Source organism: Nicotiana tabacum, chromosome 15, assembly GCF_000715075.1.
Source record: "Nicotiana tabacum cultivar K326 chromosome 15, ASM71507v2, whole genome shotgun sequence".
Taxonomy (NCBI): domain Eukaryota; kingdom Viridiplantae; phylum Streptophyta; class Magnoliopsida; order Solanales; family Solanaceae; genus Nicotiana; species Nicotiana tabacum.
Genome location: NC_134094.1, coordinates 36,628,530 through 36,700,618, shown reverse-complemented (window position 1 = coordinate 36,700,618; position 72,089 = coordinate 36,628,530). Strand labels below are relative to the sequence as shown.

The following is a 72,089-nucleotide window of genomic DNA, read 5'->3' as shown; positions in this document are numbered from 1 at the left end:
AAGAGGCATAGCAGCAACACTAGAAGAGAGCTCAACAGAGGTAGATGGAATGTCAGCTATCTCAGTAACTACCACCGCCGGCTCATCAGATTGGCCTGTGGTGGTAGAAGGCTGAGCTCTCTTCTTTAGGTTGGTCGCATCCATCAATGAATACCAGTCAAATGGCTTTTCGGCTTCATCTTGGTGTCATATGATCTTGGCTCTACCTTTGCATCAGTGAGGTACTCTGTGATAGTGTTGGGATAAAGGTAGGCTGTTGTTGGTCTACTGTGCTACCAATGAAATATTCGCCGACATCACGACACACACATTAATTGGGTACCCAACCATGATAGAAGCCACAAGGACAACACGTGGAAATGGCAAATGAGTCTTATTCTGGCAAGGATCAAGTCTGCTACACACAAAAGTCTGCCATCCCGAACGGGATTCCTGGTGATGGTGGTCCTGGTGGTGCTAAGATCTCCGTTAACCATGGTCGTACTTTTTCTTTCATAGCATATTTCTCTAGATACTCCTTCGGCTCCAAGTCCTCAAACCCCGAGTACGCGTTTAGTGTGTGCTGATCAAACCTCACCTTTTAATATGGTTGGGTTTTTATAGGCCGCATGTATAAAAAGGGAGATTAAAAGAATGATAAGAGAACAATTTAGTCCATGTGAAAGGTCACCTTCGTCCCCTTCTTGACGTAGAAATATTGGCGTAGAACTCGCGGACAAGGTACTCCTTGGCATATTCAACTCTCTCAGTAAACCACATCTAACCCTTTCTTGCCCTGAACTACCTCAACACTGCCGGGTTGTATTTATCCAAGTCCTTCAAGAGAAACTGCCTCTCAAGTATCAAAGATCTTATGGGTCACCACATACGAAAGTCAGTGAAGGAAGCCAAGCTAACGAACCTATCCTCTCATATATCCCTTTTCTTTATTCTCTCCATACCCGTGGATGTACCATCCCCCCTACCATTATCGGAGATATCCTGTACAGTCTGTGTATCTGTGTCTAGGGAAGCTGCTGGCCCAAAGGTTTGGCTAGCCCTTTCTGGCCCCTTAAAAGCGTTGTGAGATGAAGGGGCCTCATCCATGAGTTGAAATCGCCCCTGTGGCCTAGACTGTGTGGCTGCCTCCTCCTCCTGAATAGAGGCTAAGTTTTCCTTGGAAGCTTCCCTAGACGGGACATATGAACTAGATTCAGAGAGGTCTGCACCTCTCCATCTGCTTGCCGTGGCCTTCTTCCTAATGGTTTTGGGCTGGACAAGGGTCAAGGTACCTCTATCTCGACCCCTAGAAGATTCACCCTTTCCTTTTGTAGTTTCGCCGTAGCCACACAATCGAACCATTGTCTGTATCAAAGAAAAGAGGGTTGTTAGTTGCAAGTAATCATTCAACACATTCAATACGTATGTAGGCAAGGGAGAATATTATGGACACAGTGAGGTTACGACAAAAAACAACAAGCTGCTGGAATTGGGATCTGTGGCCGTAGACTGGAAGTGCAGACCGCACAATTGCAAGTGCGGCCGCACTTCTGTCAAGAAACATCAGAGGCCCATAAGCCCCCCTCTGAAGACAATGCAGAGGTTATTTTGCGGCCACAAAATACATCTACGGTTCGCACATTTTTGAGTGCGACCTCTCTAAGATTTCTGCGGCCTGCACAATTAAAGTGAGGCCGTAGAAGCACTTGTTTCACCCTTCTTGCAAGTTGCACTCAACCCTGTAGCACACTTCAAATCAAGTTAGAACACAAATAATATCTAACTACAAAAGAAAAAGGAAAAGAACATGGGTTGCCTCCCAGAAGCGCCTGATTTAACGTCGCGACATGACGCAATGTCAAAGCTACCTCAAGTGAAGTAAATGACCACCACCATGTGGCTATCTCCAACCATGCCCAAGTAGTGATTCACCCAGTGATCATTGACTCAGAATACTTCATCATTCTTTTTCTTCAAGTCTAATGCACCAAAAGGTGTCACACCAACAATTTCAAATAGACCACTCCACTTGGATTTTAGTTTCCCGGGAAACATTCTCAACCTTGAGTTAAACAACAATACAAGATCAACCACCTTGAACTCTTTGTTTCTAATATATTTTCCATGAAGATATTTTATTTTTTCTCTATATAAGGACGAACTCGCATACGCACGGTACCGGAACTCATCCAATTTATTTAAATATGCAACCCGCAAGTTAGCAGCTACATTCCAATCAAGATTCAACTTCTTTAGAGCCCACATTGCCTTGTGCTCTAGTTCCACCGAAAGATGACAAGCTTTCCCGAACACCAACCGGTATGGAGACATTTCAATAGGTATTTTGTAAGTCGTTCGATAAGACCATAATGCATCATCAAGCTTCTTGGACCAATCCGTCAGATTAGCATTCACCGTTTTAGACAAAATACTCTTTATCTCCCGATTAGAGACTTTCACTTGCCTACTAGCTTGTGGGTGATAAGGATTTGTGACCTTGTGAGTAACACCATACATGCTAAGTAAAGTGTCAAAAGCTTTGTTGCAAAAGTATGACCCCCATCGCTTATGATTGCACGTGGAGTACCAAATCTTGTGAAAATATTCTTCTTCAAGAAAGCTACTACACTTCTCGCCTCATTGTTGGGTAAAGAGACGGCCTCAACCCATTTGGACACATAATCCACCGCGACCAAGATGTAGGTATTTCCACAAGAACTCACAAAAGGGCCCATGAAGTCAATACCCCACACATCAAAAATATCAATCTCCAAAATGGTAGTGAGAGGCATTTTATTTTTCTTTGAGATTCCACCGGCCCGTTGACATTCATCACATCTTTTCACTAGATCACTAGCATCCTTGTAAAGAGTGGGCCAATAGAAATTGAAACTTAGCACTTTGGCCGCCATTCTTGCTCCACCATGATGACCACCATATGGCGAAGAATGACAAGCCTCAATAATATCACCTTGTTCTTCTTTTTGTACACTCCTTCTAATCAATCATCCGTACAAATCCAGAAAAGGTATGGTTTATCCCAATAATAATCTTGACAATCACTTTTGAGCTTCTTCCTTTGGCTTGAAGAGAACTCATCTGGAATGATTCCACACACAAGAAAATTTGCCAAGTCTGCGAACCATGGCACCCCTTTCATTGAATGTGCCAAAAGTTTCTCATCGGGGAAGGAGTCATTGATTTCAAGGCCATCATGCGACCTCCCCTCCTTCTCCAATCGAGACAAGTGGTCCGCCACTTGGTTTTCACTACCTTTCATATCTTGGATGTCAATATCAAATTCTTGAAACAAGAGTACCCATATCATCAACCAAGCTTTGGAGTCCTTTTGCTCATAAGATAACGAAGTGCCGCATGGTCCGCGTGGACAATAACTCTGGCGCCCATCAAGTACGGGCGGGACTTCTCAATTGCAAACACAATAGCAAGGAGATCTTTCTCCATAATGGTATAGTTGACTTGGGCACTATTCATGGTCTTACTAGCATAGTAGACCGGGTGAAAAATCTTGTTGATACGTTGCCCCAAAACTGCTTCAACCGCTACATCACTAGCATCGCACATGAGTTCAAAAGGCACACTCCAATTTGAAGCGGTGATGATGGGAGTAGTTGTCAACTTGAGCTTCAACAATTCAAAAGCTCTCATGAAATCATCACTGAAATTGAACTTGGCATCCTTCTCAAGGAGCTTGCACAATGGGTTCACCACTTTAGAGAAATCTTTGATAAAGCACCAGTAAAAACCCGCATGGCCTAGGAAACTCCACACACCCTTCACCGAAGTTGGGGGTGGAAGCTTAGAAATCACCTCAATCTTTTCCTTTTCAACTTCAATTCCATTCCTTGAGATTTTATGGCCAAGGAAAATACCTTCCTCCACCATGAAATGGTATATCTCCCAATTTAGTACCAAGTTGGTTTCTTTACATCTAGCCAACACTTTGTCCAAATTTGCAAGACAATCATCAAAAGAATCCCCAACTACTGAGAAGTCATCCATGAAAACTTCAAGGTAATCCTCCACCATGTCCGTGAAAATAGCCATTATACACCGTTAAAAAGTCGCCGATGCATTGCACAAACCAAATGGCATCCACTTGAAGACAAAAGTACCATAGGGACATGTAAAGGTTGTTTTCTCTTGATCTTCCAGAGCAATGAGAATTTGTTTGTAGCCCGAGTACCCATCAAGAAAGAAATAGAAAGAACAGTCGGCCAATCTATCGATCATTTGATCTAAGAAAGGAAGTGAAAAGTGATCCTTCCTTGTTACTTTGTTGAGCTTACGATAATCGATACACACCCTCCAACCGGTCACCGTAGGAATCAATTAATTCTTATCATTGGTGACCACCGTCATGCCCCCCTTCTTTGGTACACATTGAACCAGAGAGGTCCATGAACTATCGGAGATGGGGTAGATAACCCCGGCATCCAACCACTTGATAATCTCCTTCTTGACAACTTCTTGCATAGCCTCGTTGAGTCTTCTTTGATGTTCAATGGACGGTTTAGCACCATCTTCCAACGTGATCTTATGCATGCAAAAGGCAGGGCTTATACCCCGAATATCCGCCAAGGTCTACCCAATAGCCTTCTTCCTCTTTTGTAACACCGCCAATGTAGAATATACCAGCACGTTAGTCAAACAAGAGGAAAGAATAACCGTTAAAGTAGAATAAGGGCCAAGAAATTCATACCGAAGGTGTGGAGAAAATGGATTCAACTCCAAGGTATGTGGCTCTTTAATAGAAGGCTTTGTAGGAGGAGTCTTCCTATTTTCAAGATCCAAAGATAATTTTCGGGGTGTATAATTGTACGACCCCATTTCTGACAAAGAGTTCACATATTACATGAAACCATCCATCTCGTCATCATCAAAGTTGAGCAAGGCGGCCTCTAACATATCACCAACATTGATAGTAGTAATTGTATCATCAACAATAACATCGGTCGCAAAGTCCACAAAAGAACACACCTCATTGCTATTTGATTACCGCATGGACTTACACACATGGAATACCACTTTTTCATCACCAACCCGGAAAGTGAGTTCTCCAACTTCTACATCACAAAGAGCCTTACTCGTAGAAAGGAAAGGTCTTCCAAGAATGATTGGAAATTCATAATCATATTCACAATCTAGAATGATAAAGTTCGTCGGAAGAATGAATTTATCAACCCAGACCAAAACATCTTCAATCGCACCAACGGCCTTTTTATGGTACGATCGACCATTTGCAATCTCATAGAAGTGGGTCTTGGTTGCCCAATCCCTAAAGTATTGAAAACTGAATAGGGCATCAAATTTATACTTGCCCCAAGATCATAAAGAGCTTTTGCAAACTCGACACTCCCAATTGTACAAGGAATCGTGAAAGCACCGGGATCCTCCAACTTAGGAGCCATTGAATAAACAATCGCATTCACTTGATGAGTGACTTTGATAGTCTCAAAATTTATCGACCTCTTCTTTGTCACAAGATCTTTTATAAACTTTTCATAAATTGATTGAAAGACTTTTCATAATTTGAATGAACTTCTTGAATTGATTCTCGCCATTTTGCTTGGCAAGTATTTGATGGTATGGAGGTGGAGTCTTAGGCAATGGTGCCTTTGCCTTTTGCACTACCGGATCTAGTATGTCAATGATGTGTTCCCTAGACGGGTTCACCTCCTCTTGAGTCGCTTCCACACTATCATCAATATCAATCCGAACTTCCTCATTTACTTGAACTACATTTTTCGAGATCTCTTCTTCTTGCATTATTTGGTCATCTTTAACAAGTTGCCTTCCACTTGAGGTGGGTGCATTTCTGTCTCTTCCACTTCTTGTGATAATGATCATAGCATGCCCCGTATTGTTACCACCCTTTGGGTTCACCATCGTGTCACTTGGTAGTGCACCCTTAGGACGGAATTTAGAGCTTGAGAGATTTGCCCCATTTGAAATTCTAGATTTTGGACTGATGTGTTGTGTGAGACAAGTTGGGCATCCGAATAGGCATTCTTTTCCATCATTTGCTTGAGCATATTTTCAGTACGCCCCATCTCATTGTTTGAAGAACTTGAACCATGGGAATGATAAGAAGGTGAGTTGCTCAGTTGTTGATACATTGAGGACCTTTGAAAACTCGACCCCCAGTTGCCTTGATTGTTACCCCAACCTCCTTGGTTTTTGCCTCCCCAATTTCCTTGATTGTTTTCACTCCAATTTCCTTGATTGTTGTTGTTATGCCAATTCCATTGATTGTTAGAACTCCAATTGCCATGATTTTTTTGTGGTCTCCATTGTTATTGGTTTGGGCTTTGGAAGTTGTTTCTTTGCCCTTGAAAATTGTTCACATATTGTACTACTTCCTCTTGCTCATTATAAGAATCATCTTGATCAAAACCGCCATCATCTTGCATATAGTTCTCTACTATGGTTTGCATTTGTGGACCCTTAGTCCTCTTTTTGTTCAACAAAACATTCACTCCCTCCACAACATGAACTTGCTTAGAGTCTTGCACTTGATTTAGTTGGGCCTTTGCTAGTTGAGTCATGGTAGTGGTCAATTCGAAAATGGCTTGCCCATGGTCTTGCAATTCTTTATGGAGATGGATCATATTCGGATCCCCTTGTGGGACATTGGCTCGGGATTGCCAAGCTGATGACGTCTACGCTATCTTATCTAGAATATCACACGCCTCCACATAAGGCGTAATCATAAAGTTCCCACCAACTAGTTGATTCACTACACATTGGTTAGTTGTATTAATCCCACGATAAAAGATTTGACGCAACATATTTTCCGTCATATCATTGTTGGGACATTCCTTAATCATTGTTCTACTGCGCTTATAAATTTTGTGTAGTGGTTCATTCGGCTCTTGTTTGAATGTCAAGATCTCATCTTGAAGTGTAGCCATGTGCCTGGGAGAGAAAACTTTAGCAATGAACTTGGCCGCCAACTCATCGGAAGTGTGAGTTGAATGGTTCGGCAGACGTTCCAACCAATCTAAAGCTTTCCCCCATAGAGAGAAGGGAAAAAGCCTTAGCCTCAATTCATCCTCGAAAACATTAGTTTGCTTGCTCTCCCAACATGTATCCACAAAGCCCTTCAAATGTTTGTAAGTATTTTGAGTTGGAGCAATGGTAAAGAAATCCCGTTGCACAAGCAAAGTGAGCATCACATTGGTGATTTGAAAGTTGCCCGCTCTAATATAGGGAAGGACTATTGCACTAGCATAACCTTTATTGGGAAATATCCGATGTTGAGCCACTTGTGGTGGATGTGGGGGTGGACCGGGAATTTAGTCTTGTGGTACCCAACCTCTCCTATTAGGTTGTTGCACTTGGGGTACCTCGTCAAGTTATTCCTCCTCACTGTCCAAGTCCCCCAAAGGCATATTTTCGAGCACATTGTTTACCATGTTAGTACCTATGATTTCTATAACAATTTAGTAACACAGAAGGGAAAGAAGATATTCCAAGAACACACTCAAATATATAGCTAACATATTTTTAACTTCCCGGTAATGGCGCCAAAATTGATCCACTCCCAATCCACACTCAACAATGAGTGGAAGAGGTCGTTGGAAGAATAGTACCCAACTATGAGTCGGGATCGATTTCGTCAGGGAGCTAAGTTAGGGTGTTAGAGCATGCATGAAGCTTAATACACTTTCAATCCAGTTTGTTTTACAAAATTACTTCTATAAACTACACTATCAATGTTTAACTAGAAAGATGAAACTAGAAGTTGACTAATTATTTTTGGCTGTTTTCAAATAGGTAAAAAGCCTAGGGATGTAACATTCGCCTACGTGTTCGTCCAGTAGGTTAATTACGTTAACACTTGTTTCATTGATTGGGTTGTATTATAGCTCTCAACTCTAAGTTACACACTCAATACCTCTCAGTCATAGAGTGATTTTGCCCAATTTGGCTTTCTCAAGTCCAAATGGGTATTATGCTAAGTAGTTGATATGAGCGGATTTTTCCTATCTCTAGTTCAAACCCTTTAATTAGGATAGTCAAATACTTAACTAGCCCAATTTCTTGTTAGTCAAGCTTTCCTAGACTAGGTCCCTCTTTCTCAAGTAAAGCCCAAGTCAAAAAGGTATGAATCAATGTTTGCAACCATTAATTCTAAAATTAAAGCATGAACAAGGCTAAATAACAAACACCCAATCATAAATAATTATTAAATTAAATACCCATAAGGTTTACACACTAGGGTTGGGTCATAACCCTAGTAAATATTTAGATACACATAGTAAAGAAATGAAGAAAACAAAGAAGAAATACTAATTAAACCATAATATAAATTTAAAATGATAAACTACGATGTTTTTGTCCTAAAATGATCACAAATTACCCAAAATGGTAAACTACAACAACTACAGCTAAAAAAACTTCAAAACTTGACCTAAAAAGGTGATTCCCGTCTATTTATAGTGGCCCAAAACTTGCTGACAAAAATGCCCTTCGGGAGGTTCTGCGGCCGTACAATTCTATGTGCGGTCCTCACATTGCTTAAGCCTGCAGGTATTCTGTAGCTGCACAATTTGATCTACAGATGCACTTCAGCTTCTACGACTGCACAATTCATGTGCAGTCCGCACTTCTGGCAAGGCTTCAGTCTTGTTCATTTTGCACGCTCTCTGAACTTTTTGTATTCTTTTCAGTGCAACTATGTTCTGCGGCCACACAAATTGTGTGCAGTATGCAATTCTCTTCAATCACTTTTGGGCTTCTACATTAGATCTATGGCCGTAGAGAGAATTATATGGTCCGCACTTTCCTCTACGGCCGCATAAATACTTTTGCGAACCGCACTTCTGCTCTACTGCGCTCCTTCTTGCCTTGTGAGCCGGAACACTCCTTTTTGAGTTGGATTTCTTCATTAGAGTACAAATTTCCAACATTCCTGCAATTTGCAGACTTTTATTAGTTTTGGGAACATAAATCAATACTTTTGGACTAAAACTAAAGCAAGAAGGTACTAATAAGTGGTCAAAATCCACACTTATCACCAATCCATACCCAAAATAACATCAAAATCTACCATATTAAGTAACAAAAGATTAACCCTAGTCTCGTAGCCCCAATAGTGACCAAACAAGAACAATAGACACAGTCTACCACAATAGAATCCCCAACGGTGTAGACACATAAGTAGGAGTATCGAGAGAATCATGAGACATATCCAAATATGAAGCAAAGTAGGATGACACATATGAATATATAGAACCCAGATCAAATCAAACTAATGCCTCTCTATGACAGATCAGAATAATACCTGTGATAACTGCATCTGAAGCAACTGCCTCAGTCCTACCAGGGAAAGAATAACAACGAGCTCGGCCTCCTCCTCTAGGATGACCTCTACCCGCCTGTCCTCCACCTCCAGCTAGCTGTGAAGATGAAGTAGCAACTGGAGCGGGAATCATAGCCTTAGTACCTTGCTGAGGTCCATCCATCTTAAGTCTGGGACAATCTCTCACCTTGTCCCTAGTATCATCACACTCTAAATAACCTCTATGCGAGCGTTGCTGCTGGTACTGAGTTTGCCCGTGACGATTGGAATGACCACTCTAGGAACCTCATGCAGAAGGCACACTGAAATATGTCCGGTACGAGTGCTCTAAGATCCATGGCTAGCTGGAGCACCACAGGAAATGTGAGGTGCATACTGAACTAGTCGACTGACAAAGCCTCTGCCATGATGGGTCTAAGCCGTATAGTAAAAATCACTAAATCCTCCAGAACCACGAGGCTTCTTATCCTCCCTATCCTCCCTCTCCTGACAACGGTTACGCTCTAACATCCTAGCAATCTCCACAACCTGATGAAATGCAATCTCAGTCTCTAACTCCCGTGCCATACCATATCTGAGGCTAAAAGCGAGTCCCTCAATAAATCTACGAACTCTCTCTCTATCAGTGGAAACAAAGGAAGGTGCATGACGAGATAACTCCGTAAACCTCATAGCATACTCGGACACAGTCATGCTCCCTTGGCGCAACTGCTCAAACTCATTGCACAACTCATCCCTGCAGGTCTAATCTCCATCAAGAAAAGATCAGAGAATAGGGACCATGTAAATGGTGTTGCGCCAGTTATCATACTCGCCTCATAAATCTGCCACCATGTGTATGCCGACCCCGTCAACTGGAAAAGTAGTAAGGTCGACCCCCCTCGACTCCACCAAACCCATGGTATGTAGAATGCGATGATACTAATCCAAGAAACCTTGTGCATCCTCAAAAGTCCCTCCACTAAACTAGGGAGGATGAAACTTCAGTAACCTCTCCAAACTCCTCTGTCCCTCAGCCGAGACAACTGGCCCTACCTCGGGCTGAACTGCCGTTATTGGCTGCACCAACACAACACCCAGTGTCTGGTAAGCATGAGTCGGCTGCTCTGGTGTGCGGGCTGCGGGAGTTTGAGCTCCTCCCCCAGTATATGAAGTAGTTGGTGCAACTAGAATCAATTCTTCCTGGGCCAAACTCACAAACATACTCATGAAATATGCCAAGGTCTCCTAGAGCCCCAGTGTAGGAATATGCTGCTCAGGTGCACGCTCAACCTGCTCGGGCTCCTAATCCTCAACTGGATCTGCTGGAGATCCACCGTTGCTACTCTAGCTATAGCATGTGCACCTCCTCGGCCTCTACTTCAGCCCTGGCCTCTTGCGGCTCTAATAGCGGGCGCTTGTGCCTGCTTAGCTAATTTGGTAGAGCGTGTCTTCGCCATTTGTGGGAGAATAGAAGAGTAAAGGTTCAAACTTTGGAATAACAAATCGACATGATAAAGAATGAAGGAAGGTGATATTTCCTAACAGTTCGGTAGCCTCTCAAAGATAAGTACAAATGTCTTTGTACCAATCGACAAGATTATACTAAACCTGCTCATGACAACTCGTAGAACTTATGAACCTAGAGCTATAATACCAACTTGTCATGATCCAAATCTCACCATAGGGGTCTTGATGGAACCTAGTCTATAAAACTAGGTAAGTCGATCACTTAACAATATTTAAATCAGCAAAACATGATATAATAAGGCAGAGTTTAATATGAAAGCAGAAAATAGAGTTAACATCAGCCAAAATGGCAATACTCAAATATTTCCCCAGAATTAGGTAGTACAAAGTCATGAGCTCTGACTGAATATATAAGGATGTCTTAAATTACAATACTGTTTGAATATGAAAATAACAATATAAATATAGGGAAGGGACTCCAAGGGAATGCGCCGGTCATGCAGGTCTACCTTGAATCCTTGCGGTCAATGTAAGCCTCACTGCCTAGGTCCGCTGCCTCCAACACCTGAAGCTACACAAAATATGCAGAAGTATAGTATGAGTACACTACTATCGATACCAGTAAGTATCAAGACTATCCTCGGTGAAGTAGTGATGAGGTTCAAGTCATTTGATACTCACTAGTCAAATAAGCTGTACAATATATCAAAGACTAGAAATAGATTGTATAATAGAAAATAATATCAACAATCTCTTTGGAACATATGATAACAACTCAATGCAAGTAAAGGTTCAGCTTGACAAAAAGTTATCAAATAGAAACACAAACATATGATACCTCGTAACACAATAACAATATCCATCTGCATCGCTCAGCCCTGACAAAATAACAATACCTAAACCTATCTCTTCGTCCTGATACAATAACAATATCCATCTGTATCGCTCTGCCCTGACACAACAACAATATCCACCCGTGTCGTTCCGCCCTGACACAATAACAATATCCATCTGTTTCCCTCAGCCTTGACACAATAACAATATCCATATGTATCGCTCAGAACTGTCACAATAACAATCACAATCGTACGACAGAAACCTCGTGCCAACGCCCAAACAATCCGCCAACATGTCCATATGTGTCACAATTATAACAAAACAATAATGTCAAGTTTCATCAAATACTAGCTCACAATTTATCAACAAGGTGCACAAGGACATGCTAACTATAAAAATATGGATGGGTATTCAACATATAAAGCATGACTACGACTAATTCAATTGAATGATTTAAATCTCAAAATATGATAAAATAAGTCAAACCTTCAATTAAAATACTCTACTCATTGATTTTCGCTTCTGCGTACCATCCCATCGCATCTGCAATGCCGCTTTTGTGAGCCCACTCTCGCATATGCAAAGTTCAGTGGCTCCCCGATCCTCTGCTTCTCTGATACTATTCTCGCTTCTACGGAGTCGCTTCTGCACCCACACTAGCATACCTGCGCCCAAAGTTCCGCACCTACGGACAATGCTGCCTTCCTCTTCCCTTCGCATCTGTAGCCCTTTTGTCCGCATCTGCGGATTCAAACTCGCTGGTGCGAGAACACTAGAATCTGAAGTGCTACCATAATATTAAAACAATCCGAAACACACCCGAGGCCCCGGGACCCCATGTAATCATACCAATCAATCCCAAAATATAACACGGACCTACTCGAGTCCGCAAATCACATAGAATAACATCAAAACCATAAATCACACATCAATTTAAGTTTAATGAACTAACTAACTTCCAAACTTTCAACACTCACGCCAAAACATATCTAAACTACTCAGAATGACCTTAAATTTCACACACAAGTCTCAAATTACATAATTAACCTATTCCAACTTTCAGAATAACAATCCAGACCCGACAGCCTCAATGTCAACTCCCGGTAAAACCTATGAACCTTCCAAACCTTTAAATTTCCAACATTTGCCAAATAGAGCCAAATAAACCTAGGAACCTCCAAATCTAAATCCGGACATACGCCTAAGTTCAAAATCACAATACAAATCTATTGGAACTATCAAAATACCATTCTAGAATCATTTTATATAAAAGTCAAACATCGGTCAACTCCTATAACTTAAGCTTCCAACCTTGAAATTAAGTGTTTCAATTCGACCTAAAACCTTCCCAAAATCAAACCATTCATCCTCGCTAGTCGCATAACAATAAATATACATACAGGGGCATCAAATAGGGAAACGAAACTCAAATACACAAAACGACCAGCGGATCGTTACAAGGCATGTATGAGTATTTAAGATCAAACATTATTTAATGCATATTTCTTTAGGAGCAGGGTTGATGCAAGTTGTATTTTCTTGAAATGTTTAATTGGGAGAGTTGTTTGGTACCCCTACCCCAGCTATGCACCTTTGCTATTGATACCCTTTATTCTGTAATTGTATTTTCTGGAATATTTCTCTGTATTATACATGTTATTGAGATGCACAGATTATGCAAGTGTTTTTTGACTTAAAAACCTCGTCACTATTTCGCCGAGGTTAGTCAAGATACTTATTGAGTACATGTGATCGGTTGTACTCATATTACACTTCTACACCTTACATATAGATCTTGGAGCTGAGTAGTTATGGAAGACGAAACCTTGCATTGAAGACATACTGGCATTCCAGATTCAAGCTACCTCTTGTTCATGGTAGTTTTGGCTTTGTTTCTGTTTATGTAAACTTCAAACAAATACTGTATATATTCTTCACATCAGTTTTGTAAATCTAAATCATAGTGGCTCATGACTTGTACTACCAGTCCTTGGGATAATGATATTGAATTCTTTTACGGTCTTTATTATTAATATTGATGATTTCTCATTATAATTGTAACTAGTGGTGGCAAAATGGTAAAAAGAAAACAGTTATCCATCCATATTATTCATTAAAAAATGGGTTGTATAATGAACTTTTTAAAAAAGGATCAATTATGGATAAGAACCATATTATCCGCTTAGAAAATGGATAACCAATAAGTTAACTTCTACACTTGTAAAGCTTCAAATTGGGGGTTCCTCAAGTTTGTGAGAAGAAGAATTCTCCCAAAGTGATCATATTCAAGAAGTCTTGGATAAATGAATATCCATATTATCCGCCGATTATCTCGTTTTAATCCGTATTAAATATGAGTCGGTTCGAATAATTTATCTGTTTTTGTATTATCTACTTTGGACATGTCCATACCCGACCCGACCCCGCTCGTTTGTCACCCCTAGTTGTAACATATACTGTTTGCTTACCTAACGGGTTGAGTTAAGTACCATCACGACTTGGTGGGATTTTGGCTCTTACAAAACTACAATTGAGCCTGATTATAATATTTTATTATAAAATTGAGGTTCGGTATAATTTATTTTGCTGATCAAATCTTGGTGATTCAAAGTTCAACTGAAATATGCAATACTAAATTATTTTCTTATTTAATAAATTTTATGATGAGCTAATATTTATAATTTGAATAAAAAAAAAATTCATAATACTAGTATTTTTGAGTTGAATAGAAATTGTCAGTACAGTTGAATATAACAACTGTAATTATTCATAAAATATTTTAGTTTGATATAATAATAATCTTTCAAAAAACATTCTTACAGAACTTGACTGAAACCATAATAAAGTATCTCACTACTTTTGTGCGACAAGGTTTCTTCCTAAATGAGATCAACAATCATTCTTTTAAGGATTTTTATTTTTATTTTTATCACAAATATATTACTCAATATCTAAGTAATCTTTAAAAATCTGTATACTCATTACTATAAAGCATACATGCAAAACGCGTACAATAAAAACTAATTTTTAAAAAATAGGGGGAAGGAGAAGGGATGAACAGAACCCTCATTAATAAAGCAAAAATTTAAATATCCAACAAATTGAACTGTTAAGATTATAAAAAAAAAAGAAAAAAAGAACTTCATTGTCGAAGTAAGTCAAAGTATCACTAGCCGTAAAAATTTCGGCACCTTTTAAAAGAATGATAAATATACTAGGGAAAGCCTAAAACCTCTTGGTATTAATAACTATAGTTTAGAAATTAGGCAAAGCCGCTACTAGGGTAGTTAATTATTGGTTCTGTTTATATTTATATCATTCGTTTTGTTGATAATGATGAGCAACGTTCCATTACATGAAGAAACCACGTCAATGTTTATTCCCTCATTCGTTTTCTAAATTTATTCGAGATGTGAGTAAACCTCCCCCCACCCCCACACACCCCCCTTTTTTTTACTGTTAAAGTTTCGACAATAAGAACGTTCAGAGTTTCTTGAACTTCTGTTTTATCTGCAGAAATTATAAATTGGAGTCAACCACTGCATCCCAAATTGATGCAGACTTTATCTGAATAATTAATCAGTATATAATTATAATATCTATTTTCTATGTTTCTAATTTATGTGACACATTTCTTATCCGTTAGTTTAAAAAAAATGATAAATTTATATATTTCAGAATAATTTAACTTTAAATTTTTTTATTTTATCCATTTTACCTTTAATGAGAAACTTTTGTAACCATACAAATGTTATAGAATATATTTAGAACAACAAGTTTCAAATATTTTATAGTCACATAAATTTAACACACAAATATTAGAGCAAATTTCAAACTACTTCACATAAATTGAAACAGAGGGAAAAATAATACTCCCTCCGTTCCCTTTTACTTGGCACGTTTTGACTTTTTACGCCCCTTAAGAAATAATAAATGAAGTGCATAATTTACCATGATACCCATATTAATTGATGTATATTTTATTGGATTTGAAAAATGATTTGAAATGAGTAATAAATATCGTGGGTATAACAAAAAAAAAAATTATCTTCTCTTGATATGCGTAAAGTGACAAGCAAAAATGAAAATCTATTTTTAGTATACATGCCAAATAAAAGTGAACGGTAAAAATGAACGGAGGGAGTATATATTATTACTACTAAAACGGGAAACTGGGCATGCTAAGTTTTTCATTGCTATTTCAAGTTCCGATTAATAGCCATAATATAATGTTTTCTAGAAACAAAGAACAACGCCAAGATAAATTTTCCCAAAAAGTAGCACAAATGTAACAAATTCTTACCTCAAATTTTAATCTAAACACATAAATTTTCTTTATAATTGTTTCTTAAAAACTTAAACTAAATTCAAATGCCAACAAGTTTAAATGAGCAAGGAAGTATTTTCAGTTTCTATTTCTTGAATTTAATAAGAATGGAAATATTTTCCGTTTGTTTACTGGGTTCTGTCTAGTCTAGCTTAAGACGAAAATTGTCTTGTTTTAAGTTTTACAAACCGTAAGGGGTGGTAATTCAATTTTCAATTGTAGTATGAGCAATTAATTCCAACACAAAATCTCACGTGAAATAATATACTCTAGTGTTTGTTTGGCGTACGAAAAAGAAAGTCTACATAATTAATGCAGCGTTCCATAGTTGATATTAAAATAATACCCGTAATAAATTATATAAAACTTTATGTGTTATTCTTTTGATAAAACAGCAACCAGACACACCAGGGGCTACTTTGGTCATTTTCTCTCCAATAAAAACCCTTGTTTCACCAGCTTTGTAGGTGTTCGAATTCACCAAAGCGAACATTCCATTAACTCCGATCCACTCTCTTTTCTTAGGGAAAAGAATAATGGCTTCTCTCTCTGTAAATTCTATAATTTCCCTGAGCACTTCCCTTTCATTACATTCTAAAAACCCACTTATTCACAGTGTCTTCAGTTTCACGCCTTCAACCACAAGGCATTCAGCTATATGCTGCTCAAATATTCGTCGGCGGCCGGAGTATAAACATGGAAAATTCTCTGACCCTGATTATGTTGGTATTTTTGACACCAGTCTTCGCGATGGCGAACAGGCCGCTGGTGCTACCATGACTAGTAAAGAAAAACTGGACATTGCACGTCAGTTGGCTAAGCTTGGTGTTGATGTTATTGAGGCCGGTTTTCCTTTTGCCTCTGAAGCTGAGTTCGAGCTTGTAAAGTTGATAGCACAGGAAATTGGTAACCTTTAATGTTTAACCGTTCACATTTCTAATATTTACTTATTTGTAACATGTCGTCACGTGTTAGTTTCATTCTTTTTATGAACCAAACATGCATGCAAAGATATTTTTAGATATTTGGACGGCGAGTGAGATTTGAAACTAGGACCGTTTGCCTGATACAATATTAAAATATGTAACCATTTTATGTACAAGTTTAAACTGTTGATAGTAGCATATTTTTTACTTTTATTTAAGTATACTATATTCCAACAGGTAATAACGTAGACAAAGAAGGATACGTGCCGATGATATGTGCCTTAGCTAGGTCTAGTAAGAAGGATATTGAAAGAGCTTGGGATGCTTTAAAGTATGCAAAGAAACCAATGCTTCATAGTAAGAAAATATTTCAAGATCGAATTAGGTCAAAAGTGTAATCGTAAAAAGTAAAAGAGAGAATCTAAAGGTACTTATTTGTTCTGGTCTTTTCTTTTTTTAATATAAGCGGCCTTGAGATTATAGGAGGTTTGATATAGACCTCTACCATGTAAATTCTTATTTATTTGCTTTTTGTTTAGCTTTTAACCTTTTCCCTGTACTGAAATAGATTGTAATGGCCTTAAAATATCGTGGAGAGCAAGTACTAGGTGGTATCTATACTGGGATTAATACAAAGCATATATTCATGACGAGCAAAATGGTACTCTCATCTTAATCTTCTAGTTAGAGATATATTTTACCAGTTTTAAAGCTGCTTAATTTTTTGTGCCTTTCTGTTGACACAATTGTTGCTATGTAGGTAGAAGAGTACAGTGGGCTTAAGCTGCAGCCACATAAGGCCATTGTCGGAGCTAATGCATTTTCTCATGAGAGTGGCATCCATCAGGTTTTGCGTTATTTTTCTCTAAAAGTTTTACTTCTACATACACTAGATTTGTTGAAAGATTACTGAATTGGCGACCTTCTACACTAGGTTAAATTGCAATAAACATTTCATACCACTACCGGTTGATATAAAATAAATCCTTTCTCGTTAAGATAAGATGGGTAAAATGAAGAATTCAAAGTTGAATTATTTTCAATTATAGAAATGTATCATTCTTTTTGTAACAGACTAATAAGGAAATTGTGTCATCTAAATAACACATGAAGTATTTGGATTCAGCCCATTGCCCCTTCCTCTTTCATTATCGCCTTAATCAGGATTCTCTACTTCCATAGTATCATTCAGTTTTCATTCTTCCTTTTTAAATTTTTTTTTAATGTGGTTTAGGATGGAGTGTTAAAGAACAGAGATACATATGAATTTGTATCTCTTGAAGATGTTGGGTATCGTCGTGCTAATGAAAACGGTATTAGTCTGGGAAAGCTCAGGTATGATTTGATTTTCAGAGTGATCGATTTGTTATGTTGATGGTTTGATAGAGATTATTGTTTCAAATTCTTTGGTCTTTCCCCCATATTTTTGGATGAGTCAAAATAATTCGACTAATATATAGTCCTACCAATTTGGTGTCAACATATGTACGAATTGAATATAGTCATCAATCAACTATGTCCAACTATCCATACTGTAAGGTATACTCCCTTTACATTAAAAAATACAAGTGAACTGAAAAAAAAAAAGACATTTTTTAATTAAAGTGTGCTATCTCTAACCGTTTAAATTTTTAGATTAGATTATCATACAGTTCAAACACTTTAAAACTCGTACTATCCCCTAGAATTTCAGTACCTCCGTTGTATTGAATCAACCCCAACCCTTCATTTTTCTCATTTACATTAGGCACATTGATGTACCTCTTTCCTTTAAGGAATACATTTTGTAACATGGTAGAATATTTTGTGCAGTGGCCGCCATGCATTGAAAGCCAAAATGGCTGAGGTAAGATACATAATCTATAGTACGATATACTACAAATATTATAGTATATGGAAATGGATCAAATCATTTTATTTTTGTTACAGCTTGGATATGACTTTGATGGAAAAGAACTTGATGACCTCTTTCGTCGATTCAAGTCACTGGCTGAGAGGAAAAAGGTGATTACGTTGCTGATATTTCATAGTGCAACAGTCAAATTTGTGATCGCACCTTTTCGTTCCTAGTGTTTGTCCATATTTTTTGAGTTAATTTCAAATATGATCACTAATTTCTACTATAACAATAAAATTTAAATTTTTTTATTCGCATTAAAGTGACTGAACTAACAATTAAAAATATTTGAAAAATATATGAAAAATTACGGCCAAAGAAAAACTCTTTTGACTCTCGACATCCGAGCATCACCACATAGTAATAAATGAGAAAATTATTTTTTATCAAATTAAAGTAACTGAATTTTACTTATTATTCATAATAAAAGAAAATCACTAAACTATACGCACTATAGTGGCAAAACCTATCCATATTCAAGGTGACTTTAAGTACCGGTCTAGTAGGTAGATTTTTGTGATTTTACTGTTATAGTGGATAAAATTAAAGTCACTTTTTTTGATAAATTGGAAGAATAGCCTGACAGACATCTCACTTATTCGGCTTTGACATCCCGGTCCCCCTACTCCATATAATTTCAACCAAACACTTAAACTTGTATAAAACATTAGTCTTAAACACCTCTGATACTGTGTGTGTTGTTCACTCGTGCTGATATAAAGGACACATCAGATCCACCTCAGATATATTAATGCCACATCATTATCTATTTTTACAAAAAATATTTTTTTAATAAAAATATCAAACTCATCCCTTTCTTCTCCAAAAAAAAAAAACAAACCTTATTCCTCTCTCCACCATTCCATCTCTGCCTCTTCCACCCGTCACCGCCACTACCAAACACTGCACCCTTCCTCTTCCATGAGAAAACACTCAATCAAACCTACTTCATCTTTTATTTTTGTCCTAAACTTCTCCATTACTACAATCTATTCAACCACCCATGGTAGTCTTGTTGCCACCATCGCCAGCAACCACTCCAAAACCACCACTATATCTCCTCTTCTCTTCATATTCATGTCACTCTTTCAAAACCTAGACATTGAACGAGTTTAATAAAATCTATCCTTAAATTTTCTTTCTAGCCAAATACCCAAAGCAAAACCAAAAAAATTGAAAAAGAAAGAGAAGAAATTTTTACTCAAAATTCTTATTGACCCCTCCAGCAACGATAAAATTTATAAAACTAACAAAATCAAGCTTCGGCGTTTTCAACAACCGATGACGATCCAATTTCTGGCTTAAACACTATTTTCAAGCTTCAATGTCTCTTAATTCTCCGGCGTCTTCATTGTCTTCTTCAGTTATTTTGAGAAAAACAAAAATTAAATAACTTTGTTCCTTGACTAGCTGCTCTGCTAAACTCTATTAGTTTGGTCTTGTTATACTGCTTCTTTTTTTATTTTTATCATAGTCCAGTTGATTGCTAAAATTGTAAGAGAAATAATGTAATGCTGTTTGAGAAAACTCTACTTGAGAAACAAAAATTTAATATAGAGGGTGTGGAGCGTGTCAATTTCAATGGCGTTTTTAAGAGATTTGGGGGTAAGAAGAAGCGGCTGGGATAGAGAGGGGCGAGATAATGGCTAGCATTGTTTTTAATTTTTTTTTTCTTTTCATTTTTCTCTTTTATTATTTTCTAATCAAATTTTGTATAGTTACTCGCTTTTAGGAGCGTGCAATCACTTATTTTGTTTGACTCACAAAACAAAGGCTACATAAGTTTGGTCAATGGTTAGATGAGTTTAAAACTAATGTCTTATACAAGTTCAAGTGCCTGATTGAAACTATGTGGAGTAGGGTGATCGGAATGTCAAAGCCGAATAAGTCGAGGCAGTGGCGAAGCCAAGAAATTCAACAAGGGTATTCAAACCTTTGCCAGTGGGCTATGTAAGGGTGTTCAAAGCCTATTTTTAATCAATAACAAGTAATATTTTACCTTATACGGAGTATAATTTTCTGGCGAAGGGTAGTCAGTTGACCACCCTTGATTGCACGTAGCTTCGCCCCTGAGTCGAGGTGTCTCTTAGGCTAAAATAGCGTGATAAATTTTATAATAAAATTTATTTTATATGAGTAAAGTTAATAAAATTTATTTTATATGAGTAAAGTTAAGTAAATTATAATACTTAAAGAAAATTGAAAGCTTACATATGCAGAGGTCCGGTCCTCGACCCACTTATCTTGATCCCCCTCTTTCTTCTTCTTCACAATATGCGTCTCCTTGAATAGCTCATCATGACTCATTGGACGCCCATACTTCTTTTCCTGAAAATAAATTAATTTAGTTAATAAATAAAATAGATATACTTAGAAAAGTAAAATAATTTAAGCAATTACGTACCAATCTTCTTTTTATTGTCCCTAGGCTGATCGCACCTCTAGTGTGCAAGGAGCCTCCCTTCTCGGATGCGCGAGCTTTCTTTCCTTTTTCGCTCCTCTCTAAGAACTTTGCGGTAAGCCATTGCCTTTGCAAATCATTCCACAAATTCTCAAGTAACCAGCCAGGCCTCTTGTTCTTCTTTCTAGCATCCGAGAAAGCATCCGCCAATCTCTTACTAGCTTTGTGATGAAAATTTGCAGCCACTTCCGCGCTATAGCGGTCTTTCCATACACACTTGCTCTGTATTTTAAAATTTAATTATTAGATGGAAACATCATAAATATAAATTATTAAACTGTTTAAAAAAATATTTATACCTTAAATTGATTGAAAATTTGCTCTTTCAGTGAGAATGGACAATCAGTCCAAGTCGTATAAGGGCCATCATAAAGCTTTCTGATGGCATTAGTGATTATCTTCGTAGTCTTATTACCCGGCCTGAACCTACAATTTAATAATAAAAACACATTAATATCTTAGTAAAAATGTTACAAATCAATAGACGCAAAAATAATGAATAACACTTACCCATCACCCTCAGGGACTATGATGATCCTGCCATATCGATCATAATGCACTACCTCGTCATCACCATCCGAAGCATGTGTATCAGAGGCATGTGAAGACGGTGTAGGCGGGTCAGAGCTACTGCCTCGCAGGCGAAGGCCTGCAATAGATGGAGTCGATGATGAAGATGGTTGCGATCCCTGTGACTGCGACATAGCTGGATGCGACCCAAGTGGATGTGATACTGATGGCTGTGACCCGAGTGGCTGTGACATGGATGGATGCGATCCATGTGGCTGTGATATGTAGGGATGTGATCCATATGGATGTGATGTAGATGGCTGCGATGCAGATGGCTGTGAGGCAGCTGGACTGTATGTCGAACATATAGTCCTATGGCCCTGTGATGGAAGACCTGGTGTCTGAACGAAGGTGTATGATTCGTGATGCTGTGGAAACTCAGTATAGCCGTGTGGTGGAGGATAAGACATAGGCATCTCTGAAAAGGGTGGACAAGAGGGACTATTATTTTCTACCCTCCTCTTTCCCTTCCTACCCTTTTCTCGACCCTGAGAACTAGTAGGGTCATTGTTACCTTGACCCTTGCCTGCCATCTGTATAATATAATACACATTTAGATTGAAACATATAAGAAACTAGCTATAAAACAAGAGTGCTTTAAAAAACCAACTTTTTAATCCTCATCGACGTATTGTTCCTCGTCCGAGAATTCTTCGTCCTCATTTGTTTGAGCTTCATCAGTTGATTCTTCGTCCTCATTTTCTTTAATTGTTACTTCATTTATATCACCTTCTTCCAATATGCATTCAGGATGTTCCAAATCATTTTCTAACTGATCGTCCACTATTTGGTGAATATTAGAAATATCATTTTGATATGCAATATTTAACACATTCTCGACTTCCACCCTACCTACATGCTTAGTTTTTATTACAACCCACCAATCGGACTTATTCCGCCGCAATGGATAAGGAGCATAATACACTTGCCTAACGTTATGTGCAATTATGAAAGGATCATAGCGATCATACTCCCTCGTATGATTAACCTCAATTATGTTGTATTGGTGGTGTACTCTTGTACCTCTTGTTGGATTTGGGTCAAACCACTTGCATATAAAGAGTATCAATTTCTTATATGGCCAACCTGTATATTCTAGTTGTAATATTTCTTTGACCACACCATAATAATCAATATCTCCAACTTGGTTGCCATCACCACCTTGAACCCACACCCCGCTGTTGTTACTATTTTTATTTTTAGAGCCATCCTTTGTATGAAACTTATAACCATTCACTACGTACTTAGACATTGTTGTGACCTGAAGCCCAGGTCCCCAAGATATATCTTTCAAAAATTGATTTACACCATTATTTGGATTATTTACCTACATAGTGTTAAAAATATTCATAAGTTAGCATAACTTATAAATCAATTTTTATACATTCATTACATATATATATATATATATATATATATATATATATATATATATATATATATATATATATATATATATATAACAGTTACGTATATATATACTTACAAACTGTTTGAACTACGTATCAAATCTCGTATATACAACATCATGGCCAAATTGACCTACGAAGTGACTGTGACACATCAAATATTTTTAGTAGTTGCATCAATATGTAGTCACAGTAAATTTTACATTTTGATAACTAATAAATCAATACTTACTTGAGAAATGGTACAACTTCGGAACAATTTAGCAACACATGAAGTGTAGCTGACTTGTACTCCATATCACTCAAACTTCTCTTTCTAACATCCTTATAACATCGGACTGGTTGATTGAATATATATATATACTTACAAACTGTTTGAACCACGTATCAAATCTCGTATATACAACATCATGGCCAAATTGACCTACGAAGTGACTGTGACACATCAAATATTTTTAGTAGTTGCATCAATATGTAGTCACAGTAAATTTTACATTTTGATAACTAATAAATCAATACTTACTTGAGAAATGGTACAACTTCGGAACAATTTAGCAACACATGAAGTGTAGCTGACTTGTACTCCATATCACTCAAACTTCTCTTTCTAACATCCTTAGAACATCGGCCTGGTTGATTGAATATAGATATTGGTGGATATAATGGATCATTCACATATTCGACCGTGTGCCTATTGGGCCTATTCCTAGAACATGGCACGTTATTCTCAAAATAATAAGAACAAAAATATGCAGTTTTCTTTGCAAGATAGGCTTCGCATATAGATCCTTCAATCCTATTCCCTGCTTAACAAATTGTTTGCATTTGCCAATTGTCCTACATAATGTCATGTTAGCCAAGAACATTCAAATAAAATAGAATATTACATCAAACTTATAATATTACCTCTCAAAGGGATACATCCATCTGCATTGAACATGCCCTCCAAGTCGTGCCTCGTGTACAAGGTGTATTGGAAGGTGTTCCATTACATCAAAGAAACCACATGGGAATATTTTTTCCATCTTACTAGAAATTACACGAATGTTCTGGTCCATCCGAAGTAGGTTTTCTTCCCTTAATGTGGTAGAACACAAGCCTTTGAAAAACAAATTAATCTTTATGATGGGTTTCCAGATTCTTTCAGGCAAACCACAAAATGCAATAGGTACTAAGGTCTCCATGAAAACATGGCAGTCATGACTTTTCAAATGGCTCAACTTCCCTACCTCCATATCTATTTTTTTTCAAGATTCGACGCATAACCCTCAGGCATCTTCAATTTCGTAACCCAATCACAAATTTGTCGTCTTTCCTCCAAAATGAATGTGTAACTTGCTTTGGACTTGAACACCTTACCATTGTTTGCTGTCTGCAAGTATAATTCAGGCCGCCTGCAATATTCTTGTAAGTCCATTCTAGCCTTCGGGGTATCTTTTGTCTTACCTTTAACATCCATCACTATGTTGAACAAATTGTCAAAATAATTCTTCTCTATATGCATGACATCAAGGTTGTGTCGGAGAAGATTATCCTTCCAATAAGGCAACTCCCAAAATATACTTTGTTTCGTCCAATTATGATTAACACCATATCCGAGGAATCTATAAGGTGGAGCCTCAGTAACTTTACTGAAGTTCTGGACCCTCTCCCAAATTTTCTCACCTGAAAGTATCGGAGGTGGAGAATCATATTCCACTTTATTCTTTTTGAATGCATTTTTCATCCTTCTAAACTCATGATCATCAGGCAAGAATTGACGGTGACAATCAAACCATGATTACTTTCGGCCATGTTTCAAAGTGAACGCTTTACTATTTTTCATACAGTAAGGATAAGCTAGCTTTCCAGCAGTCATCCACCCAGACAACATTCCATACGCAGGAAAATCGTTAATAGTCCACATTAAATTAGGACGCAAATTGAAATTCTGCTTGGTTGATATGTCATATGTTTCAACACCATCATACCACAATTGTTTTAGCTCATCAATCAAAGGTTACAAATATAAATAAATCAAACCTTTTGGATTACGTGGACTGAGGATAATATAATTTCAGAATATATATGGACTAGTCATATACAACTAAGGTGGTAGATTATAAGGTATAAGAAAGACAGGCTAACATGAGTATGGTGTCGCAGATATAGAAAAAGGCGTGAAGCCATCCGCACACAGACCTAACCGAATGTTCCTTGATTCACTAGCAAAATCTGGATATGTCCTATCAAAGTGTTTCCAAGCTTCTCCATCTGAAAGATGACACATAACACCGGGTGGTCTTCTATTTTCAAAGTGCCATCTCATATGAGGAGCAGAACTCATCGACGCATATAACCTTTTTAACCTAGGTATAAGAAGTAAATAATGCATCGCCTTGACAACGGCCATATTCCCACTGGAAAGCCTCTTGAAACGAGGATTTTCGCAAAATTTACAACTGTCTAAAGTTGCATCATCTTTATAATATAACATGCAACCATCTTCACAACAATCAATTCTCATTGACGAAAGTCCTAACTTAGAAACCAATCTCTTTGCCTCATAGAAATCACCAGGTAAGTTGATATTAGGGTCAACTAGTTCACTCATAAGGTCAATGAAAGAGTCCATGGCTGCTTGAGAAATATTCCAATCAGATTTGATACTTAGTAATCTAACTGCAACAGACAGCTCAGAGTGCAGACTTCCTTCACGTAGTAGATGACTAGCTTCCTCTAGTGTTCATAAAAACATTTTGCGTCTTCATTAGGAGTTTGTTCAATATTTTCATTGGGCTCACCCCCGAAGTGCATCCCAAAAGCATCCGCAACCATATCCTGAATTCTAGAATCAAGATTTGTATTCTCCACCGACCTACTACTTTCACCAACAACCATGTTACGAAATATCCCACGGCTACCATCGATCTCTCCATGATTAGTCCACACAAAGTAATTCTCTATAAACCCCTTCCTATAAAGATGAAGCTTAATTTCCTCCGATTTTTTAAATTTCATACAATCGCACCTGATACAAGGTCACCAAATTACTCCTTCACTTTGGTATGGTGGAAGTGACATTGCATGTCTAATAAAGTCATCAACCCCTTCTACAAAATCCTCCCGCAATCCCCGCCGATTAGGATAATTCCTATTGTACATCCAAGTACAATGTTCCATCTATACAAATAAAACAAGAACAAATTAATTTATTCTACAATTATAAATTAATTATATCTTTTTTAGTTAATTCAAGATAATAATTAGCTCCTAATTATACCAATTTATATCCTAAAAGTTCAATTCACACCCAAAAGGTCCAATTCATATCTTAAAAGTTTAATTCATATCCTAAAAGTTTAATTCACAAGAACAAATCCTAAAAACTAAAATTTCAATTCATATCCTACGAGTTTAACCATAAACGAACTAAACTAAAGAAATTCAACCCATACCCTAAAAGTTCGATTCACAAGAACAAATTAATTTATTCTACAATTATAAATTAATTATATTTTTTTTAGTTAATTCAAGATAATTATTTTTTTCTAATTACACCAATTTATATCCTAAAAGTTCAATTCATATCCAAAAGGTCCAATTCATATCTTAAAAGTTCAATTCATATCCTAAAAGTTCAATTCACTAGAACAAATCCTAAAAACTAAAATTTCAATTCATATCCTACGAGTTTAAACATAAACTAACTAAACTAAAAAATTTCAACCCATACCCTAAAAGTTTGATTCACAAGAACAAATCATAAACCCTAGATTCTAACTAAACTATTCAAGAAAATACAAAGTTAATAATTCAATTCTAACTAGACTATTCAAGACAATACAAACTCAAAATTGAAATACTCATCAATTAAAACTAATTCATAACTAATTGACTAACTAACAAAACTAATTAGTTAATAAAACTAATTAACAAAACTAATTAAAACAAGACCTAAACCCTAATCCTCAATAAAATGCAATGTTCAAATAATTGAAATACTAATCAATTGAAACTAATTCATAACTAATTAACAAAACCTAGAAATAATAAATAAATGGGTTGTAATTCAAACGTAGAATTTTTAGGAGATGGAGAAGGAGAGGGGCGGCAGTGGCAGTGGCAGTGGCAGTGGCAGCGGCGATGGCGATGGCGACGGCGCGGCGACGGTGATGGCTGGGCAGTGGCGACGCGGGGTGGGGAATGAGATTTATGTGAGGGAAATATAGAAGGAGAGGGGAAGGTTTTGAGTGAGAAAAATAGAGAAGGAGAGGGGAAGATAAGAGAGAAATGGGGGTTCCCCCGTTTTTCAATTCTGATTTCAGAATTACCGACCAAAGTTGGTCAGTAATTTTGGTCGGTACATTAAGTGTTGACCGTTTGACCAAAAACCGACCAACTTCGGTCGGTTTTTTTTTTTTAAAATTAAACTTTTTTTTTTTGGTGTGTTTTTTTCTTAAAATATTATAAACTATAAAAAATATATTATAAACTACAAGCATTTATTTTATTTAACAATACAATTATTATAAATAATTATAAACTATAAGTATAATATTTACAAATAATTATATTAACTATTTAATTTTAATAAATTATAATAGCATCTATCTAAGTAAATTTTCTAAGTTATAATTAAGTATGTGAGTAATTTCTCACATACACACATACACTATATTGTAATTGATGCTAATTACTTCTTTTTTCATTCGTTCATCACTAATAATGCATGACATAGATTAATCGATATATAGGTCGAGACGTTTTGATGAATCATCGATTAATATTCATCGATACATCTAAGTAAGTTATAAGTCGATGAATCAATTTACAAATAGATATATTTGATGATAAAGTATATATACTAATTAGTATCTTCCCAAGTCTATCCCTAAAAGAACCCGACCCTGTGGTCCTAGCGCTTCGTGTTCTTATATATATACGGCTATACATATATATATATACACACACACATATACACACACACAAACACACTTCACTGTAATACTTTAACTATATATATAGCTTGTTATAGTATATGTTAGTGTGTATATATATAGCTTGTTAAAGTTTGACCATGTTTGACCTATTAATTTAACTCGTTTACTTAATACTAATAACTTCTTTCGTTTATTTAATTTGTGATCCATATATATGTCAAAGATATTTAGTATTAATTCTTCTATTTTTCATTCATTCATCACTAATAATGCATGACATAGATTAATCGATATAGGTCGAGACGTTTTATTTTTACTATTAGTCGATATAGGTCAAACGTTTTGTTTTTAATATTCATCGATGCATCTAAGTAAGTTATAAGTCGATGAATCAATTTACAAATAGATATATTTGATGATAAATTATATATACTAATTAGGATCTTCACAAGTCTATCCCTAAAAAAACCTGACCCTGTGGTCCTAGCGCTTCGTGTTCTTATATATATACGGCTATACCTCTATATATATACACACACACACACACACTTCATTGTAATACTTTAACTATATATATATATATATATATATTTGTTTTTAATATTCATCGATGCATCTAAGTAAGTTATAAGTCGATGAATCAATTTACAAATAGCATATTATATATAGTATATGTTAGTGTATTCATTATTTGTATTACAAAAGTGTTAACGAATTACATTTATATTATTTAGATAGTAAATATAAAAGTAATTCGAAAGTTTGACCAATGTTGACGTAATAACCGACCAACTTTGGTCGGTTATTTTACAGAAAATATCAATTACCGACCAAAGTTGGTCGGTAAATGCTTCCCCTGCATTAACCGACCAACGTTGGTCGATAATTTTAAATATAAATTCTTAAATATTATAAAATATTTTAAATAATAAAATAATTATTAAAATTTTAAAAATTGGGTCCAGATTACCGACCAACGTTGGTCGGTAATCCAAAATTTTCTTGTCTGACCAGCTAGGTCAATTCGTTGACCAATTTTGCCGACCAACGTTGGTCGGTATTTAGTTCAAAAAAAATGTAAAATTTTTTGTTTCCAGTTTTCGTCCAAGCTGGACGGTTTTTGGTCGCTTTTTTTTTTACCGACCAACGTTGGTCGGAAATATTTGGTCAGTTTTTATCAGATTTTTAGTAGTGTCAAACACTTTAAAACTCGTTTTATCCCTTAGAATTTCAGTACCTCCATTGTATTGAATCAACCCCAACCCTCCATTTTTCTCATTTACATTAGGCGCATTGATGTACCTCTTTCCTTTTAAGGAATATATTTTGTAACATGGTGAATATTTTGTGCAGTGGCCACCATGCATTGAAAGCCAAAATGGCTGAGGTAAGATACATAATCTATAGTACGATATACTACAAATATTATAGTATATGGACTTGGATCAAATCATTTTATTTTTGTTACAGCTTGGATATGACTTTGATGGAAAAGAACTTGATGACCTCTTTCGTCGATTCAAGTCACTGGCTGAGAGGAAAAAGGTGATTAAGTTGCTGATCTTTCATAGTGCAATGGTCAAACTTGTGATCGCACCTTTTCGTTCCTAGTGTTTGTTCATATTTTTTGAGTTAATTTTAAGTATGATCACTAATTTCTATTATAATAATAAAATTTAATTTTATTTATTCACATTAAAATGACTGAACTAACAATTAAAAATATTTGAAAAACATATGAAAAATTACGGCCAAAGAAAAATTTCTTTGACTCTCAAACATCCAAGCATCACCACATAGTAATAAATGAAAAAATTATTTTTTATCACATTAAAGTAACTGAATTTTACTTACTATTCATAATAAAAGAAAACCACTAAACTTTACGCACTATAGTGGGAAAACCTATCCATATTCAAGGTGACTTTAAGTACTGGTCTAATAGGTAGATTTTTGTGATTTTACTGTTATAGTGGATAAAATTAAGTAACTTTTTTTGATAAATTAGCAGAATAGCCTGAGTGACATCTCACTAATTCGGCTTTGACATCTCGGTCCCCTTACTCCACAGTTTCAACCAAACACTTGAACTTGTATAAAATATTAGTTTTAAACACCTCTGATACTGTGTGTTGTCCACTCGCGCTGATATAAATGACACATCAGAGTCACCTCAGATACATTTAATGCCACGTCATTATCTATTTTTACAAAAAATATTTTTTTAATAAAAATATCAAACTCATCCCTTTTTCTCCAAAAAAAGAAAACAAACCTTAGTTCTCTCTCCACCGTTCCATATCTGCCTCTTCCACCCATCACCGCCACTACCAAACACTGCACCCTTCCTCTTCCATGAGAAAACACTCAATCAAACCACTTTATCTTTTTTTTTTGTCCTAAATTTCTCCATTACTACAATCTATTCAACCACCCATGGAAGTTCTGTTGCCACCATCGCCAGCAACCACTCCAAAACCACCACTATATCTCCTCTTCTCTTCATATTCATGTCACCCTTTCAAAACCTAGACATTGAACGAGTTTAAGAAAATTTATCCTTCAATTTTCTTTCTAGCCAAACACCCAAAGAAAAACCCAAAAATTGAAAAAGAAAGAGAAGAAATTTTTACTTAATATTTGGTACCTCAAAATTCTTATTAACCCCTCTAGCTACGGCAAAATTTATAAAACTAACAAAATCAAGCTTCGACGTCTTCAACAACCGATGACGACCCAATTTTTGGCTTAAACACTATTTTCAAGCTTCAATGTCTCTTAATTCTCCGACGTCTTTATTGTCTTCTTCAGTTATTTTGAGAAAAAACAAAAATTAAACAACTTTGTTCCTTGACTAGCTGCTCTGCTAAGCTCTATTAGTTTGATGTTGTTATGCTACACCTTTTTGTTTTTTATCATAGTCCAGTTGATTGCTAAGATTGTAAGAGAAATAATGTAATGTTATTTGAGAAAACTCTACTTGAGAAACAAAAATTTAATATTAGAGGGTGTGGAGCGTGCCAATTTCAATGGCGTTTTTAAGGGATTTGGGGGTAAGAAGAAGCGGATGGGATAGAGGGGCGAGATAATGGCTAGCATTGTTTTTAATTTTTTTAATTTTTTATTTTTCTCTTATATTATTTTCTAATCAAATTTTGTATAGTTACTTGCTTTTAGGAGTGTGCAATCACTTATTTTGCTTGACTCAACAAAACAAAGGCCGTATAAGCTTGGTCAATGGTCATATGGGTTTAAAACTAATGTCTTATACAAGTTCAAGTACCTGATTGAAACTATGTGGAGTAGGGGGATCGTAATAGCAAAGCCGAATAAGTCGAGGTGTCTCTTAGTCTAAAGTAGCCTTATTTTATAGTGAGTAAAGTTATGTCATTATATTTATATATGAAATTAACCCTATAGGTTTTCCAGTTCTTTGGTGAAGCTTACCTAATTAAAATTTTACCTGTGTCGGTATAATGAATATGTATGTCCGCCTATTTATCTTCCCTACATCTATTTTTCAGAAAATTACAGATGATGACTTGAGAGCACTTGTATCAGATGACGTTTTCCAGCCTCAAGTTTCCTGGCAACTTGGAGATGTACAGGTACATGTAAATACTATTTCATGTGTTTTTGCCTAAGTTGCTCTGACACGGCAGTTTAGGTGACACGCCCGTGTCGGCAAGACACTAGTATGAGTGTGGATGTGAGATCCGTACCGGATCTGGTCAAATAATTTTGGGTACTTTGACCGCAGCGTACGAAAAAATTAGAGATAAGATACAATTTGATTCCCGAAATCAGAACCAAAGCTAGGGTGAATTTGAACAAAATAGCATACATTATCTAGGAAATCAATCCTTTACTTATCTACAACTCGAGAATAAAAAATAAATCCACACATTACAAGTTATACGTAAGTATTCCACAAAATTTCTCGTAATTTAGATATATTTTTATATTTTTATTTAATTGAATTATTTTTAGTCGGATCCCCGCACCCGTATCCGTATTAGGATCAGTATCCCAAAATCTTAGAATTTACATCTCGAAGGATCCGACCTCTAGATCTGCACCTGTATCGGATACCCGTACCCGTATCTGAGCAACTTAGGTTTTTGCTAGTCTCACTTAGTTGTGGATTGAAAAGGAATTAATGTTCACCTAAATCTAATGATTTGCTGTTTATTGTACAGATTACTTGTGGAAATGTTGGCCGCTCTACAGCAAATGTTAAGCTTATTGACAGCGATGGTCAAGAGCACACTGCCTTTTCTGTTGGAACAGGACCTGTTGATGCAGCTTACAAGGCAGTTGACCTCATTGTAAAGGTTTATAATGAAACTGAAAACTCTCATAATGTTTGTATCTTGTCACACTAGTAGGATAGGTAATTTAAGTTTTATATACGCTGAAGGTATAAAAATATTTACTCAATCAGAGCGCTTACAAGACAATTGCAGGTAACTCTATGAGTAGCTTAGACTAAAAGTTTTAATTATTTAATTATATTTATGCATGCCTCAACACGTTTACTCACCTCTTAGCCTAATTTTTGTTACATGGGATCGTTCTACATTTTGAGTAGCTGAGAGATTTGAACTTAGGACCTTTATTTTCTCTAACACTATGTTATATTGCCAGTGGAACAGGAGCGCATATGGACATTGTCGTTTCAAGTGTCCAAGCCTATGTTGAGGCGTTGAACAAAATATTCAGTTACAAAAAAACAGGTCTCGTGAACAAATTTGAAGGCAGTGCGCAATCGTAAAAGTGATGGTGTGTGCTCCAGAAACAAAAGCTTAAATGCTGCTTAGTGCTCGATGATCATAAATTTATGCTCTATTCATGCATGCATTACTGAAGTTAATTAAGAAGTAATCTTAATTGTATAAGATGTAAACATGTTTCTATTCATGCATTACTATGAAATTAATTACAATTTCTGAGCCAATTTTTTTATTTGGTTCTTAAAATTTATACAAATCTCTTTATTTGTATTTGACTAACAGATTTTCGGGAATTAGGGCAAGTAGTCCAATCAGAATCACATTAAGCTTGGAGAGTAAAATCAAAATCTGCACTCCTGAACAAACCTTGACTCAAAGTACCTTTAACATATTTTAAAACATGAAAAGGAGCAGCCATATGAGAAGCAGCCATATGAGAAGCAGCCATGTGCGGTCCTCACATTGCTTGAGCCTGCAGGTATTCTGTAGCTGCACAATTTGATCTGCAGCTGCACTTCAGCTTCTACGATCGCACAATTCATGTGCAGTCCGCACTTCTGGCAAGGCTTCAGTCTTGTTCATTTTGCACGCTCTCTGAACTTTTTGTATTCTTTTCAGTGCAACTATGTTCTGCGGCCACACAAATTGTGTGCGGTCTGCAATTCTCTTCAATCACTTCTAGGCTTCTACATTAGATCTATGGCCGTAGAGAGAATTATATGGTCCGCACTTTCCTCTACGGCCACAGAAATACTTTTGCGGACCGCACTTCTGCTCTACTGCGCTCCTTCTTGCCTTGTGAGCCGGAACACTCCTTTTTGAGTTGAATTTCTTCATTAGAGTACAAATTTCCAACATTCCTGTAATTTGCAGACTTTTATTAGTTTTGGGAACATAAATCAATACTTTTGGACTAAAACTAAAGCAAGAAGGTACTAATAAGTGGTCAAAATCCACACTTATCACCAATCCATACCCAAAATAACATCAAAATCTACCATATTAAGTAACAAAAGATTAACCCTAGTCTCGTAGCCCCAATAGTGACAAAACAAGAACAATAGACACAGTCTACCACAATAGAATCCCCAACGGGTGTAGACACATAAGTAGGAGTATTGAGAGAATCATGAGACATATCCAAATATGAAGAAAAGTAGGATGACACATACGAATATGTAGAACCCAGATCAAATCAAACTAATGCCTCTCTATGACAGATCAGAATGATACCTGTGATAACTGCATCTGAAGCAACTGCCTCAGTCCTACCAAGGAAAGAATAACAACGAGCTCGGCCTCCTCCTCTATGATGACCTCTACCCGCCTGTCCTCCACCTCCAGCTAGCTGTGCAGGTGAAGTAGCAACTGGAGCGGGAACTGTAGCCTTAGTACCTTGCTGAGGTCCATCCATCTTAAGTCTGGGACAATCTCTCACCTTGTCCCTAGTATCATCACACTCTAAATAACCTCTATGCGAGCGTTGCTGCTGGTACTGAGTTTGCCCGTGACGATTGGAATGACCACTCTAGGAACCTCATGCAGAAGGCACACTGAAATATGTCCGGTACGAGTGCTCTAAGATCCATGGCTAGCTGGAGCACCACAGGAAATGTGAGGTGCATACTGAACTAGTCGACTGACAAAGCCTCTGCCATAAAGGGTCTAAGCTGTATAGTAAAAACCACTAAATCCTCCAGAACCACGAGGCTTCTTATCCTCCCTATCCTCCCTCTCCTGACAGCGGATACGCTCTAACATCCTAGCAATCTCCACAACCTGATGAAATGCAATCTCAGTCTCTAACTCCCGTGCCATACCATATCTGAGGCTAAAGGCGAGTCCCTCAATAAATCTACGAACTCTCTCTCTATCAGTGGAAACCAAGGAAGGTGCATGACGAGATAACTCCGTAAACCTCATAGCATACTCGGACACAGTCATGCTCCCCTGGCGCAACTGCTCAAACTCATTGCACAACTCATCCCTGCAGGTCTAAGCTCCATCAAGAAAAGATCAGAGAATAGGGACCATGTAAATGGTGTTGCGCCAGTTATCATACTCGCCTCATAAATCTGCCACCATGTGTATGCCGACCCCGTCAACTGGAAAAGTAGTAAGGTCGACCCCCCTCGACTCCACCAAACCTATGGTACGTAGAATGCGATGATACTAATCCAATAAACTTTGTGCATCCTCAGAAGTCCCTCCACTAAACTAGGGAGGATGAAACTTCAGTAACCTCTCCAAACACCTCTGTCCCTCAGCCGAGACAACTGGCCCTACCTCGGGCTGAACTGCCGTTATTGGCTGCACCAACACAACACCCAGTGTCTGGTAAGCATGAGTCGGCTACTCTGGTGTGCGGGCTGCGTGAGTTTGAGCTCCTCCCCCAGTATATGAAGTAGCTGGTGCAACCAGAATCAACTCTTCCTCGGCCAAACTCACAAACATACTCATGAAGTATGCCAAGGTCTCCTAGAGCGCCAGTGTAGGAATAGGCTGCTCAGGTGCACGCTCAACCTGCTCGGGCTCCTAATCCTCAACTGGATCTGTTGGAGATCCACCGTTGCTACTCTAGCTATAGCATGTGCCCCTCCTCGGCCTCTACCTCGGCCCTGGCCTCTTGCGACTCTAATAGCGGGCACTTGTGCCTGCTTAGCTAATTTGGTAGAGCGTGTCTTCGCCATCTATGGGAGAATAGAAGAGTAAAGGTTCAAACTTTGGAATAACAAATCGACATGATAAAGAATGAAGGAAGGTGATGTTTCCTAACAGTTCGGTAGCCTCTCAAAGATAAGTACAAATGTCTTTGTACCGATCGGCAAGATTATACTAAACCTGCTCATGACAACTCGTAGAACTTATGAACCTAGAGCTATAATACCAACTTGTCATGATCCAAATCTCACCATAGGGGTCTTGATGGAACCTAGTCTATAAAACTAGGTAAGTCGACCACTTAACAATATTTAAATCAGCAAAACATGATATAATAAGGCAGAGTTTAATATGAAAGCAGAAAATAGAGTTAACATCAGCCAAAATGGCAATACTCAAATATTTCCCCAGAATTAGGTAGTACAAAGTCATGAGCTCTGATAGAATACATAAGGATGTCTTAAATTACAATACTGTTTGAATATGAAAATAACAATATAAATATAGGGAAGGGACTCCAAGGGAATGCGCCGGTCATGCAGGTCTACCTTGAATCCTTGCGGTCAATGTAAGCCTCACTGCCTAGGTCCGCTGCCTCCAACACCTAAATCTACACAAAATATGTAGAATTATAGTATGAGTACACTACTATCGATACCAGTAAGTATCAAGACTATCCTCGGTGAAGTAGTGATGAGGTTCAAGTCATTTGATACTCACTAGTCAAATAAGCTGTACAATATATCAAAGACTAGAAATAGATTGTATAATAGAAAATAATATCAACAATCTCTTTGGAACATATGATAACAACTCAATGCAAGTAAAGGTTCATCTTGACAAAAAGTTATCAAATAGAAACACAAACGTATGATACCTCGTAACACAATAACAATATCCATCTGCATCACTCAGCCCTGACAAAATAACAATACCTAAACTTATCTCTTCGTCCTGACACAATAACAATATCCATCTGTATCGCTCTGCCCTGATATAATAACAATATCCATCTGTATTACTCCGCCCTGACATAACAACAATATCCACCCGTGTCGTTCCGCCCTGACACAATAACAATATCCATCTGTTTCCCTCAGCCTTGACACAATAACAATATCCATATGTATCGCTCAGAACTGTCACAATAACAATCACAATCGTACGACAGAAACCTCGTGCCAACGCCCAAACAATCCGCCAACATGTCCATATGTGTCACAATTATAACAAAACAATAATGTCAAGTTTCATCAAATACTAGCTCACAATTTATCAACAAGGTGCACAAGGACATGATAACAATAAAAATGTGGATGGGTATTCAACATATAAAGCATGACTACGACTAATTCAATTGAAAAGATTATGTTCATGTAGTCACAAAGTGATTAAGTATGTTTCATGTAGAGGACATTTCCAAATTAAGGCATATTAATAGCCTAAGGTCTAATCTAGTCATAAGCCGTATATAACGCCCATGTACACGCTCGTCACCTCATGTACACGTCGCTTTTCACATAACACGAATAATAATTAAGGACAAATCATAAGGGGTATTCCCCCACCCCACAAGATTAGGCAAGATACTTACCTCAAATAAGGCAAATCAATACTTTAAAAAGCCCTTGCCTATCGAATCGGCCTCCGAAAGGGTCAAATATAGCCTAAAAACAACTCAATAATATCAAATACGACTATAGAAATTGATTTCAAGTAAGAAAGCTCTGATCTTTATCAAATATCAAAAATTCACTCCGAACTCGCCTCCCGGAACCCGATAAAATTTACAAATCTCGAGTACCCATTCGAATACGAGTTCAAATGTGCAAGTTTTATCCAAATTGGACTCCGAATCGGGGTTCAAATCTCTATTTTTTATTTTAGAATAGTTTTTTCCAAAATTCCCAATTTTCTCACTTTGATTAACCAATAAAAAGCCAAATTCAAGATGGAATCATGAACAATAATCAAATCCGAGTAAAGAACACTTACCCAATCCAAGTGGGTGAAAATCGCCTAAAGGATTTCCTCAATTCGAGCTTTAAATCTCAAAATATGATAAAATAAGTCAAACCTTCAATTAAAATACTCTACTCAGTGATTTTCGCTTCTGCGTACCATCCCATCGCATCTGCAATGCCGCTTTTGTGAGCCCACTCTCGCATATGCGAAGTTCAGTGGCTCCCCGATCCTCTGCTTCTCTGATACTATTCTCGCTTCTACGGAGTCGCTTCTGCACCCAAACTAGCATACCTGCGCCCAAAGTTCCGTACCTACGGACAATGCTGCCTTCCTCTTCCCTTCGCATCTGTAGCCCTTTTGTCTGCATCTGCAGACTCAAACTCGCTAGTGCGAGAACACTAGAATCTGAAGTGCTACCATAATATCAAAATAATCCAAAACACACCCGAGGCCTCGGGACCCCATGTAATCATACCAATCAATCCAAAAATATAACACGGACCTACTCGAGTCCGCAAATCACATAGAATAACATCAAAACCATAAATCACACATCAATTCAAGTTTAATGAACTAACTAACTTCCAAACTTTCAACACTCACGCCAAAACATATCTAAACTACTTAGAATGACCTTAAATTTCACACACAAGTCTCAAATTACATAATTAACCTATTCCAACTTTCAGAATAACAATCCAGACCCGACAGCCTCAATGTCAACTCCCGGTAAAACCTATGAACCTTCCAAACCTTTAAATTTCCAACATTCGCCAAATAGAGCCAAATAAACCTAGGAACCTCCAAATCTAAATCCGGACATACGCCTAAGTCTAAAATCACAATACAAATCTATTGGAACCATCAAAATACCATTCCAGAATCATTTTATATAAAAGTCAAACATCGGTCAACTCCTATAACTTAAGCTTCCAACCTTGAAACTAAGTGTTTCAATTCGACCTAAAACCTTCCCAAAACCAAACCATTTATCCTCGCTAGTCGCATAACAATAAATATACATACAGGGGCATCAAATAGAGAAACGAAACTCAAATACACAAAACGACCAGCGGATCGTTACAAGGCATGTATGAGTATTTAAGATCAAACATTATTTAATGCATATCTCTTTATGAGCAGGGTTGATGCAAGTTATATTTTCTTGAAATGTTTAATTGGGAGAGTTGCTTGGTACCCCTACCCCATCTATGCACCTTTACTGTTGATACCCTTTATTCTGTAATTGTATTTTCTAGAACATTTCTCTGTATTATACATGTTATTGAGATGCACACGTTATGCAAGTGTTTTTTGACTTAAAAACCTCGTCACTATTTCGCCGAGGTTAGTCAAGATACTTATTGAGTACATGTGATCGGTTGTACTCATATTACACTTCTACACCTTACATGTAAATCTTAGAGCTGAGTAGCTATGGAAGACGAAACCTTGCATTGAAGACATACTGGCATTCCAGATTCAAGCTACCTCTTGTTCATGGTAGTTTTGGCTTTGTTTCTGTTTATGTAAACTTCAAACAAATACTGTATATATTCTTCACATCAGTTTTGTAAATCTAAATCATAGTGGCTCATGACTTGTACTACCAGTCCTTGGGATAATGATATTGAATTCTTTTACGGTCTTTATTATTAATATTGATGATTTCTCATTATAATTGTAACTAGTGGTGGCAAAATGGTAAAAAGAAAACAGTTATCCATCCATATTATTCATTAAAAAATGAGTTGTATAATGAACTTTTTAAAAAAGGATCAATTATGGATAAGAACCATATTATCCGCTTAGAAAATGGATAACCAATAAGTTAACTTCTATACTTGTAAAGCTTCAAATTGGGGGTTCCTCAAGTTTGTGAGAAGAAGAATTTTCCCAAAGTGATCATATTCAAGAAGTCTTGGATAAATGAATATCCATATTATCCGCTGATTATCTCATTTTAATCCATATTAAATATGAGTCGGTTCGAATAATTTATCCGTTTTTATATTGCCCACTTTGGACCTGTCCATACCCGACCCGACCCCGCTCGTTTGCCACCCCTAGTTGTAACCTATACTGTTTGCTTACCTAACGGGTTAAGTTAAGTACCATCACGACTTGGTGGGATTTTGGCTCTTACAAAACTACAATTGAGCCTGATTATAATATTTTATTATAAAATTGAGGTTCGGTATAATTTATTTTGCTGATCAAATCTTGGTGATTCAAAGTTCAACTGAAATATGCAATACTAAATTATTTTCTTATTTAATAAATTTTATGATGAGCTAATATTAATAATTTGAATAAAAAAAATAATTCATAATACTAGTATTTTTGAGTTGAATAGAAATTGTCAGTACAGTTGAATATAACAACTATAATTATTCATAAAATATTTTAGTTTGATATAATAATAATCTTTCAAAAAAACATTCTTACAGAACTTGACTGAAACCATAATAAAGTATCTCACTACTTTTGTGCGACAAGGTTTCTTCCTAAATGAGATCAACAATCATTCTTTTAAGGATTTTTATTTTTATTTTTATCATAAATATATTACTCAATATCTAAGTAATCTTTAAAAATCTGTATACTCATTACTATAAAGCATACGTGCAAAACGCGTACAATAAAAACTAATTTTTAAAAAATAGGGGGAAGGAGTAGGGATGAACAGAACCCTCATTAATAAAGCAAAAATTTAGATATCCAACAAATTGAACTGTTAAGATTATAAAAAAAAAAAAAAAAGAAAAGAACTTCATTGTCGAAGTAAGTCAAAGTATCACTAGCCGTAAAAATTTCGGCACCTTTTAAAAGAATGATAAATATACTAGGGAAAGCCTAAAACCTCTTGGTATTAATAACTATAGTTTAGAAATTAGGCAAAGCCGCTACTAGGGTAGTTAATTATTGGTTCTGTTTATATTTATATCATTCGTTTTGTTGATAATGATGAGCAACGTTCCATTACATGAAGAAATCACGTCAATGTTTATTCCCTCATTCGTTTTCTAAATTTATTCGAGATGTGAGTAAACCCCCCCTCCCCCCCCCCCACACACCCCCCTTTTTTTTACTGTTAAAGTTTCGACAATAAGAACGTTCAGAGTTTCTTGAACTTCTGTTTTATCTGCAGAAATTATAAATTGGAGTCAACCACTGCATCCCAAATTGATGCAGACTTTATCTGAATAATTAATCAGTATATAATTATAATATCTATTTTCTATGTTTCTAATTTATGTGACACATTTCTTATCCGTTAGTTTAAAAAAAATGAATGATAAATTTATATATTTCAGAATAATTTAACTTTAAATTTTTTCATTTTATCCATTTTACCTTTAATGAGAAATTTTTGTAACCATACAAATGTTATAGAATATATTTAGAACAACATGTTTCAAATGTTTTATAGTCACATAAATTTAACACACAAATATTATAGCAAATTTCAAACTACTTCACATAAATTGAAACAGAGGAAAAAATAATACTCCCTCCATTCCCTTTTACTTGGCACGTTTTGACTTTTTACGCCCCTTAAGAAATAATAAATGAAGTGCATAATTTACCATGATACCCATATTAATTGATGCATATTTTATTGGATTTGAAAAAATGATTTGAAATGAATAATAAATATCGTGGATATAACAAAAAAAAAATTATCTTCTCTTGATATGCGTAAAGTGACAAGCAAAAATAAAAATCTTTTTTTAGTATACATGCCAAGTAAAAATGAACGGTAAAAATGAACGGAGGGAGTATATATTATTACTACTAAAACGGGAAACTGGGCATGCTAAGTTTTTCATTGCTATTTCAAGTTCCGATTAATAGCCATAATATAATGTTTTCTAGAAACAAAGAACAACGCCAAGATAAATTTTCCCAAAAAGTAGCACAAATGTAACAAATTCTTACCTCAAATTTTAATCTAAACACATAAATTTTCTTTATAATTGTTTCTTAAAAACTTAAACTAAATTCAAATGCCAACAAGTTTAAATGAGCAAGGAAGTATTTTCAGTTTCTATTTCTTGAATTTAATAAGAATGGAAATATTTTCCGTTTGTTTACTGGGTTCTGTCTAGTCTAGCTTAAGACGAAAATTGTCTTGTTTTAAGTTTTACAAACCGTAAGGGGTGGTAATTCAATTTTCAATTGTAGTATGAGCAATTAATTCCAACACAAAATCTCACGTGAAATAATATACTCTAGTGTTTGTTTGGCGTACGAAAAAGAAAGTCTACATAATTAATGCAGCGTTCCATAGTTGATATTAAAATAATACCCGTAATAAATTATATAAAACTTTATGTGTTATTCTTTTGATAAAACAGCAACCAGACACACCAGGGGCTACTTTGGTGATAGGAATGAAATGTTGTCAGTTTTATATAGTTCTCAAATTTTATGGTACTACGGGTATCTAGAGCCAACCTGAGAATAGAAAGTATCATATAAGAAATATACACAGCAGTTAGATAGAGTACATTTTTAATTATTTAATTATATTTATGCATGCCTCAACACGTTTACTCACCTCTTAGCCTAATTTTTGTTACATGGGATCGTTCTACATTTTGAGTAGCTGAGAGATTTGAACTTAGGACCTTTATTTTCTCTAACACTATGTTATATTGCCAGTGGAACAGGAGCGCATATGGACATTGTCGTTTCAAGTGTCCAAGCCTATGTTGAGGCGTTGAACAAAATATTCAGTTACAAAAAAACAGGTCTCGTGAACAAATTTGAAGGCAGTGCGCAATCGTAAAAGTGATGGTGTGTGCTCCAGAAACAAAAGCTTAAATGCTGCTTAGTGCTCGATGATCATAAATTTATGCTCTATTCATGCATGCATTACTGAAGTTAATTAAGAAGTAATCTTAATTGTATAAGATGTAAACATGTTTCTATTCATGCATTACTATGAAATTAATTACAATTTCTGAGCCAATTTTTTTATTTGGTTCTTAAAATTTATACAAATCTCTTTATTTGTATTTGACTGCACTGTCATCTCAGATAAAATCCAACAAATCACCTTCAGATGCTACAAAGCATGGGGATAATCCAAATTTCTGTTGACTGCTTTATATGCTAAATCAAAGGCACTAAGAAGAAGAAATGATCGATGTGGAGTAATCTCAACAACTTGCTTTTAAACTGCATTGAAGACTGTGAACTATCATATGGAGGCTACTTTGGAAACTCATTTACCTGGTGTTAATGACGAGGAGGAGAAGAAGAAGAATTAGTAAAGGCTAGACAAATTCCTTTATAGTGAGAATTGGTCTTACCTGTACCATCATATAAGAATAGACTACTTAGCAAAGACTGGATCAAATCACCACCTATTTCTTATTTGAATGCAACAACAATCAGACCAACTCAATAGATACTTTAGGTTCCTAAATTTCTGGACAACTCAGCCAGACTTTTTGAGGAATCCTGGAATATAGAAGTATATCACAATGCTCAATGGATCTATTAGAATCACAATTGGATCGAAGTTTGAAAAAGAGAAATACGGGGAGAGAGAACATGTGAACGAATAGAGAAGATATTTTTGTGAGAATGAACTACTAGGTTCCAATATGGAACCTTCTATCTATTATATACAAGACCCAACCAAGACCTTGCTAAGGATTGTTCTATGTTGTGCACCAGACAGAGACTGTGTAAGCATATCAGCGAGCTGGGGCTTGCTGGGAACAAAAGAAAGAGAAATTAAACCATCTTGAATTTTCTCACGTACAAAATGACAATCCAATTCAATGTGCTTGGTGCGCCCATGAAACACTGGATTCTTGGCTATGTATATGGCCGATTGGCTATCACAATGAAGAGGAACAGGCACAAGACAAGGCAGAGATAATTCAGAGAGTAGAGAGTCAGCCAAGAAAGTTCAGCCACCACACATCGCATAGATCTATATTCCTCTTCAGCAGAAGAGAGGGACACATTATGTTGCTTCTTGGACTTCCAAGTGAGCAAAGAAGACCCCAAGCAGAACCAAGTACCCACTAACAGATTTTCGGGAATTAGGGCAAGTAGTCCAATCAGAATCACATTAAGCTTGGAGAGTAAAATCAAAATCTGCACTCCTGAACAAACCTTGACTCAAAGTACCTTTAACATATTTTAAAACATGAAAAGGAGCAGCCATATGAGAAGCAGCCATATGAGAAGCAGCCATGTGCGGTCCTCACATTGCTTGAGCCTGCAGGTATTCTGTAGCTGCACAATTTGATTTTAACTTTCCAACAAGTTTCTTGCAGATAGTAGGATCAGATAAGGGCTCCCCTTCAGCACCTTTGAGTTTCAAATGTAAATCCAAAGGACTAGCAACAGGAGTACACTCCAAACAGTCAAATTCAGTCAAGACATCCGGGGCAAACTTCCTTTGACACATAATGACACCGGCAGCTTCAGGCAAAATCTCCGGTCCCAAAAAATAATGCAAATGACCCAAATCCTTGATTTACAATTGATTGTCTAAGAGTAGCTTCAAGGAGGAGATCTACTCTTCATCATTTCCACTCCACAAAATAGAGTAGTTAAAGTGGGTATAGATGGGGGAGAAGAAGATGCAGAACCACAGACATAACATTACAAGTAAGTAGGAGGTTGATGATCTCTAGTGAGATATATCTGAGAAGATACAAGGACAGAAGGATTAGATGAGTTAGAAGTATCTATGGGAGTACGATCAGTAGAAGGTATTTCTGGAGGTTAAGAAGGAGACTAGGTAATCAGTGTATTATGGCATGGTTCAAGGATACAATTGGAATCAACCGCACCAACTAAATCTGGAAAAAAGAGTATAAGTGGGAGAGGAATCTAAAAAATAAGGAAAGATCTCTTCATGAAATATCACATATCTAGAAACCAATATCTTGTTATCTGAAAGTTGCATCATTTTGTATGCCTTTTTACCATGGGGATATCTAAGGAAAATACATGCAATAGATCTAGGAGGAAATTTATCCCTCGAGGTTTTAGCAACTGTAACATAACATAAATATCCGAAACTTCTCAAATGAACATAGGAAGGTTAAACACCATATAAGACTTCATAAGATGTTTTACTGGACAAAACAGAGCTGGTGAATCTATTAATCAAGTAAGTCGTTGTGAGTACACAATCACCCTAGAAGTTAGTTGGAAATTTGGATTGAAAAAGCAAATCTCTTCCTGTTTCCAGCAGTGTTTATGTTTCCTTTCTACAATTCTATTTTGTTGATGCAGGAGGTTTGGTGTAAGAATCCTTTGGACCGAAAAAATTGAGTGGCTTCAATACTAGAACCAAGTTCTAAGTGTCACGACCCAAAATGTAGGGCCATGACTGGCACCCGGGCCATACCTGCCGAACACCAACATACATTTTATCTAACCTTTCTTATTATTTATAAGGGTCGATGAGATGAACATAAGTGGTAGACATGAATCATGAACAATCAACAATAACAGATAATATCATGAACATACATAACATGGGCCGATGAGGCTGTCATGAAGCTATATATAAGGTACAAACCGAAAAGCTTCCATGAGAGACTATATAACAAAAATCAGCCGACAAGGCTATCCAAACTATACATGAGTCGACACCTGTCTATGAGCCTATAAAAGAACATAAGTGTTGTAACATTGCCGGAACAAGGCCCCGACATATCCATAATGTCTATAATAAAAATGCATACCAAGACCACGGCAAGTTCGGAGAAGGGATCTCGCCAACAACCGCTAAGCTAGGCAACTTATTGTGGTGGGGGATCTTCGTCTACCTGTCTATCAGGGACTGCAACACGACATGCAGCGTCCACAAATAAAAGGGACGTCAGTACGAATAAAGTACTGAGTATGTAAGGCAAGAAGCATAAATAAGAATAGTAATGTAAAGAGGGATAGAGAATATACAACATGCAACATCTAAGTGCCTCTAAGGGCGACTGACATGAAATACATGATACATACATACATACATATATATATATATATATACACCTTTTAAAACATACACCTCAATGGGCAAAATCATCATCATATTGTACCCTATCATACTTGGCCTCGAAGAGGACTCGGTAAAAACATACCTGACCATCATAAGGATCGGTAGAATCGTACCAAGCCACATGGAGCTCGGTAAAACCCAACTGATCATGAGTTGCACAATAGGCGCTGTACCTGGCCGACTATAGCGTGACTCGGTAGAGTATATTAGATATATATATATATATATATATATATATATATATATATATGTGTGTGTAATGCATGCTGGACTCATGGGATCAAGTTCTAAACCTTTTGGAGTGACGTAAGGTCAGTAACCTCCGTATACGTTATAGAGCTAATTCGTCATCATGAATCTTATAGGAATCACAAAATACCAACAACATTTGATACATACGAATAAGAGGAGAAATATCAAAATCGATCTTTCCATAAGAAGGGAAACACTGTGAGAATTGCTAGCTTCTAAGAGTGGAGTATCTTTGGAAGCTCATTCATTACATTATGTACAATCAGAGTCGTGCAAAAGAAAGAAAGAGATAGCCTCACATACCTTGTATATACTGCCCAACCTCAAGCTATGCAAATCTCACGGCTCCTTAGTCTACAATAAGAGAAATGATACTATCATTATCGTTTAAGCGTCATAACTAGTATATATTAACCACATCATACTTTACGATGAAACGGACATCACCTACCCTATTTATATGACTTTTCACAAGTTACAACAATCACCAAATAGCTCAAACAGCATAAAAAATAGCAACAACGACAATATAATCCAATATGAGCTTCTCCGATTATCTAAACAATCATATTGAGCGGCAAGCTCGTTTTTACTAATAACAAAATATAAATTGAATCCAACTGTTATTCCATAAATTAGTTTACAACCTTCAGAATATCATATTTACATGTACTATATGATTCCTAGTTCAAAACATCCATAAAATGCCTTCCAAAATAGCCCCATACGCCTGACACCTCAACTTTTATCATTAATCACTTGTTTTTCATGTTTTCTTCTTCAATCAACTTAATTAACACATAGAACAGCTTAACAACATAATTTTAAGCCATCACAAAATATATATTTAGTCACAAAACAGTCCAACCAAAAAGATAACCATACCCCATGTTCTTTCAAGTGATATCTTATGGCTTCTCACTCAAACAACACAACCAACACAAGATTAACCTTAGGCACAATCAAGAAGATGTTATACATACCTTGGATGGCAGCTACAACTCGAAACCATATCTCAACTTAGCTAACAATAGCCCTCAATCACACCACAATATCATAGAAGTATTCTCTTATAGTCTTTAACACGTTTGGTGATGATTTGAGTTGATTTCCCTTGCGTTTGGTGCTTGGATCTCGGAGATATGTTGGATAGGGTTTTAGACAGATTTTTGGACAAACATTGGGTGAGAAACGACCCTAAATGTGGCTGAAACATCTTTTAAAAGAAGTAAGGTCGGTGGCCGTCTCAAGTGGGTCCCAACCGGAGCTGCTTGCGCAGTCTTGCGAAATTGCGAATATCTCCCTATTCCGATATCGTATCGACAAACGGTTTAATGCGTTGGAAACTATACTCGTAGATCTTCAATTTTATAGGTATATCACCCTGTATTTCCAAGTAAGTTTGGAGAAAGGTTTAGTAACATTTGACTTAAAGTTTAAGTAAAGTTATGAACGTTAGTTGCGACAACTTTATTCAACTTTTGTTTCATAACTCATTTGACTTCAAGACTTATGATACGAATATTATATGATTCAAATACCTTAAAAGACGAGCTCCTAATCATATTAACCACCTCTAGTTTTACCCGAAAATATGAGTTACAACATCCTTGATTCGCTTAACTTCTAATACTTGTTAACTACTCTTATACACCCTTGTATCATTTAAGACCAATAGGATTAACTTCTTATCATATAAAAAATAATCTCTTCTTGAATTTACATCGACTAACTTACGGTGTGATCTAATGTATGCGAATATGGGTTGTAACACCCTCCTCCCTAGGAACATCCGTCCTCGAATGTAAGGGTTTATGGGGAGTCTAACTCATTGTGGATTCTGATGAAAATTTCCGGGCGAGTTTCCCATATAAAATGGACACTAGCCAAAATAGCAAGCAGTTAAACCAAACCTATGGCCTCACAAGGCTATACAAAGCATTATGGATATGTATATTAACTGCATATCACCATTTTGTATTAAGGAAGAGTATCAAGCTATTGCTTACCACATAGAGCTGTTTTAGCTTCCATTGCGTCCTGCATTCTCCCGACAATCATTGTTATCTTCAATCTAGAATAGGTAAGGGTATTTAGACTTCTTCTCCTCTTCTGCTTCCCATGTCATTTCTTCCGGATTCTTGTTTCTCCACAATACTTTGACGGAAGCTACATCCTTTGTTCTCAGCTTGCGGATATGTCGATCTAATATAGCCAGTGACACTTCTTCATATGATAGATCCTCCGTAACTTGTACATTATTGATAGGGTCGACCCGAGAAGGGTCTCCCATACATTTTCTCAACATAGATACATGGAATACCGAGTGGACAAATTCCAATTTGGATGACAATTCTAACTCATAAGCAACCTGTCCAATTCGTCGAAGAATCTTGTACGGTCCGATATACTGGGGACTCAGCTTACCCTCCTTCATCGGTGAGATTCTCAGGAAAACCCAATCACCCACCTGAGATTCTCAGTGAGACTGGTTATTACCTTTGGCCGAATTTGCTTACAACAACAGTTATAAGTATAACATCGAGATGGCTACATTTGAGGCTTTATATGGTCAGTGATATCGTTCGCCCATCAGATGATTTGAGCTCGGCGAGGCTAAGTTATATGGTACTAATTTGGTGAAGGATGCCTTGGAAAAGGTAAAGCTGATTCAGAAGCGACTTCGCACAGCACAGTCCAGACAGAAGAGTTACGCGGATCAGAAGGCGCGTGATTTATCATTTATGGTGGGTGAGAAGGTTCTCTTCAAAGTCTCGCAGATGAAGGGAATCATGAGGTTCGGGAAGATGGACAAGTTGAGCCCAAGGTTTATAGGCCCATTTGAGGTGTTGAGAGGAGTTGGGGAGGTTGCTTATGAGCTTGCCTTGCCTCCCAGTTTATTGGGAGTTCATCCAGTTTTTCACGTGTCTATGCTCCGGAAGTATCATGCCGACAGGTCGCATGTGTTAGAATACAACACGGTTCAGCTAAATGAGAGCCTGGGTTATGAGGAGGAGCCAGTTGCCATTGTTGACATACATGTTCACCAGTTGAGGTCCAAGAAGTTTTCTACGGCACTCCAAGTACGATTCTAGACCCATTCGAGGACAAACGTTTGTTTAAGAGGTGGATAATATAACGACCCGACCGGTCATTTTACTTTCTAGATCGTCATTACCTTAAATAAGACTCCTCTTATGTGCTTTTACTATTTTATAACTTGTGGGGATGGTTAGTTTGGGCTTGGAAGGGTTCGGGTTGAAATCGGAACAATTAGTTCCTTAATTTTGGCTTAAAAGGGGGTGAGTTTGACTTGGGTCAAAATTTGTAGTAAACAACCTCAGAACCTGGACTTGGCGGTCCCAATAGGTTTGTATGATGATTTTGGACTTGGGCGTATGTTCGGATCGGGTTTTGAATATCCCGGGAGAGTTTCGACGCTTAATATTGAAAGTTGGCACATTGAAGGTTTTTTAAGTTCTTTAAATTTGGTTTGGAGTAGGCTTTGGTGTTATCGAGGTCCGTTTTGGATTTCGAGCCTGGGAATAGTTCCGTATGGTGATTTAACACTTGCATACAGAATTTGGTGTAATTCCTAGTAGTCTAAGTATGATTCGGCGCGTTCGAAGTAAGTTTGAAAAACTTGAAATTCATAAGTTGATTTGATTTGTTTTGGGGTGCTATTCTCAGTTTTGATGTTGTTTTATGCATTCCGAGGGTGCAAGAAAGTCCATTTTATGTTTAAGAACTTATTGGTATGTTTGATCGAGGCCTCGGGGACCCCGTATAGGATTCGGAGGGTCGACAAAGCTAGATTGCTCTTTGGAGAAGAGCTGAAGGTGGCTGGCAACTAGTGCGTTCGCACCTGTGGTGGGAAGGGCCGCAGGTGTGACGTCTCATTCGCAAAAATGGAAAGGGAGGGAGTTAGCGAGGTCCGCAGAAGCGAAGGACCTCCACAGAAGCGAACTCGCTTCTGCGATGAAAGGGTTCACAGGTGCAGAGTGAGGCAGCCTGGCCATGGTCGAAGGTGGGCGAGGTGAGGCGAGCCGTAGAAGCAGGCTCGCAGATAAGAGATTTGGCTGCAGGTGCGGCTGGGCGTGGCTTGTGCGTGTTTGGCATATGCGGAAAATCGACCGCAGGAGCGGTCCCGCAGAAGCAGAAATTCATCCGCATGTGTGGAAAACCACTGCGCAGTGAGGTTCATTTAAGTCGAAGACTTAGGCAATTTTGGCTCATTTCTCTCATCTCTTGGGCGATGTTTGAGCTCTTTGAAGAAGGGTTTTCACCTATCACTTTGAGGTAAGTAATATCTATATGAGATGAGTTTAATACAGGTATTTTGGGTAGATTCTCGCACATAATTGTAAAAATTGTGAGTTTAGTTGAAAAACCTAGGTTTTGATAAAAATGGGATTTAACCACGAAAATGATTATGGAAATTGGTGAAAATTATATATTTGAGTTCGTGGGGTTATGGGTAACAATTATCTTCAAAACTTTTCGAAATTTGGGCACGTGGGCCCAGGGTTAAATTTTAGGAATCTTCCAATTTGGGTTGGGTAATTACTCTAATAGCTAAATTATTAACTTTTGAGTGTATATTGATTAATTTATATAATATTTGGCTAGTTTCGGATTGTTCGGCCCCAAGTTGAGGCTTTATAGTGAATTTGTGGGCCGAAAAGTGAGTTTTGAGACGAGGTAAGTCTCTTGCCTAACCTTGTAAGAGGAAATTTACCCCATATGTATTTTAAATTACTATTTGCTTCTAATTATGGGGGCTACGCACGCACGAGGTGACAAGAGTCCGTGCGTAGCTACTAATTAACACATCTCAAACATCATTCATGGAATCAAAAGTCGGCGATGCACAACTAATACTGAGCGCTCATGTGCGCATATGAATGCGTGGAAGGAATTCAAAGAGTTATGTTTCAAGCTGAATCAATTCCGCACGATAGAATACAAGAAGGGAAATATTTCCTAAGGGCTCGGCAGCCTCTCAAAGATAAGTACAGACGTCTCCGTACCGATCCGCAAGACTCTACTAAACCTGCTCATGACTCGTGAGACCTATGTCACTTAAAGCTCTGATACCAACTTGTCACGACGCAAAATCTCACCTGTCGTGATGGCGCCTATCTCAATACTAGGTAAGCCGACAATCTCAATAAACCACCATATCTTTTAAAATTTGAAAACATAATAATTAAATTCAGCGAAAGAAACTCACAATCTTAAATATAACACTCCCAAAACCTGGTGTCACTGAGTACATAAGAATCTAATATGAATACAAAGTCTGACGGATAAAAATCACTGTCTGAAAATATAGAACAATACAATAATTAAACAGGAGAGGAATCGAGTCTGCGGACGTCAAGCAGCTACCTTGATAGTTCCCAATAGAATTAACTTCAAAATCTAGCAGCCGTCGTATCCTGGAGCACCTGGATCTGCACACGAGGTGCAGAGTGTAGTATGAATACAACTAACTCAATAAGTAACAAGACTAACCTATGGGCTGAAAGTAGTGACGAGCTCTGCAGGTACAGTATAGTATAAATAATGGTACAACAATGTAGGCATGCTTTCAAGTTCAATAGTTAAACTCAGTACAAGTGAAATAGATCAATACTGCATGATATGAGGAATACGACATCTCAGTAGAAAGACCTTAAGTAAATACTAGTCACTAATTATTCGGTCACTCGGTACTGTTTATGGCCAATCCAGCCCAGCGGTGTTCCAACCCGTATATAAATACACATCGACTGAAAGTCAATCACCAGTACCGTATAAGGCCAATCCAGCCCTGGGATAATTTATCCTCAATTATAAATGATACGGACAAGATCCATGTCCAGGTAAACTCATTACAATACAAATAAGTAAGATAAGTCCATGCCCTGGGAAATCCATCCCGAATATATATAATCATCTAAGTAAGGCAAGTCCATGCCCTGGGAAGTCCATCCCGAATATATATAATCATTTACGCTCACTGGGAGTGTACAGACTCCGGAGGGGCTCCTTCAGCCCAAGCGTGATATAAAGCCTATATGGCCTACTGCAGGCGGGCAGTCCCGATCCATATAATATAAAGCCTATAAGGCCTGCTGCAGGTGGGCATCCCCGATCCATAAAATAGTAAAGCCTATAAGGTCTGCTGCAGGCGAGCATCCCCGATCCATATAATAATAATAATGTATAAAGCCATTATGGCATGTTGCATTGCGCATCTCAATCCCTTAAATATCCTCATTACAATACAAATAAATAAGGCAAGTCCATGCCCTGGGAAGTCCATCCCGAATATATATAATCATCTATGCTCACTTGGGGTGTACAGACTCTGGAGGGGCTCCTTCAGCCCAAGCGTGATATATAGCCTTTTTGGCCTACTGCAGGCGGGCAGTCCCGATCCGTATAATAACAAAGCCTATAAGGCCTGTTGTAGGCGGGCAGCCTCGATCTATATAATAGTAATGTATAAAGCCATTATGGTCTGCTGCGTTACGCAACTCAATCCCATAAATATCCTTACAATGGACAAATATTACTGAGTGTGAAATGTATATTTTTGAACAATTAATTCAACAGCAACACGACCCCCTGGGTCCCAAAATATTGGCACCTAGCCTAAACATGATCTTTAATAGGAGCCTCAGCTCAATTTCTCTAACACGTGGAGAATATTCAGAAACTAACATAACTCTTTAATCTTACAACTGCACAGGATTTATTCAAGACACAATTTATATGGTGTACGTCCACATGCTCATCACCTATCGTGTGTGTCACCTCCAAATATTTATATCATACCAAATTCGAGGATTCATACCCTCAGAACCATGGTTAGAAGTGTTACTTACCTCAAACCATGTAATTCTTTACTCCGCTATTCCTTTGCTTTGTGAATTGGCCTCCAAACGCCTCGAATCTAGCCACAATTAATTCGATTCAGTCAATAACATTTATTGGAATTAATTCCATAAGAAAATATTAATTTTCCAACAAAATTTGAAACTTAGCTCAAAAAGTTACAAAATCCGAAAGCCATTCAACCACGAGTCTAACCATACCAATTTTACCAAAATCCGACCTCAAGTCAACCCTCAAATCTTCAATTTAAACCAAGAGAGTTTTCTAAAATTTTCAATTTAATTCACCCATTAAATGATGGATTCAAATCATGGAAATTAATCAAAACTGGATAAGAATCACGTACCTCAAACACCCACGCAAGAATCTCTCCAAAAATCGCCTTCTACCGAGCTCCCAATTTGATTTTGTGTTATGAACTCAAAACTCCCATTTTGGAACTTTTAATTTTGCCCTGAAATTCCTTCATCGCGTTCGCGACCATAGCTTCGCGTTCGCGAAGCACAAAAAAATGTGCTGCCAAGATTCCTTCTTCACGTTTGCGATATCCTCATCACGTTCGCGATGACTTCCGACCTCTGCCCTTCACGTTCGCTAGACATGAGTCACGTTTGCGAAGGCTTAACACCAGGCAATCCCCCAACTCCCTTTCCTCTTCACGTTCGCGTCTGCCCACTCGCGTTCACGTAGGCTTTCCCCAACTCCCTTCTTCGCGTTCGCGTCTTCTTCATCGCGTTCGCGATGGGCAAATTCAAGCCTTCCAAAGTCCTTCTTCGCGAACACGTTCGACCCTTCGTGTTAGCAAAGAACAATACCAGATATCAGTTCCAGCAGTTGCAAAATAAGGAAAACCGATCCGAAACCATCCCAGAACTCACCCGAGTCCCCCGGGACCTTAACCAAATATACCAACAAGTCCTAAAACATCATACGAACTTAGTCGAGTATTCAAATCACATCCGACAACACTAAAAACACGAATAACCCATAGATTCAAGCCTAATGAACTTTTAAATTCTATATCTTGTGCCGAAATACATCAAATCAATCCGGAATGACTTTAAATTATTGCACACAAGTCATAAATGACATAACGAAGCTATTCCAATTTCCAGAATCGGATTCCGACCTCGATATCAAAAAGTCAATCTCCTGGTCAAACTTCCCAAAAATTCAACTTTCGGCATTTCAAGCCTAATTCCATTACGGACCTCCAAATAATTTTTCGGACACGCTCCTAAGTCCAAAATAACCATACGGAGCTATTAGAGTCATCAGAATTAAATTCTGAGGTCGTTTACATATAAGTCGATATCTGGTCAACTTTTTCAACTTAAGTTTTCAATTATGAGACTAAGTGTCTCATTTCACTCCGAAATCCTTTCAGACCCGAACCAACTAACCTGATAAGTCATAAATCAATTATAAGGCATATATTGAGCAGTAAATTGGGGAACGGGGTTATAATACTTAAAATGACCGACCGGGTCGTTACACGTACTATCTCCCTAATGTAAAGCCTTGCATAATCCTCTGCTGGTAAGTAGTCCTGACAGGCAGAAAATGGGCTGCTTTTGTAAGTCTATCGACAATAACCCATATAGAATCAAACTTATGTTGGGTACGAGGTAAGCCTATGATGAAACCCATATTAATCACTTCCCATTTCCAAGTCGGAATCTCTATAGCCTGTAACAATCCACAAGGTTTCTGATGCTCAATCTTAACCTGCTGACAATTAGGGCAGTGAGCAACAAACACTGCTATATCCTTCTTTATTTTGTACCACCATTATATTCACCTAATATCATGATACATCTTCGTCGCTCCTAGATAAATAGAATAACGAGAATAGTAAGTTTCTCCCATAACCTTCTGGCGCAACCCTGCCACATTAGAACACATAATCGACCTCGATATCTGAGGACTCCATCTCCTGTAATATCAAATGGTGTATTCTCCTTTTGAGGGGATGTATCTCTGTAATGAGCTAGCACAGGATCCTCATACTGGCGTTCCTTCACTTAAGTTACTAAAGAGGATGTTGTCGTGTCCTGAATAGTAACTCTGATATCACCTGAGTCCAGTAATCGAACTCCAAGACTAGCTAGCTGATGAATCTCATTAGCTATCCCACACTTCTCTGGCTATAAATATGACAGGCTATCCATAGATCTACGGCTGAGGGCGTCAGCTACTACATTCGCCTTCCCCGGATGGTATAAAATATCAATGCCATAGTCTTTCAGTAGCTACAACCATCTCCTTTGGCGTAAATTCAATTCCTTTTGATTGAAGATATATTGAAGGCTCTTATGATCTGTATAGATATCAACATGAATGCCATACAAATAGTGCCTCCATATCTTTAGTGCATGAATCACCGCGATTAACTCTGAATCATGGGTCGGATAATTCTTCTCGTGCTTTCTTAGTTGTCTTTAAACATAAACAATTACTTTTAATGGTCGTTCTTCCACTTGTTGCATGAATACATGGCTTATCTCACTGCCCATAAATACTGGAATTTTCTGTAACTCATATGATCTCAAATATCATCTTTTAATTTTTTTTTTCCGTTCATTAGCCACGATAGGTGCCACTTTCTTATGAAGTGCATACAATGTTGTTGTGAGACTGTTGTTACAAGACCATTTATTTCTCATGTCACTATACTTAAGTTGAAGCCTTCTTCTTTATTCCCTCAGCTAGTCTTTCTTTGTAGTACTTAAGAGAGACCCTTTGACTCCTATAAAGCTACGAGCTTATTACATCGTATACCCGAAAGAATTTTTGATGTTCTTACTCACCTATAATTATCCTTAATTACTTACCTCCACGCCCTTGTGCTCATAAGGTTGATTCTGAATTGAAATTTTTGAATTTCTTCTCAGTGGCACCATTTTTTGTTATTTTCGTAACACTTATACGGTACCTTTAACAACCCCAACTCCTATATGAATATTTCTCAAGTATTACGATGTCATCATATTTGTGAGACTGAATTCCCTATGTTAGGTTTCACTATGTTTATCTTGCACAACCTGTTGATTTGTCTGTATCCTCTTGTTTAGCGATGGCTAGGCTCTTCCTGAATCAACTACTAACTACACTTTAGTCCATTCTCATAACTATATTTTGCGTAATCTTTCTTGGGTTATATCTTTTCTCTTAACTTACCCCGTACACTGGCTCCTTATGTATCCAGTGTTCATTTGCACTTATTTATCAATAATATCTAGTGATGGAACCCTTACTGCCTCTCCCTGTCGTCAAGCTTACATAATGTTCTGGAGTCGTATCATATCTGTAGGATCTGAATAAATGAAATCTCATTCCTTTCGCCTTTCTACCTCATTCTTCTTTTACTATTCCATAGTTACCTTAACCACCTAATTCCGACTTAATACCATATCACACCATCTTCCCCCTTTAGGGGAGTACTAATATTTATTGCTATGAAGATTTACCTATAAATGTTTCACCTCTTCATATTTGGCATCTTTTCATATCTTCACGGACTCTTACTTGCCTTGCGGTAACCCTTCTGTACCAGGGATAATTTAATTTCTTACATACAAAGGTGACACCTAGTGTAACTGGAACACTTTGTTCCTTAAGCTTAACTCTGATCACAGCGCTTGTTTTAGGGAAGCGTCTTCCTGAATGACATTTAAAGGTTATTCTTCTGTTGTCCATTCAATTATCATCGGAACTCGATCTCTAAAATTCTCACGATGTCAACTATTATCAAATCCTTTGGTCCCGAATTCATGTTCAGTTTATCTTATTCACTAGCCCATACTTATTTCTATTACTCCGGGGGTCTAACTCTTCCTTTTGGTAATCACGTATGAGTCACCAACTCATTTCTCGAAATGGGGACATGACTTTATGGCTTATACTCTTTTATTGTCTCAAAGCTTGTAACTTCTTGTCTTTTCCTTCACTTGACTATAGAATCTGTAGTCCTGTCATATTTGATTTACCGTTATCATCTATTTATCACATCTTACTCATAATGCTTCATTTACTTTCCTCTTATTCTCCTGCTAATATTTCTGTCTATCACCTTATTATGAAAACTTCTTCAAAACATTCTTTCAGTTTTATCCCCCCTTGATTCAACTCACTGCTCTTCGGGTCGCCTAACACTCTCTCTTTACTAGGGACAAGATCCATACAAAGGTAAATATTTATCCCTTCTAGGATTCCAATGCCAATCTTCTGAAATTTCTAAACATTCTAATATTCATATCTGATTGTACTATTCTAGAGTGCACTATTTGGGTGTCTCACAAGGAGAACCATTACCACTTTTGCAATATCCCTCGAAAATGTGAGCTAATGATAACAATCCATCCATAATTTTGGGTTACTCTAACCCCAGCTGGATGCTTATATCCCATCTTTTTCTTAATTTATATCTGTTAGCTCCCACAGGGCATAACTGAAATGGGTGTTGTTAAGTGAATATATCTTTGTTATTATTGAAAGTAACTCAGAATGCTTATATTTCTCTACCTGAATTGTAAATACAGATAATCTTCACTAACTGGGTACCTCGTATCCTTCTTCACCTAGCTTCTTTTACTTGTTGAAACTTGTATCTACCTTTTGATTCTCTCATTGCTTTTTACCATAGGGGTAGATAGATATTCATGCCTTAGGGCTCCTTATCAAGAGGCTCACACGTCGCAGTATATACATATCTACCGAAGGCCTTACATTTACTCATCATAAGCATGACGCGAAATCGAGTTCCTCTGACTCAACTCTTCCACAGCCACATTCAATCTCTTACCAGCTGTATTTCTGGATGTAGATATCGTTGTATAATGAATAAAATAGAATTTAGGAATTTGAATTTCTTACAACTAAGCTCTACCACACGATCTAGAGTAAGAAGAAAGAGTGATAGTCCTAAATGCCCTGTAGCCTACTACTTATAAGTGTGGTGCATAACACACCCATAAACAAGACTCTACTAGACACGGCTTGTAGACTCCCTAGGACAGAACTGCTCCAATACCACTTTTGTCACGACCCAAATCGCAGGGCCGCGACGGGCACCCGGTGCCTTACACAACCGAGTACCAAAGTAACCTATCTTTCGTATCATACCGTCATGGTCAAGTGGGCCAGAAGGGGCGTCATGAGATAACCAGAATTAAACATAAGAGAATACTCGACATGGAATGACCCAACATGATATAGAAGCTTATGCATGCGACATACGGGCCTATAAGGCCGATATGATCATTTGTATACTCAAAACATAGGCCGACAAGGCCATACAAGTATCCATATACATGATATCTGGCTACAAGCCTCTAAGAGTACATAAACATTATAAAGGTCGGGACAGGGTCCCACCATACCAATTAATATAATTCCAAATCATACTGACCAAATAGGCAACTCCGGAGCAAGTGGAGTGCACCAACACCTTCCGCTGAGCTGATAGCCTACCAGGAGGAATCTCAACCCGTCTACTGGGACCTGCGGGCATGAAACACAGCATCCCCAGGAAAAAGGAACGTCAGTACAAATAAAGTATCGAGTATGTAAGGCATGATAGTAGTATATAAAAGACCTGAAAGAAACATGGAGTAAAGAACTCAACCTGTAATTCTAAATAGCTCTGTGAATCATGAAAAATTTATAATGCCATGCATGTACGTATAAATTCTATACCATGCATAGGTATATGTGTACATAACATCATCAAGCCTCTAAGGATATCCAATCATATCATCTCGACCTCTGTGGGCAAAATCATCAACGTATACCAGCTGATCAGGTGGTGGTGCATATATAACACGATAACCTTTTCCCATATCCCATGTACATATAATATATGCGTATATAACGCCATCTGGTCATGGGTCAATGTACATGTATAAATGAATGCAATGCATAATGAAGTAAGTTAGTAAGATTTCTCGGAATGTCATAAGATCAATAAGATCTCTCGGATAAACTTTATCAACTTACATATTTTTTTTAGACCCATGAACATAAGATATAATAATAAGACACATGAGGAATCAAGAACATAGGCACCCCTAGTATTTCTATGAATAGAGTCATTTATGAAAGTTCCGCATTTGCACGTTTCGTTTGTATCATATAGATCATGCCAAAATGAAAGAATGGATAGCCTTAACATATCTTAACTCCATTGAGTCATTAATACATTCCAAGCAATTCTTCAAAAAATTCAACTCAATCTATCATAGGATAAGGAGATTCAAAATCAGTGTTGAGTAAAGGCTAAGTCCGCAACTTAAACTATTAGCTCGTTTACGCAAATTTGGGCAGCATCTCCCCTGTAACTAGGCCCTCCTCCAATACCATATACCAACAATAACAACAAGAACACAACAATAACAACATGTAATAATCATTTCCCAACCTTATCTCCATCACAATATACCACAAAATAGCCCATACACCCTAATCACTTAATACATAAAACGACAACCAAAGTAGTGTCAAACAACCTAAATAATATAACGACGAATGACCAGACCACCATTTCATCATTATGTGGTGTTTCTCCATACCATTTGTCCTCCAAAACTTCATTAAACAATAGAAAAATAGACAGCCCAAAGGCAACACGAAACAACCCACAAAACAGTCCACTATAAGTCAAATAACTCGAACTCACGGCTTCCGATCACCGTCCCGTGAGTTCTAACTATTAGGAAACGAATTTATCAACCTTTATTGATATTTAAAATCTTAAATACAGAAAGTATTCATATTCGTAACTATTAAATACATTCCAAAACTCAAACTACAAAGAAAAAGAGAGGCGATATAGCGATACTTACATCGTAGGGATCGTTTTAATGTTATCGCTACTTGATTTCGTGCCCGGGATGATAATCTTGTTTGAAGCAATTGTAGAGAGATTAAGGGTAAGGTTAGGGGGGGTGTTATTTGGGCGTTCTATATGGAAAAATGGAGAAAGAGACGAGCTAAGGGATGTAAATATCCCATTTTTTAAAAAGTCAAAAAGGTGCTACTTGGCACCCTATGATTGGCCCGTCTTCAGACAGTTATATCTTTTTATCCGGACGTCGTATGAATGAATGGTTAAGATAATTGAAAACTACATTACGTGACCTTTAATTTTGTATATAATATGTCCCAAAAAGACCCCATATATCATATGGAATATATTTCTCAAAAACCACCATTACAAGGCAAATCCTTAGTCGGTTTTTCCGCAACTTAAATCTGATTTTTTCCAAACTTAATATTTTATATCCAAATGTCATATATAGTCAAATCATGACTTTAAACTCATTTAAAACATGATTAAAAAGTATCATATTCATTATACATCACATTGGGACGCACAGGGTGTAACAGTTAAGTGCTTAGCAGGGTTAGTCACTATTCCTAAAATATGTTCTACCCGTCCCTTAGCCCACATTATAACCGTGAAAAAGTCTTAATTAATTTTAGATCGAGGGAGCCTACATTAGTAGAGATTTACATTATGGGCAAGCCTATGGTACCAATTGTGTGCATGTGACTTCTTTGTGAGAGTGAGCGATTTCTTTGATATATATGTGAGGTCCTTAAATTATATTTGATCATAAGATTCGAATGTGTAGATTCAACTCACTCTCCTTGATTTTGTTGTGAGGGAACATGATTTCACGAGGGATAGGGTACGCTATTAGACTTCTCTATGATGTTGGGTGTTCAAGCCATGAGTGCATTGTGACATTAAGTTGGGTTTTGAGGTTAGGATTGTTAAGAGCATGTTGCTTTTGTTTTGAATATTTTTTAAATATGGAATAAGTTAAAGGGAAGTATATGTTGAATAAATATGCTAAAGCTTAATTGTTGCAACCAACTATGGTCATAGGTGCGGTGTGCTTTGAATGATAGGAGCTTAATTTTATTTCGTCTACTATAGTGATGGTTTGTTCGAGGACGAACAAAGGTTTAAGTGTGGGGTGGTGATGTTGGTCATATTCTTATATGTTTTAATGTTACTTTACCCATGCTTAACCGCTTTTGGTGCTATTTGGTCTTTAAAATGCCCAACATGCGTTAATTATTGGTTTTATGACTAATTAAGTTGCATGTGATGATTTAGGATTTTTGGAGTGCAAAAATATAAAGAAACGATGCTCCAACTATAAGAGAAGAGGGTGAATGTGTCGCATCCAACCTTGCAAAAAAAGGCTAGTTAGTTCACCCTTAGCAGTGAAGTCGGGAGAAGGCATCCACCTTAGCATCCGCACTTGGGCACATCAAGGTTGAGGGAATAGAGGGTGGACGCGAAGCATCCACCCCATCAACTGAGGCTGAGAAGTTCAAGCTGAGGCGGACGCGAAGCATCCACCCCAGCATCAATCCCTGAAGCTGATTCAGAAAAGGAAAGGGAAACTTTGGCCCACAACTTTTGTACGCAATATATAAGTCAAAAACGCCTCTTTTAGGGCATCTAACACACTTTTGAAGGGGATTCGACCTAGGGAGAGCAAGGAGCCGTCGTGGAGGCCGGATTTCATCTTCTTCCGCCAAACTTAGTAATATTTATGTTTCTTTCTATGATTTGTTGTTTGGCTACCATGTCTATGTAGAGCTAAACTTCTCGTTCTAGGATTGTGGTTCTTTCATAACTATTGTTATTTGAATATTGATTTTGATTTCTTAGTTTATCATATCGGTTTGTATATTCAATCATGCGCTTAATTATTTGATTGCTTGATCACCAATTAAATACTATCTACGAATCTAGAATTAAACTCGAAAGTGGAAGTTCTAGATTGCATATAGGATTGAGTATAGCAAGTTCTTGAACCTGGGCATTAGGCAACGAATTCGCGGTTAGGATAGACATATACCTAATTGCCTTGCTTGGTTTATGTACAAGAATTATAAATACGTTCTTGCTAGTTCTAAGTCCATAGATATATAGGCGTTAGCTTAGCTTGAATAGGCGAGTAAGAACTCGACAGATTCTTATGAGCAATATTGACCCTATCAACTAATAAGCTAGATGAATTAGTTAGTCAATTCAATTGAAGAATACAATAGGAATGTTAGATAGCCCAAAACGCTGGATCATTTTCATTACATTGATAACATAAACATCTACACTTCCTTTGTTCAGAGTTCATTAATTATTTTCTTCTTATTTTAATTAGTTTAGAATAAAATACTTCTAGGTTTAATTCTTGTTTAGATAATTAGGATAGTCTAATTTAGTTAATAGTTAGTCACAAGTCCTCGTGGGTTCGACATCCGACTTTTAGTCACTTTATTACTTGACGATCGCCTATACTTGCATTTGCGTTTGTCCGCAACAACATTATAACCATGAAAAAGTCCTAATTGATTTTAGATCGATCGAACCTACATTAGTAGAGGTTTACATCATGGACAAGCCTATGGTACCAATTGCGTGCATGTGACTTCTTTGTGAGAGTGAGCGAATTTTTTGAAATATGTGAGGTCCTTATATTATATTTGATCATGAGATTCGAATGTGTGGATTCAACTCACTCTCCTTGATTTTGTTGTGAGGGCACATGGTTTCACAAGGGATAGGTTACGTTATTAGACTTCTCTATGATGTTGGGTGTTCAAGCCATGAGTGCATTGTGACATTAAGTTGGGTTTTGAGGTTAGGATTGTTAAGAGCATGTTGCATTTTTTTTTGAATATTTTTGAAATATGGTATAAGTTAAGGGAAGTATGTGTTGAATGCGTATGCTAGAGTTTAATTGTTGCAATCAACTATGGTCATATGTGTGGTGTACTTTGAATGATAGGAGCTTAATTTTGTTTCGTCTACTATAGTGATGGTGTGTTCGAGGACGAACAAAGGTTTAAGTGTGGGGTGGTGATGTTGGGCATATTCTTATATGTTTTAATATTACTTTATCCATGCTTAACCGCTTGTGGTGCTATTTGGTCTTTAAAATGCCCAACATGCATTAATTATTGGTTTTATGACTAATTAAGTTGCATGTGATGATTTAGGATGTTTGGAGTGAAAAAATATGAAGAAACGATGCTCCAACTATAGGAGAAGGGGGTGAATGCGTCGCATCCAACCTTGTAAAAAATGGCTAGTTGGTTCACCCTTACCAGTGAAGTCGGGAGAAGGCATCCACCTTAGCATACGCACCTGGGCACATCAAGGTTGAGGGAACAGAGGGTTGACGCGAAGCATCCACCCCATCAATCGAGGCTGAGAAGTTCAAGCTGAGGCGGATGCGAAGCATCCACCCCAGCATCAATCCCTGAAGCTGATTCAGAAAAGGAAAGGGAAACTTTGGCCCACAACTTTTGTACGCAATATATAAGTCAAAAATGCCTCTTTTAAGGCATCTAACACACTTTTGAAGGGGATTCGACCTAGGGAGAGCAAGGAGCCGTCGTGGAGGCTGGATTTCATCTTCTTCCGCCAAACTTAGTAATATTTATGTTTCTTTCTATGATTTGTTGTTTTGCTACCATGTCTATGTAGAGCTAAACTTCTCGTTCTAGGATTGTGGTTCTTTCATAACTATTGTTATTTGAATATTAATTTGTATTTCTTAGTTTATCATATCAGTTTGTTTATTCAATCATGCGCTTAATTATTTGATTGCTTGATCACCAATTAAATACTATCTACGAATTTAGAATTGAACTCGAGAGTGAGAATTCTAGATTTCATATAGGATTAAGTAGAACAAGTTCTTGAACCTGGGCATTAGGCAACGGATTCGCGGTTAGGATAGACATTGTGACGACCCTACTTGTCATTTTGAGAATTTACGTTCCGTTCAGTGACTTAAGGTCCTGAGCAATTTCGTAATATGTATGATGACCGCGGGTGTGGTCGAGTTTAGTTTTCGGAAGATTCGGAATTTAATTAAAAGAACAATCCTTATGTTTTAAGTTTAAATAAAAAGAGTTGACCAGAGTTTGACTTTTGAGCAAACGACTCTGGAATCGAATTTTGATGGTGTCAATAGCTTCGTATGGTGATGTCTTAGGCATATGTCTGGATTTGGATTTGGAAGTCCGTAGGACAATTCGACGCAATTTGGCAAAAGGTGGAAAATGAAAGATTTTTAGAAAGTTTGACTGGGAGTTGACTTTGTTGATATCGGGGTCGAAATTCAATTCCGAGAATTGGAGCAGCTCCATTATGTCATTTTTGACTTGTGTACAAAATTTGAAGTCATTCCGGATTGATTTGGTATGTTTCGGCACAAGTTATAGAATTTGGAAATTTCATAAACTCATAAGTTTGATTCGAGGTACGATTCGCAGTTTCGGTATTGTTTGATCTGATTTGAGGCCTCGACTAAGTTCGTATCATGTTTTAGGACTTGTTGCTATATTTGGTTAAGGTCCCGAGGGCCTCGGGTGTGTTTCTGGTGTGTTTCAGGTGTGTTTCGGGTGTTATCGGATCATTTTGGACTACTTTGGATGCTGGTTTTCTGATGTCTGGTGTTGTTCTTCGCGTTCACGAAGAAGGATTTGGCTATAGGAGCGATAAGGGTGGCTATTTTCAGGGATGATACGTGATGATGTGGAGTTATTGTGTTGGTATTTTTTATGTGATGATGTGGGGTTATTGTCTTGCTTGGTTGATGTATAGAAATTATAAATGCATTCTTGCTAGTTCTAACTCCATAGACATAGGCGTTAGCTTAGCTTGAATAGGCAAGTAAGAACTCGACAGATTCTTATGAGCAATATTAACCCTGTCAACCAATAAGCTAGATGAATTAGTTAGTCAATTCAATTGAAGAATACAATAGAAATGTTAGATAACCCATATCCCTGGATCGTTTTTATTATATTGATAACATAAATATCTACATTTCGATTTACTAGGTGTTGGTAAGTTGCACCAACATTTTTTAGACCGAATGGCATTACGTTATAACTATAGGTACCGTACTTAGTGATAAACGAGGTCTTTTCCTGATCCTCCGGGTTCATCTATATCTAGTTGTACCCAGAGTAGGCATCGAGAAAACTGAGAGTCTCGTGGCCGGCTGTGACATCGATCATACGATCGATGCTAGGCAAAGGAAAGGAATCCTTAGGGCATGCCTTGTTCAAGTCTTTATAATCTATACACATTCTAAGTTTGTTCCCTTTCTTAGGGACTACCACCACATTTGCTAGCCATTCGGGGTATTTTACTTCTCGAATGGATCCTATTTTAAGAAGTTTGGTTACCTCGTCCTTGATGAAGACATGTTTGACCTCGGACTGAGGTCTTCTTTTTTGCTTTACCGGATATAATTTCGAATCCAAGCTTAGTCTATGAGTGATTATTTTCGGTGGGATCCCTGTTATGTCAAGATGGGACCAAGCGAAACAGTTCATGTTAGCTATAAGAAATTGAATAAGCTTTTTCCTGAGCTCGGGATCTAACCCCGTGCCCAGGTATACCTTTCGTTCGGGCAGATGTTTGATTAGCGTGATTTGCTCCAGTTCTTCGACTGTTGACTGGGTAGCATCAGAATTATTGGGGACCACAAAGGATTTAGGGATCCCATAGTCATCGTCTTCGTCAGTTTTTCGATTCTCTAATTGGGTCGAGGCTGACGTTTGCGATTGCTATTTGGTGTCCTGTTCCTCCCTCGAATCTGATCCCTTTATCGATGATAGTGAGGATATCGGAATCACTTCATAGACGACAAACATTTCTTTTGCGGCTGGTTGCTTCCCATAGAACATTTTGATTCCCTCCGATGTTGGGAATTTCAGAACCTGGTGAAGGGTCGAGGGCACTGCTCTCATGTTGTGGATCCATGGCCTCCCGAATAGGGCGTTATATCTCATATCTCCCTCGATTATATGAAACTTCATTTCCTAGACAGTCCCGGCCACATTTACTAGCAAGATTATCTCGCCCTTAGTAGTTTCACATGCCATATTAAATTCGTTCAGTACCAAGGTAGCGGGTACGACCTGGTCCTGTAGACCGAGTTGCTCTACGACCCTTGATCGGATGATGTTGGCCGAACTACCTCGATCAATTAACATACGTTTAACTTGAGTTTTATTCATAAGTACAGATATTAACAGTGCATCGTTATGGGGTTGAATGATTCCTTCCGCATCTTCGTTATGAAAGGATAAGGTTCCTTTAGGTGTGTAATCTTGAGTCCAAGATCGTTTTTCTCTTACAATAGACATCTTAGTGCGTTTAAGCATCGGTCTCTGGGGGACGTCGATCCCTCTGATGATTATGTGGATGATGTGTTGTGGCTCTTCTTGTTCGTTTTGCCTATTGAAATCTTTGTTTTTGAAATGGTTTTTAGCCTGGTCACTTAAAAATTCTCGAAGGTGCCCTTCATTGAATAAACGGGCTACCTCCTCTCTCAATTGCCTGCAGTCTTCGGTTCTGTGGCCATAAGTGCCATGATATTTGCATGTTTGAATGGGATTCCTTTGGGCTGGATCAGACTGCAGAGGTCGAGGCCACTTAGTATATTTGATACGTCCGATAGATGACACCATGGCAGATGCATCGATGTTGAAGTTATATTCTGATAATCGTGGTGCTTCCTTAGGTCTGATATGCCTGTCGAACCAATTCTTGTTCATTACCCCCCAAGACCCTTGGCCTCGATCACTTCTCCTTTCGTCTCATACGGAGTTGCGTGTAGGTTCGCTACCCCTACGATCTCTGTTATACGGCCGATATCGGTCCTTATTCGACCTTGGTTCTCGGTCAACGTCCTTTTTAATAGAGAACCTAGAACCCAACTGATCATCTTCAACCCTGATCTTCTATTGATATCGAATGTGCACATCGTCCCAGGTAACAGCCGGGTACTCGACCAAATTCTGCTTCAACTATCGTGAAGCCATCGAGTTTCGTTCGTTCAGTCCTTGAGTGAAAGCTTGTACAGCCCAATCATTTGTGACTAGTGGTAGATCCATTCGTTCCGTTTGAAAACGAGATACGAACTCTCTTAGCATCTCGTTATCCTTTTGCTTTACCTTGAAAAGGTCCGACTTCCTGGTCTCGACCTTTTAGGCTCCGGCGTGTGCTTTTATGAAAGAATCTGCAAACATAGCAAAAGAATCGATAGAGTTAGGCGGTGATTTATGATACCATATCATTGCCCCTTTTTACAGGGTTTCCCCAAACTTCTTCAATAGTATGGATTCGATCTCGTCGTCTTCTAGATCATTCCCTTTAATGGCACAAGTGTAAGAAGTGACATATTCATTGGGGTCGGTCATTCCATTATATTTAGGAATTTAGGGCATGCGAAACTTCTTAGGGATCGGTTTAGGAGCCGCCCTCGGGGGGAAAGGCTTTTGTATGAATTTTTTGGAATCTAAGCCCTTCAATACTGGTGGTGCCCCCGGGATCTGATCAACCCTGGAGCTATACATTTCTACTTTTTTGTCGTTTGCTTCAATCCTCTTTTCTCCTGACTCAATTGGTCTTGTCAGTTCCTCTAACATCTTGATAATTTTGGGACTAGTCCCCGATTTTTGTTCATTTGATCTTACTAAGGTTGGCCCCGTTTCGTGGGTGATTTCTCGGGATGGACCAAGCTCGGCCTTGCTCGGTGCCTGGGTTTGGCTCTGCAACTGAGCTATTGCTACCTTTGAGCTTGCAACATTTTGAAAATCATACACAGGATGATCCCATCTTCTCCAATATTTTGGATGTTTCGAACTGCAGGTCGAGTTCCACCATGGATGATGTTTTCGGGGTCGGAACGTTGGTTCGCCTCGATGGCCACATGTGAATTGACATCGATTGGATCGGCGGCCCGAGTTCCAACGGGATCGACGAGTGGCCTTTCATCCCCGGTTGTCAGGTTGTTGTTCTCATCTTGAAGGTCAGCTTCGTTGTCAATAGATAGGGCCATTGATTGAGAGTTCGTTGTTTTTAACCTTAAATCAAAGACACTTCCAAGAGCAAGTGTAAAATTATGTGTTTTGCAGAGATTCGTACCAAATAACCACTATTATCCTTAGCTCCACGGTGGGCGCCAAACTGTTTACCCGAAAAACGGATAGAATTAAACTTATACGTAGTTCTATAGATACGTGGTATAACTTGGTACAAATCGAAAAAATAAGTATAAATATATCTAATATTGATTGTAAAAAAGGAATGAAATACAAACCAAATTGAGTAGAGAATAATTTATGAACAAACAAGATGAATCAATGTCCAAAACCCAAAAAAGGATAATCTCTACTATACTTCTCTTTAAATATCAATAATCTTTGAAATGTGAGAGTGTATTGATGTCTCAATGTTCAATGTCCTTTACGGAAATGATAGCCACCCTTCATATAGTGGAGGGATCCTACTTTGGATATAATTAAAAATACATAGTGGGATCCAATGATAGATTAGTTAATTAGTTTCTTCTTAATTCCCGCCGAGATTCTCTCCCCCAGTGCGGCTACAACAGTTGTTTGTCTCTTAGCTCGATCTTGGTCGGTCTTGCATTTTGAGCTCGATGTTGACTCGAGCTCCATATAGGTTCGAGTTCGATATTGACTCGAGCTTGGTATTGATCGGTCTTTGGCTCTTGAGCTCGATAACATTACTTCACATCATAGCTCGATATTGACTCTAGCTTGATATCGCCTCGAGCTTGGTATTGGTCGGTCTCTAGGTCTCCGGGTCTTGACCTCTATCTGGGCTCGATATAAACCTTGGTTGTTCCCGACCTTGGTCGGTTTCTAGGGCTAGAACTCAGCAGCCCGACTTCACATCACAACTCGATATTATAATAACGAACCTCTGTCCACCATGCCCCAAACTTGAATAGTCACACGAGGAAAAACTCGGTTTTGATCGTATACAATGCTAAAACCACGTTTTTAAAAGAAAAACATTCACTAGAGGACTAGTTCTTCAACTTGTTGCTAAAGGAATTCATGTTAATGGTGTAGCTCCTGGGACAACGTGAACTCCAGTGCAAGTGGCAACCTTGCCGGAGGAAAAAGTTTCAAGGAAAATATTTTGTTGAAAAATAAGTGGTTTTATCACTTATTTTTCCTTGTTTGGTTGATGAGTAATAATTATTTTCGGAAAATAGTTATAGTGTTTGGTTAGAGAGTAGAAAATATTTTTAGGAAAATAATTTTTTATGCTACTCTCTTCACCCCCTTCCCCAAAATTCCCATGTTTCTGTGCTCTAGCCCCTCCCCCACCCCTCCCCCCACCTCAAATACCGAACGTGTTCAGGACTCTTTTTTAAAGAAATTTAATTATTCTTTTAAAAATTCACACAAACTCAAAGGAACTAATGTACTGCTTTACTTTTTCACGCAAAACAACTTTGAAATTTGCACTCCATAATTAAAAGGAAAATACTTTTTTTTGGTTGAAAAAGAAAGTATTATTCTACAACATGAAAAGAAAGTACTCATTTGTTGAAATTAAAAGAAATACTTTTTTTACATCATGAAAAGAAAATAGTCATTTTGTTAAAATGTAAGAAAATACTTTTCTTACATCATGAAGAGAAAATATTCATTTTGTTGAAATGAAAGAATATACTTTTTACTAAATCATTTTGTTGAAATGAAAGAAAATATTTTCTACATCATGAAAAGAAAGTATTTTTTTTATTGAAATGAAAGAAAATATTTTTTTTTACACTGAAAAAAAATACTTATTTTGCTAAAATGAAAAGAAAGTACTATATCTACAACATGAAAAGAAAATACTCTTAATAATATTTTTATTTAGGATGGGGTAGGGGGTAGGGTGTGGGTGGCGGTGAGTGGTGGGGGTAGGGTGGGTAGGGGTGTGTGGAGTTGGTAGGATGGGAAATAGGGTGGAGAAGGTTGAAAAAAAGTTTTGAAAAATATTTTCCCTTCTCTTGATAGAGAAAACATTTTCCTCCAATTGGAGAAAAAGAGTTCATGAGAAAAAGTTTTTGCTAGATTTCAAATTCCTTTTTAGACAAATAAGCGCCACTTAACTGTCATGGAGATTTCTAACCTATATTTTGTTGCCATATTATCTGGATATACAGTAACCCCTCAATTCTCAATGGTTAAAGAATCAAAGGTGATTTCGCTTTCACGTATAAAACTTTGAAACATTTTTGCATCGTTGTCTTATTCGTGTCAGATCTGATAAGGAGTTCGTTTATGATATTATCGGAGAAGTTATCAAAGTTGGCGCAACAGGCATTTCCGTCGGTGATACTGTTGGATGCAATTTGCCGAATGAATTTGGACAATTAATTGCTGACATAAAAGCCAATACCCCAGGAATACAAGATGTAATCATTTCAACACACTGTCACAACGATCTTGGTCTTGCTAATGCCAACACCTTAGCTGTATGTGTTCAATTCCTTTTATGTCTAACAGTAGCGCATATAAAAAAAGTCACTGACTCTAACAGTAACAGTAGGTTCAATTTCAGGGAGTGTGTGCAGGAGCAAGACTAGTAGATGTGACTGTCAACGGCATTGGTGAAAGAGCTGGAAATTGTTCTCTAGAGGAGGTGAGTTTGTGTTTTAACTTAAGTGAATTAATGGGGATATTGGGTGTGGCATAGTTTCAACTTTCAAGAACGCAAACAGATTTTGGAATAGTTTACTCATTTGATGGTCTGTTGAAAAATATATATATATGGGGATTCTTTAATTCTGCACTTTTCACTACTTATGGTCCATTTCGCTTAATTCATCTTTTAACTTTCCCTTTACTGAAATAGTTTGTGATGACACTAAAATGTCGTGGAGAGCAAGTACTAGGTGGTCTCTACACTGGGATTAATTCAAAGCATATAATCGAGACGAGCAAAATGGTATTGTACCTCTACTCTTAGCTAGAGATATTTTACCAGTTTTAAAGCTGCCTATTTTTTGTGCTTTTCTGTTGACCAATTTTATTATGTAGGTAGAAGAGTACAGTGGGCTTAAGGTGCAGGCACATAAGGCCATTGTTGGAGCTAATGCATTTTCTCATGAAAGTAGCCTCCATCAGGTTTTGTGTCATTTTGTCTAATTGCAAAGGATACACTGTCAATCATACATTACTGATTCAGGATCTTGTCACCTACTGATGCAGGAGCTTGTCAATTAATTATGCAGCAGCTTGTCAACGATGAAGCAGCGTGTCAACTATTAACGCAGCGGTTTACCTTTCTTTTGTCTTCTAGTGGATTTTGTCCCACATTAATTGTTGAAGTAAATCTACCCAGGATATGAGTCTATAGGAAGGCCTTAGGAGCTTTAAATAAGAGCCATCTCTGTATTGAGTAAACATTTTATATGAAGCATTGTGCTCTACCTTTTTTTTTTTTTTTGGTAAATATGTTTTCTATTATCTGAGAACAATGTACAATTATAACAATTTTCCCTAATGTTAGACATGCAACCCCAACTTTAGCGTGCATCAAGAACTTCTTCAACTTTATCTAATACACACAAACTCCTACAGTATTCGAAAAATATCAACTAGTTGCACCTGGCTAGAACTTCTCACTTCTGCATCATGGATAGAAATTCAGACTGGCCATCTGCTTGGTTAGCCTTGGTAGTTTACTCCCTCTGCAGTGTACATCTTGTATGATCATCTTTGTAATCACATCCTCTGGTCTTCTCTTGTTTTGCAACAATTTTAGGTTTCTTTCCAGCCAAACGTAATAAATGCTCCCAGAGAGAGTCATCCTATAGATTTCAGCTTTCCCACGTTTACCATTTGCATTGCTAACTGTCCATGATATCTCCTCATTCCACCCCAATACAACTCTTTTAATACCTTGCCACTTTAGAATTTGCTGCCATATTTTAGCTGCCACATTGCACTCAAAGAATAGGTGTTGAGTGCTTTCTTGGTCTTGCTCACACAGGGGGCATACTGGACTACTTTGGATCCCCATTTAATTAGTCTATCTCTCGTGTACAACCTGTTTTGCACTGCCATGTATAGAATGAATGACCATCTTGGACTGCTTTGGTTATTGCATATTAGCCTCCTCCAATGAGTTTTAGGGTAGTCACTCCTCATCTTGTTATATATTGCCCTTATTGAGATGTTGTCCCTGCTCATGATCTCCTCTACTGTTAGCCCAACATCCTCAAGATATTTCTCTACTTTGAGAATCTTTTGCACAACCCGGGAGGCTTGCTTTGGATTCATTCCTCTTATTGTATTCCCCTTTATATAATATGTATGAACCCACTTGATCCACAACCTGTCCTTCAGTCCTTCTAATAGTGCTTCAGAATTGCAGCTTTATTCCGTAAGGCAATGTTTGTTACATTTAGGCCTACTCCTACTTTAGGTAGACATAGTTTATCCCAGGCAATCAGAGCCGTTTTTGAACATTCTGTAGCTCCTGTCCAGAGGTATCTTCTGCATATTGTTTCAATCAGCTGGATGATCTTTTTAGGCAGTATGAATATTTGGGACCAAAAGTTCTGAATAGTTGTGAGCAGACTTTTAA

The 72,089-nt window shown here is 37.5% G+C and overlaps 1 protein-coding gene and 1 long non-coding RNA gene across 4 annotated transcripts in view; both read left to right on the top strand.

Moving 5' to 3' along the window:
* The first annotated feature begins 16,349 nt into the window (after positions 1 to 16,349).
* Positions 16,350 to 33,101, top strand: LOC107771263 (2-isopropylmalate synthase A-like). 2 transcript variants are annotated; one of them, XR_012699217.1, is made up of 10 exons: positions 16,350 to 16,826; positions 17,415 to 17,507; positions 17,607 to 17,693; positions 18,081 to 18,181; positions 18,659 to 18,692; positions 18,776 to 18,850; positions 29,459 to 29,492; positions 29,576 to 29,650; positions 31,630 to 31,713; positions 32,305 to 32,340. XR_012699217.1 is itself a non-coding variant. In XM_075230755.1 (8 exons), the coding sequence occupies exons 3-8, from the start codon at positions 18,783 to 18,785 to the stop codon at positions 32,804 to 32,806; spliced, it is 450 nt and encodes a 149-aa protein (XP_075086856.1). In that variant the 5' UTR covers positions 18,089 to 18,181; positions 18,659 to 18,692; positions 18,776 to 18,782; the 3' UTR covers positions 32,807 to 33,101. The 2 variants fall into 2 exon arrangements, 1 of the variants encoding a protein (XP_075086856.1); XM_075230755.1 differs by lacking the exons at positions 16,350 to 16,826; positions 17,415 to 17,507; positions 17,607 to 17,693 and adding an exon at positions 32,753 to 33,101 and having other exon boundaries at positions 18,089 to 18,181; positions 32,305 to 32,439.
* Positions 33,102 to 69,518: 36,417 nt separating this feature from the next.
* LOC107776814 (uncharacterized) overlaps positions 69,519 to 72,089 on the top strand; it is a 6,586-nt gene continuing 4,015 nt past the window's right edge. Inside the window, exons 1-5 of one of the 2 annotated variants that reach the window (XR_012699219.1) lie at positions 69,519 to 69,972; positions 70,044 to 70,139; positions 70,353 to 70,445; positions 70,538 to 70,624; positions 70,709 to 72,089. The exon at positions 70,709 to 72,089 is cut by the window's right edge and continues 4,015 nt beyond it. This is a non-coding gene — a long non-coding RNA (uncharacterized LOC107776814). The remainder of the gene's footprint in view (positions 69,973 to 70,043; positions 70,140 to 70,352; positions 70,446 to 70,537; positions 70,625 to 70,708) is intronic. The other variant, XR_012699218.1, reaches the window with a different exon arrangement.

Coding starts and splice junctions, on each gene's coding strand:
- LOC107771263 (XM_075230755.1), top strand. CDS start 18,783: ATGACTTTGATGGAAAAGAACTTGATGACCTCTTTCGTCGATTCAAGT. Junction 18,851..29,458: donor CACTGGCTGAGAGGAAAAAG/GTGATTACGTTG, acceptor TATTTTGTGCAG/TGGCCACCATGCATTGAAAG. Junction 29,493..29,575: donor TGAAAGCCAAAATGGCTGAG/GTAAGATACATA, acceptor TTTTTGTTACAG/CTTGGATATGACTTTGATGG.